At 43.1% G+C, this 72,089-nt stretch overlaps 1 pseudogene; it reads left to right on the top strand.

Annotated features, from left to right (window-relative positions):
* The first annotated feature begins 17,788 nt into the window (after positions 1-17,788).
* LOC131901180 (fibroblast growth factor receptor 3-like) lies at positions 17,789-34,439 on the top strand (annotated as a pseudogene).
* Positions 34,440-72,089: the final 37,650 nt, after the last annotated feature.

Raw genomic sequence — 72,089 nt, 5'->3', positions numbered from 1 at the left:
GTGTGTGTGTGTGTGTGTGTGTGTGAGAGAGAGAGAGAGAGAGAGAGAGAGAGAGAGAGAGAGAGAGAGAATTCCTGTGGCCAGGCTGTGGGAATCACAGTACAGGGCTCATGGGCTCGGGGTGTGGAGCTCAAATGCTAAGGGCTCACAGCGGTCACGGATATGGCATCTGCTCACCCAGCACAGTATCCTGCCATGTTCTCTCCACTCCCATGAGCCACTTCCACAAGCTCTTGGCCTCACCTGCCAGCTCCAGAATTTTTCAGGTTCCTGCAAGGACCAGGCCTGGGGATAGGACTTGTAGGCTCAAGGCCAGGGAGATGGTGCTGGAGGCCCACCCAGAGCCTAGCATAAGTGACACCTCATCCCCCCTAACCCCATTTCTGGAAGCTTCTCCCAGCAGGGCTGGTGATTGCCCTTTCTGCTCCCTGGGGGCGGGGTGGTCTCCTGCTTCCTAAGTTTACACTACACCTCCAGCACCCCCACCCCATGCTGTATCCCACTAGCAAGCAGCACAAGTGGGACCTCTGCAGGAGCACAGACTTCAGCAGGGAGCCCTCCATGGGCCAGCTGGATGCACCCTCAGTTCCCACTGCTCAGCATAGCTAGCCAGGCGCTGGGCAAGAGACAAACACAGCCAATGACCCACTGAGATAAGTGGCCGGCCTCTTACCCTGGATCCCAAATCAGAAGAAGGTCATGAGAGTGTAAATAAAATAAAATAATAATAAATAAAATTGGCCCGTCCCGCGGGCCACGTTATTTGATGAGACCCGAGGAGGCACCTCCTGAAAGATCAATGGGGGTGAGAGAGAAAGGAGACCAGGCGCGTAAAGGAAGACAAAGTCAGTCTGAGTTGCGTCAAGGTCTCGTTTATTGCAAGGGGAATCAGGTTTATATATGCTAGGAGCTAGGAGAAGTAGATAGGGGTATGGAAAGTTACTAGGAGGAAGTTAGGGTAAGGTAGGGTTCAGGAAAAGGTCTCTTTGTTCCAGGGCCTGATCAACGGACCATACAGCAAACCATTATGTTTCAGGGAGTAGATCAAAAGGTACATACTGTGGTTTTGTTGAAAAATGGTTGCTATTGAAACTGTTAACGGAAGATTGGGTACACTGCTTTTTCCCATGAGAATCAGTTAGGCTACTTGGCTCCTGACATAAAATGATAAAATAAATAAAATAAAAAAGAGACCTGAATGGCATGTAACTCCCTGGAGCCCAGGCTGAACCCTTTCCTCACAAGTCAGATCCCCAGCACTGCTGTCCCTTGTTTGTTTTACTCCAAGTTAATTATATTTATGTTTACATTTATTTGTTTAACTTTATTACTTATTTATTTATTGTTATCTATCTATCTATCTATCTATCTATCATCTATCTATTATGTCTGCTCACTCCAAGAAAACCAGTGCCTCTGGCCTCTCTGGGCACCTGCACTCACGTGAGCAAACCCACACACATACATGTACACAATTAAAAATAATAAAAATTAAAATGATCAGTTAAAGTGGCATTTAAAAAAGTAAATTAAAGCAAAGGAAAACAGAGCTGGGGATGTTCTGAGGCTCCTGGGGTGCTGGGTCAGGAACTGAGTTGGTCTAGGCTGTCCCGAGCACTGGCTTCTATCCTCAGCATGCATAAACTGTGGTGTCGCCACAACACACAGACAGAACAAAGCCATTCCTGGTGGTTGTTGGAGGGTGGATGTAGGAAGAGAAGAAGCCTGAGTGCTGATTATAGGTCTATCTGTCTTTCATTCCTTTTTCTTCCTTTTTCAGGGTTCTCTGTGTAGCTCTGTCTGTCCTAGAACTCACTCTGCAGCCCAGACTCCAACTCTCAGCCTTGGCCTCTAGAATGCTGAGAACATAGGTCTGAGTGATCACTGGTGGCCAAACTCGGGAATCAGTTGCTGCTCTGCCTTAGGGTCTCTGTGACCTTATGCTTTTCTGTTTTTTTTTTCCTGTCTTTAAATCCATATCTTTTCTCTCTTTTCCCCCCTCACTCCATATAGGAAGTTAAACCTTTCTGGTGTTTTTCTTTTAATGTAGAGTGTACTGTCTCAGTCAGAAAAGTCTCCTCACAATTCTGCACAAGCAAATTGGTTTTAAATCCTAGCCCTATGTAGTAGAGTTTTTCTGCCTGGCCCACAGTCAGGACAAGTCTCTGTCACCTGCCAGTCCCACAGCCACTCAGACCCAAACAAGTAAACACAGAGACTTAAATTGGTTACAAACTGTATGGCCGTGGCAGGCTTCTTGTTAACTGTTCTTAAAGCTTAAATTAATCCATTTCTATAAGTCTATACCTTGCCACGTGGCTCGTGGCTTCCTGGCATCTTCACATGCTATTCGTCATCATGGCAGGTGGCAATGTCTCTGACTCAGCCTTCCACTTCCCAGCTTTATTCTCTTCCTTGTCCTCCCTATACTTCCTGCCTGGCCACTGGCCAATCAGTGATTTATTTATTGACCGACCAATCAGCAACACTTTTGCCATACAGAACATCCCACGGCAGCCCTCTCGAGGCTAGGAAATACAGAGAAAAAAAAAGGACCTTGAAAAGTATGTCACATGGTTGCTTTCCTCTTGTTGAAGTCAACAGCTATGCTGTGGGCTAACCACAGTTACTAAAAAGTTTTTAACTGTGACCCCACACACACACCACACCACACACACACACACACACACACACACACACACACACACAAACACCCAGAGACACAAAAATACATTTTGAAATTAAACTAAATGTACAATAATATAAGAGAAATTAAAAACAGACATACAGTCAGGCAGCGGTGGATCACGCCTTTAAGTCCAGCACTCAGGAAGCAGAGCCAGGAGGATCTCTGCGAGTTTGAGGCCAGCCTGGTCTACAGAGCCAGATCCAGGATAGGCACCAAAACTACATAGAAAAACCTTATTTGAAAAACAAACAAACAAAAACAAAAACAAACAAAGAAACAAACAAAAAAAAAAAACAACCCAGACATACAGAAAAGACAACCAGGTGTTATGGTGCGTGCCTTTAATCCTGTCACTCAGGAGATAGAGGCAGGTGGAACACTGTGAATTGGAGGCAGATCTGATCTAGGTAGTGATTTTCCAGGTTATGAAATGAGGACCCCCCCCCCATACACACACTCTTTTCCAACTAAGTCATTGAATAGAATAAACAAGTAAATATAATTAACTTGAAGTAGAACAAATAAACAAATGAAGAGAGAAACAAAGGAAGGCTGGGGGCCTGGCTCATGGGGGGAGGAGAGAGCCAAAGCCCTGGTCTTCATCCTCTGGACTGCAGGCAGGACTGTAACCCCAGCACTCAACTCAGGCACTGGGAATAAACCCATGGGATGGGGAGAGGCTGCTCTCCAGAGTTGGCCAGCCCCTTCCAGGTTTCTGAGGGAACGCCACACTCTGTGTGTCTTTTAGGTGCTCTAGCTAGCATGCTCTTAGACTCCAGGTGTGTGTCCCTGCCTTGCTGAAATATCCTCTTTCCTCTGTCCTCTGGTGGGGACATACAAATGCAAAATGGTCGCTCAGTTCTGAGCCTCCGTTCTCAGGAATGTGCAACAGGCACTCTGTCTGCTCTAACCATCTCCCCTCTCTCCAGGTTGATGCTTCACTTCTTTTGTTCGATCTTGATTTTATGACTTGTTTTGTGTGTGACTACTTCCCTGCCTGTCAGTGAAGCAAACCATGTGCATGTCTGCCGGGTGCCCACAGAAGGCAGAAGAGGGGTTTGGGTCCCCTCTAACTAGAGTCACAGGTGTTTGTCAGCTGCCATGTGGGTGCTGGAATTTGTACACATAGCAGCTGGTGCTCTTCACAGCTGAGATGTCTCTTCAGCTACTGTTTTATTTTATTATGATTTATATTTTGTGTAGCCCTGGCTGTCCTGGAACAACTCTCAGAGATCAAAGTTGGCCTATTCTACACAGCCAGTTCAAGGGCAGCCTGGGTTATTAAAGAGATCCTATTTTAAAAATAAATATATAAATAATAAATAAATAAAGCAAATAAATATAAACATAAACACACTTCCCTTGGAACAAACAAATACAAAGACAAGGGAGGCAGTGCTGGGGATCTGGCTCACGAGGGGAGAGGACGCTGTGGCCTAAGTGCTTCAGATATTTAAAATTTATGAAGTTGTTTCACTGGCTTACACACAGGAATTGGTAGATTTTTCTGTAAGGGTTATATGGGTCCTTGTCACATCATCTTTGGAGACTCTGAGTTGTTGGTTTCAGAATCATTACAGGAGTTAAAACAAGTCCTTGGAGCATACAAAACAGTGGGCAAGACAGAGCATGGCTTGTGGAGAAGCATGTTGAGCTTTTTGTTAAAATCTCCTCTTTAGATAGATGCTACATTGATGCAAAATATTTAGTATTTATACATCATTTTAAAATTCATTAATTTTTTTCAGTGTTTGTGCACGTGTATAACCTTGGCTGCCTCTGGAATTCAGCTTTTGTGTGCTCTCAGGAAACATTTCCCAGAAGATTTCATCTCAGCGATTTTGGTCTCTTCTTAATCACTGCTAATTTCTCAGCTTTACCTGACCAGCATCAAATATTCCAGGAAAGCAGAGGTTTCCCTTTAGTAATTAAGATATCTTTTAAAATCACAGCTGATTCTTCACTCCATCTAACCAGAACCACAGAATCTTGATCCAAAATATCAAATGGCCTTGATAGAGTCTTTAAACTGCCCCTGAAACTTCACAAGCCATCCATCCATCTTCTACATTGCCCTCAACACTCCTATCTTCCAAGTTCCTACCGAACAGCTCACCAAGCATTGAACATTCAATGGCTTTTCTTGCACAAAGTTGCAAAGTCCTTCCATAAAAACTCATCAAAACAACACAGTCAGGTCTGTAACAGCAATACCCCTGCTCTTGGTACCAATTTTCTTACTTAGAGTTTCTATTGCTATGATGAAACACCATGACCTAAAACAAGTTGGGAAGGAATGGGTTTATTTGGCTTATACTTCCATATTATTACTCATCTAAAGGAGTCAGGACAGGAACTCAAACAGGGGAGGAACCTGGAGGCAGCAGCTGATGTAGAGGCCATGAAGGGGTGCTGCTTACTGGCTTGCTCTTCCTGGCTTGCTCAGCCTGCTTTCTTTATACAACCCAGGACCACCAGACCAGGGAAGGTACCATGTACAGTGTGATGGAGGCCCTCCCATCACTAACTAATTAAAAAATTACCTTACATGCTTGCCTACAACCAGATATTATGGAGGCAGGTTTTAAATTGAGGTTCCTTCCTCTCAGATGCCTAGCTAGTGTCAAGTTGACATAAAACTGTCCAGCACAGACAGGGTCTCATTATGTCAACTTGGTTGGCCTGGACTTGGCTGTGTAGATCATGCTATCCTTGAACTCAGAGAAATTTCCCTGACTCTGCCTCCCAAGGTGCTTGCCAATAGCCATCCAAAATGGTTGCTAAATAGCGTCTCATGGTTTTGATTTGTATTTCTCTAATGATCTCTTTAAGTGCTTACTGGCTACTTGTCTGCTTTGGAGATTATCTGAAGTTCTTTGCCTGTTTTGGATGGGATCATCTGTTGCTGAGTTGTGTATGTCCACCATTTAAAAGATGCACTGTAATAACCAGACCATGTTTCTGTCTTCACAGGATTCCTACAAGAACTAAATAATAATCGGTAGAGAAACCTGTCTCTTGGATATTCTTAATTCAGCAGGTCAAGAGCAGTACAGTGAAATGAGGGAACAATTGAGGATTAGGCTAGGTTTTCTCCTTGTATTTGGCATAAATAATATTAAATCATTTGTAGTTATTCACCATTACAGTTAGGTTTTAGTTGAATATGGAAGTTGGCATTGAGCATTAATGGTAAGCTGGGTGGTGGTGGTACATACCTTTAATTGTAGCATTCAAGAGGAAGAGGCACATGGAACTCTGTGATTTCAAGGCCAGCCTGGTCTAGAGAGTGAGTTCAAAGACAGCCAGGGCTACACAGAGAAACCCTGTCTCCAAAATCAGAAAAAAAAGAGAGAAGTAACGATAGCTTTCATTTATTGATTGTTTGCTAATTGTTAGGCCTGTCTGATCTATTTAAATATTTGTGTCAAGTCTGCAGAATTCCGGTCTTACAGATGCAGCTCTTGGGGTTACAGCAGTTGTGTAGCTTGTCCCAGTTTGTACAGAGAGCAGGGGTGCTGGCTGAGAACAGGCCTTTCTGATGTACTCTTACTTACACTATGCTAGAGAAATAAGAGTTTTAACATTTTAGATACATAAAGATGTCAACCAGAAACAAAATCATGAGAAGATGCTTTGAGATGGTGCCACTCAAATGGTCTTTTTTTTAAAAATCACATTTTATTATAGAATTGTATGGGTTGCAGAAGTAGTAGCCTTGTGTATTTTTTGTTTGTTGTTTTTTAAACACCTTAGATGTTGTAAAAAGGTTGAAGAATTAATTACTAGTTCTTATTGTAAGAATCTTACAAATGTACATAAATTACTTAATCATCACATGAAATGTATTTTATATTCTTCCCTTGAGGGTTTACAGTATTCATTACACTGCATATTAGGCAATTCTCCCCATTCATGGCTGTGTCCTGTAACTGTGTACTAGCTGAATTAGTTTAAAGTAGTTGCCTGGTGATAGAAGGGCAGGAAGGAGAGACTGGTCCACATGGTGAGGAGGCCTGCATAGACCGGTGCCACCCAGTTGTAGTGGATGGTTGTTTGAGCCATGCCCTGAAGCATTGCCCCTAGTGAGGTCGCATGTAACTGTTAAACCTGCCTATGACCCTAGGGCATGGCTGCTGGGGGCCCCTTAAGATCTGGGATGCTCTACAGGCTCTCTCTTCACTACCTCATGGTTTTGGATGTTGAGATCTTGGACTAGGCAGATCAGCGTGGGACATAGCTCAGAGGTTGAGTGCTTGTTGTACAATCTGAGGACCAGAATTTAGATGCCAGTACACACTTAATAAGCTGACTGTCCCCCAAATACCCAGAATTCCAGTTCTAAGGGATGTGATATCTCCACTGGCCTCTGTCCATGCACAAGCATGTTTACCCTCACACATGTACATATATATTCAAATTCAATCTTTTTAAATGACACAGCAGCTAGGCATAGTGGCTTACATTTTTAATCCCAGAAACTGAGAGGCAGAATCAGGTGAGTTTCTGTTAGTTTAAGGCCCACTTGGTCAACATAGATAGCTCCAGGTCAGCCAGGACTATACAAAGAGTTCCTGTCTTAATGAAAAATGAAAAAAGATGAGAAAGAGGTAGCAGATTTGTGTACAGTGACATATCATAAATAAAATGCAAGCACTGGGCTCTACGTGGTGGCACATACCATCCATTCCAGCACTCAGGAGACAGAAGCAGGTAAAATCGCTTTGTTTAAGGACAGACTACATAGAGAGTTCCAGGCCAGTTTTGACTATATAGTGAGACACAACAAAGCATTGATTGAGGCCCCACAAGTCAAGAGGATGTGTGGGCTCCCATCAGGAGCCAGGGGAGCCAGGATTTGAAGGACGAGGAAGAGGTAACTTATCAGGGACCTCAGGTCCCTCTTTGGCTGAAGGGATAATAGTGTGTCTGGCACTGAGTGTCCTCTTATGCCTAGAAGCCAGATTGATTGGAGGTGAGAGACATGAACTTGGCCCTGGTCAGGGAGCATGTGGTCCTTAGGGCTCCTACAATCTCTCTAGCTTCTGAGAGAACATTCTAGAAGGGAGCTGGGAGAAATCTCAGAGACCAGTAAGCCATGATTTTATTATTGCTGAGGACTTATGTGTCTATAGCCTGAGTCACTGTAGACCATATAACATTGCCCACTGCTGTTTGATGTTCTGTATGGCAAATGTGTTGCTCTGATTGGTCAATAAATAAATCACTAATTGGCCAGTGGCCAGGCAGGAAGTATAGGTGGGACAAGGAGGAGAATAAAGCTGGGAAGTGGAAGGTTGAGTCAGAGACACTGCCAGCCGCCACGATGACAAATAGCATGTGAAGAAGCCGGTAAGCCATGAGCCACCTGGCAAGGTATAGACTTATAGAAATGGATTAATTTAAGCTATAAGAACAGTTAGCAAGAAGCCTGCCATGGCCATACAGTTTGTAACCAATGTAAGTCTCTATGTTTACTTGGTTGGGTCTGAGCGGCTGTGGGACTGGCAGGTGAGAGAGATTTGCCCTGATTGTGGGCCAGGCAGGAAAACACTAGCTACAGAGAGCTAGGATTTAAAACCAATTTGTTTGTGCAGAATTGTGAGGAGACTTTCCTGACTGAGACAGTACACTCTACATTAAAAGAAAAACACCAGAAAGGTTTAACTTCCTATCTGGAGTGAGGGGGAAAAAGAGAGAAAAGAGATGGATTTAAAGACAGGAAAAAAAGTGAAATTATAATATTTGCCGGTAAATGATGGAGTTGGAAACAATCATTCTGAGTGAGGTAACCAAGACCCAGACAAATAACGCATTTTTTCTCTTATACATAAATGCTATATTCTAAACCTTTAGGAGAGCCACAGAGGTCAGGTATCTGCTAAAGGGCCAGTGGGGAGGAAGCTCGGCCAAGACGAGGAAGTTGAATGAAGTGTTACAAAGGGATAGGGGGAAATTAGATCAGGAGGAGTCCATGCGGAGGTAGGTGGGAGGGCAGAGGAAAGGAGGACATATGGGCAGTGTGGTGGTTTGAATAAGAATGGCCCCCATAGGCTCAAATATTGAATACTTAGTCACCAGGGAGTGTCACTATTTGAGATGATTAGAAGGTGTAGCCTTTTTGAAGTAGGTGTAGGCTTGTTGGAAGAACTGTGTCCCTGGGAGTGGGCTTTGAGGTTTCAGAAGCCCAAGCCAGGCCCAGTGGCTCTCTCTTCCTGCAGCCTGCTGATATGGATGTAAAACTCTCAGCTCATTCTCCAGTATCATGTCTGACTGCACTCTGCTATGCTTCCTGCCATGATGATAATGGAGACTAAACCTCTGAAAGTGTAATCCAGCCCCAATTAAATGCTTTCCTTTATAAGAGTTGTTATGGTCATAGTGTCTTTTCACAGCAATAGAACATTGTCTAAACCAGGGAGGTTGAAAAGCTATATGGATGGTCGGAACTGTAGAAGTTTTCTGAAACATACACACATATAAAGGTTGTTTAAATGGGATTACTACGTAATAGGGGAGACTACTAGACATCCTATGCTATAAAATAAAACTTCCAGGACTAGAAATATGTTACATCTTGTTGAGTTGTTGGCTAAGGAGTCACACAGTACAGCCCCCAAATATCACAGGCTATTACTTATGTTGTTGCTCAACCTGACAGTAAGGCCCAGTTGCTGAAGATACCACACAGTTAAGTCTCCATGTACTTAAGTCACCAAACATGTAGAAATTGAGCTCAACTAGAGACTCCAGTACTACTGACTAGTTAGGGTACTGTCAGAAGGTACCAAGACTACTAACTTCACATTCTCCAGGCCACACAGGACCTGGATTTCCCTGCCCAACATGCGTGGGAAGGGTAGGAAATCAGCAGCCTATGCTGCAGACTGTCTGCAGCCTTCTGTGTGCAAATGCTGAGCCCCACCCCCACCAGCAGCTGGCTACTCTAAAATCAGAGATTGGGTCTGGATACTTGCATAATGGTTAAAAACTAGCTCCATTTCAAACTGAGTTTCAAACTAAGTTCTTGTGTAAAACAGAAAAACCTAGGAGCCGGCAAGATCTTATTCTCAGCCTAAGGATTAACCACAGGATGCCTGGGTTACAACTGTAAGTCATTTCTGTCAGTAGCTGAGTCTTGACAGCAATCTAAAGGGAAGAAGGATCTCTGTAGAGAGCTGCAGGAAGCTGCACTCTTAAGATGAAGCTGGCTCCCGCCCCCCTCCCTCCTGGTGGTGAGTGCTCTTTGTTTTAAGCAATATTTTATTTGGCTTGGTTTCAGATTTTGGCTTGCTAAGGCATATGTGTACCTATCCAGGAATCCCATGTGGCGCATGGGGGCTGGTGGACTGAGACCTATATAAGGCTGGGGCGGGCTCTCCCCAGGGGTAGAAGAACAAAGAAAAACAGATTAAGAGGCCTGAATAAAAACACAGCTTGAAGAAGAGCTCTGCGTCATGTCTTTCTTGCTGGTCGAGTTAGGCGCGACAGATCTCAGAGGCACCTGGTTCATTTCTCAAAATTGTTCCCAGTTCCAATATTGTGTAATTGTTATTCTAAAATATTAACCATCTGCTGATTCTGCTTCTGTAATCTCGCTTCACCTCTGTTTGCTCAGAAAAAAACAAAAACAAAAACAAAAACAGGATATTGCCTCATGTAGCAAAAATACCCCCAGAGTTGAGACAATTGTGGTTTGTGTCTTTAAAAATTCTATCCCTGTCATCTGCTTTTGCAGCAGCTCTCAGATTGTCAAAGGCTCTTGTAGATGTAACCAACTGTCTTATGAAATAAGAAACACAGAACCAATGCAAAGAAGAAAGCCAAGAGGTCAGAGCTAAGAGCTAAAACCTTACCTTTCCTCCTGCAGTGGTCCTACCTCTCCGAACCAGAGCTACTTTCTGTGTGAAAGTCTTTATATAGAGTTTCTGTTCTGCCTTCTCATTGGTTGTAAACCCAACCACATGACTGCTTCATCACGGCCTATCTGTATAGACCTCCAGGTTTTCTATTATTGGTATTGAGATTAAAGACATGTGTATCCAATAATGGCTGCATCCCTGAACACACAGAGACTTACCTAGCTCTGCCTACCAAGTGCTGGGATTACAAGCGTATGCCACTACTGCCCTGCTTTCCTATGGCTTGCTAATAGCTCTGACCCCCGGGCAACTTTATTTATTAACATACAAATAACATTTTAATACAAATAAAATATCACCATAGGCTCTTGCTGTGGGATGTTCTGTATGGCAAATGTGTTGCTAATTAGTCAATAAATAAAACACTGATTGGCCATTGGCTAGGCAGGAAGTGTAGGCGGGACAAGGAGGAGAATAAAGCTTGGAAGTGGAAGGCTGAGTCAGAGAGACACTGCCAGCCACCATGATGACAAACAGCATGTGAAGATGCTGGTAAGCCATGAGCCAAGTTGCAAGGCACAGATTTATAGAAATGGATTAATTTAAGATATAAGAACAGTTAGCAAGAAGCCTGCCATGGCCAAACAGTTTGTAACCAATATAAGTCCCTGTGTTTACTTTGTCGGGTCTGAGCAGCTGTGGGACTGGTGGGTGAGAGAGATTTGTCCTGACTGTGGGCCAGGCAGGAAAACTCCAGCTACAGGCTCTTGTGGCAATGTTGCTATAAATAAATTTGTATTGTATCAATCTTTTAAATTAAAAGAAGCTTTGTCTGGTGGTGTCTCCTGGTGGTCTCAAACTCTGCAGCACTTGGCTGAGGGTCACACATGGACGATGGGCACAAGGGCCAACCGTTAGAGGGAGACAGAGCAACACTGCCACAGGTGAGGACAGTGGACTGAGAAGGGACGCAGAGGAATAGAGACCCCAGGGTGCACAATCCTGTGTGGCAAGGGCTGATGGGCCCTGGAGCCTGGATTCCTAGTTTTGCAGGAGTTTGCAGAGTAACAACTTGTTTATTGTTGTCAGGAAGTCTAGTCCTGTGGGTTGGGAGGACTAAAAGAAAACAATAAAACATTCAGTTAAAAGTCTTCCAAAGCTTGCTTAACTAACTACACAAAATCCTAGAAAAACTGCCGAGAGGGTATAGAGTAAATGGATCCCAAACACCATAATTAAATTTCCCTTAATTTTACCAGTTGGGGTCAAAAGGAAAAACAACCTTAGGGAAGATACATTTGCCAGCTAGGAGGGCTCTGCAGCCAGGGAGGGAAAGAGGAGGGAGGGACCATAGAAGGTGGGATGGTCTGGTGCCCTGGGGCAGATACTTGTGCTTCCCTGACCCCCTACTGCTTGCTCAGGTAAACACACAACTCTCCTCCCACAGACTCCAGAGTGGAACCCTCCCATTGGCCAAGGAGCCAGGCCTTGGGTATATAACATGCTCACACCTGGTGCTTGAGGATTGATTCCACTACCATCTCCAGTCATGGGAGCCCTGGCCTGCTTGCCAGTGCTGTGCATAGTGGTTGGGGCCAGAGCTGCCTCCCGGCCTCCTAGCACAGAGCTTGTGAGGGGAGAAGCAGGTATGGACTGACTCAAGATCCCTGACAGCAGGGTGGGATGTGTTGGGGGTATGGTGGTGGCCATCAGAGGCTTTGGGAATGGCAAACAGCCCTTGAGTGAGTAGGGGTTGTTAGGTTGAGTAGCACCATGGGGAACAGTGAGTTTGGTTTAACCCATAACCAACAGATTGCGATATGGTAGTGTATGAGGTGTCTGGGGCCTTGGTGCCACTACCCAAGTGGGAGGCAACCCAGGGAGTGGTTCACAGTGCAGGGAGCCGCTGAGTTCCTCAGCCTAAGCATTCAGGAGGGCCGTTTGCTGAGTTTCCATAATTCCCATCGTTGACCAGAAGTGTCTTCTGTTGGTTTCCAAGGCCTCCAGGACAGTTCTTGCTCAGCTTCAGCCAAAATGAAGGCTAGAGTTTGGGGGTGGGCTGGAGTACCCTGACCAAAGCTTAGCTTCTGTCACCCAGTGTCTCACATGACAAGGTGACAGCTTCAGGGCCTCCATTCCTCTCTTTGCCTATAGGTGTCTTGAGGGGTGGTCTCTCAGAGGCACATCTCTGTAGACTACACTCCGGGAGGTGACGGGCAGGTGTCCCAAGAGCCCAGCATCAGCTATGCAGCCTGGCTGGCCAGCAAGGTCTGATGGGACACTGAATTCCATCAAACTAGGCTCGAGTGTGAGGCTTGACCCCCCCCCCCCTTAGGTAAATATGTGTATACAGGCTCTCCCTAACCTCTGCTCCCCTATGCCTGGCTCTAGCATGGCAATGCGGGCCAATGGCCTGATATTGCCACACCAAGAATGGTGAGCTGTTGCCCACTGAGCAGGTGTCCCAGCAGCCATTCCTTTGAACCTTGGTGTTTGTACCCAGGTGGCCCAGCTCCCCGCTGCCTCCCCCAGCCCCCCACTGCCCGCATCGATGGCAGCTCAGCCTCCCCAGGAGGTCTGAGTAGGGCTGCAGTACCTGCTAGATGAGGCAGCTTGGTTCTCCCAGCTCCCCTAATACTCTTCCTTCCTCAGCAGCTGCGGCTCCTGCAACTTTTTTTTCCTTTTCTTCTTTTTTTAATTAATGGAAGTGTGCTGGAAGGTTGAGCGTGCGTGTCATTCGGCTGTCTTGACAGCAGCTGTCAGGAGGTCAGCCCACTCTGAGCATCAGCTTGCATGGAGGTGCTTCCTCAGGAGCCAAATGGCCACTGACCGGGGACCATATTAATGTTAGGTGAAGACATTGCTCCCTGTGTCTAGTGTCAGTGATCTCAGGTCAAAGGGGATGCAGATGCTGACTGTGCTCCAGGCAGTGAAGGTGGACTGGCCGGACATGCACCAGCTCTTTCCCACCCAGGGAGTTGACAGGCCAATAAATTTAATTCTTTTCCTTAACTAGATGGGTCTTGTAGTGAAAATACAGACATGGTTGGCACTCTCTCTGGAGCATAAATTACCAAGCAAGAGCTGGCTGGACCTAAAGGGCTGTGGGTCAGGGCTAGGCCCCAGCCACACTGGCCACCCCTGGTAGGTAGGGCAAGCTGGATTTGTGTGCCCAGTAGGGGGAAGTAATAGCTACAGTGGTTCTAGAGCTTCCCAATGCTACGACCCTTTAATACATTTCTTCATGTTGTGGTGACCCCCAACCATAAAACTATTTCATTGCTATTTCTTTCTCCCCCCCCCCCCCCCCGAGACAGGGTTTCTCTGTGTAGCTTTGCGCCTTTCCTGGAACTCACTTGGTAGCCCAAGCTGGCCTCGAACTCACAGAGATCCACCTGGCTCTGCCTCCCAAGTGCTGGGATTAAAGGCATGCACCACCACCGCCCAGCCATTGCTATTTCTTAACTGTGATTTTGCTAGTGTTATGAATTGTAATCTAAAATATCTGTGTTCTCCAATGCTCTGATGGCTCATGGGGGTGTGAGCCTTCCATTAGCCTGTGATCTGATACTACCTCCTCAGGGTGTACCATATTCTGTGTTGTCTCAAGCCCCATCCTACACTGTCCTTCTCTTGTTCCCTGCATGACTCATGACACAAATGCTTTAGGCCCTGTGACCCTGGAATGGGATCACAGGGTTGGATCTGCCGTTGCCTGAGTCCCCCAAAGTCTAGGTGTCTGGGCTGTGCTGTCTTCTGACGGACAGATCAAATGTCAGCTCAGCTGATTCAGAGCCATTTCCCGTCCCCACTCCCTATCTCCAGCAATCTGGCTCTCCATGGGGCTGGCCTGGGGGATGCTGCATCTTTCCCTAGTCACTCTCCTGCTCTGGGTACTTGTGGGAATAGTTTGACCTTTTTGTCCTGCCCTGCCTAAACTGGGATTAACTGGCTGTTGCCTTAGGGCCACAGTTGCACTGAGGCTACTGACTAGACTGTTGTTGGTCTTCTGTGATGCCTCAGGCAGCTTCCAGCCTTCATTGCCCCCATAGGAAGAGGCAGCTGGACTGGAGAGATGGCTAGAAGGGCCCTTGCTGTGAGGTCCACCCAGGGACAGGCTGAAAGCTGTGGCTCTGTGGGATTTCATGGAGTCCCACATTGGGGACAGTCCCTCTGGCTGTGAGAATCCTGGTGTACTTTGGATCTGTGGGATGACTCTGGGATAGGCCAGCTGGGACTGGTGTGGCCTGAGTGGGCATTGAATCTAGGCTGTGCATCCACAGAATGACCTTGTAACCAGTCCATCTGTATCTCTGGAAGGAGGTCTGATCAGCAGGACTACCTGTTAGGATTTGGTCCTTATTTACGTCTTTTAATTACGTCATCAGCCTTCGCCGGCTTCCCAGCCTAAAAAAAACGGTTGAGCCCTCTGTTGGCTCTCTCTCTCTCTCTGTTCCCTCTCCTTTCCGCTCCTTCCCCTCGTCGGTCCCCCTCTCTCCCTCTCCCCCATGTCTCTCTCTCTCTCTCTCTCTCTCTGTCTTTCTGTCTCCCCCCCCCCAATAAAGCTCTAAAAAGGTAACCATGGCTATGATTCTTTTAATCAGCACGCTCCTCCGCCGGCATGGCCGCCGCAGGCTGTGACCAGTCACGAGGGGCAGCACCACCGGCATAACCAACATTGGTGCCGTTCAGACTCGGATACACCACCGAACACCGAGGACCTGCTGACTGCTGCGAGGACCTGCTGACTGCTGCTGCTTGCCACCTCTTCCCCCATCCAGCGAGACCTCGAGCACACGCGGGTCCCTTGCCACCTCCACTGGACCCCCACACCGCTACCACCATGATTCTTCACCACAGTAGTCCGAGCTATATTCTTTGCGACAGACACCCCGGGGGTCGTCCTTCAGTTGCACCAACAATGGCACATTTTCGTTTCTGACGAGAAAGTAAATGGTGTCTTGGTCTACCGGGTGGATCAAGTTGGTGCAGCGGCAGCCCTTCGCATCCCTTGACGAAGAGGATGGTGAACTTGAGCTGATTCATGGATCTCTCTCCACTCTTTGGGGACGCCCAAGATTGTAGTCTGATCCTGGTTTGTTATTTCAATTTTTTATTTTTTCTCTCGGCTACAGCCATGAGACAAAAGAGTGGATACATTGGCGGATAGGGGCGGGCACTGGTAAACCTGGCCTCATAACAGCGTAAACCTGGCCACATAACAGAGTCGTGGGAACTTCTGCCAAAAATGGGCAAATAAGAGTTACTTTATCTCCAAGCTTTCTGCTAAAGTTTTATACCCTTCTCCTTCCCCACTTTTGCGTCTCCACGTGTAACCTTTTCTGTCTGACTTCTGCGGGCTCAAGTGGGTGGGCTTAGGCAGCTTCTACGACTTGCCCTAACTCACCTTAACTCCACGCACTCATTCTCAAACTGCCTTGAGAAGCACAGACCAGTCCGGAAGCGGCTAAGATCCATACAAATAAGTTTACAGTAGTCAGGATGGCTCAGCCAAAAATATTCAGCTTATAGCCTCAGGCAAGTCTTCCGGAAAGTATCGGATTATAGTCTGCCTACTGGCAGATCTTCCAAAAGCTGTCCTTAAGCCATCGATCAGCAAGAAAAAAAAATTCAGGACATAGAGTAAAATCCGTCTCTTGTTCCCCAGACCTCCCCGACTAAAACTTAAACATCTGGAGATCAAGGCCCCTGACCCCACAGGCAAAAGAGTTATCTGTGGCATTTAAGGTGTGCCAGGGAAAAAATAAAGTCCGAAAACAAAATTGCCAAGTGCTGGCACTTGCTGACTCCCAAAAGCTGTTGGGTCCCTGTTTTAAGTGAGGAAAAGGCCACGGGCTGGCGAATGCCCTGCCAGGCCATTGACAGCCTTGTTAAAAGTGCCACCTAGAAAGACAAAGAGTCAGCTGACTGCCCCCAGGCACCAAGATCCATGGGTACATCAAGCTAAGACCTCCAGCAGACCTAGGCTTGGCTACAGACATGGCAGGGAACCCAGAACGCGGCAGGGAAGCGATCCAATTCTTTCCTTCTGGACACCAGAGCCACTGACTCAGTCCTGGGAGTTTTGGGATGCCACCTCTCCTTTATTGTCGGGTACAGAAGACAGCCTTTACCACCTCACCAGATTTAATTACACTTTCAAAGTTACTTAATGAAAAAAGATTTCCACCTAAAATAAGAGCTCATTGCTTCACTCCAGATCCACTGCCTGTGTTTCTCATGTGCACACAGACAGGGCCCTGATCTTTGCCTTGTCCCTAATTCCAAAGGGGGAAAAAAAATTTCTCATGTACCACAAGTTTTTCTCTTCCCAGTTCCCTGTTCTAACTCACTGTTCAGCTAATGGTACAGGACCACCACAGAACCAGAGTCCAGAGATCATCAAATAAGATTGTAACAGCTAAAAGGTATTTACACCCCCAGACCCAAAAGCGTCTGGGTACTACAAAGACTTTAATGTAAACATCTATTACTATGAGATGCTTTTAACAATTGATCACCTGTCTCCTAGATGCTGAACCAGTAAAGGAAACAGGTGCTTTAAAATAATCTGTCTCTGATAAAGCTTAACATGTTTCAAAATCCATAGGGACAGGCCAGATCTACCTCAGATAAATGCCAACATAAAATAATAATGATTCTTTTTATCTCACTAAGTTTTTTCTGTGTCACCAGCATCTTGTCAAACAGAAAGTTCCCAGCCACAGCCAAGAGGGATACATGTCTCCAGAGCAAACGGATGACAGACAGTATCCCACAACGCCTGTCGACCTCGGAAGACTCCCCTTCTCCATTCCCCCCAGAGCCAACCAATGTCCAAAAGTCAGCTGGAAGCAGTTTTTGAGAGGAACAACGCCCTTAGTCCCATCTACCTGCTTTTTTTTATAATAAGGGAAAGTCTGGGATGTTAGGATTTGGTCCTTATTTATGTCCTTTAATTACGTCATCAGCCTTCACTGGCTTCCCAGCCTAAAAAAGCGGTTGAGCCCTCTGTGGGCTCTCTCTCTCTCTCTGTTCCCTCTCCTTTCCGCTCCTTCCTCCCGTCGGTCCCCCTCTCTCCCTCTCCCCCAATGTCTCTCTCTCTCTCTCTCTCTCTCTCTCTCTCTCTCTCTCTCTCTCGCTCTCTCTCTCTCTGTCTTTCTGTCTCCCCCCCAGTAAAGCTCTAAAAAGGTAACCATGGCTATGATTCTTTTAATCAGCACGCTCCTCCGCCGGCATGGCCGCCGCGGGCGGTGACCAGTCACGAGGGGCAGCGCCACCGGCATAACCAACACTACCTGCCCCTGTCCTGGGCCCTGAGCCAAGCTGCTCCTGTGATGGGCATTGTTGGGTCCTAGCAGGGAGGTCTGGGTGTGATTGCCAGCTGGTGGTGTGTCCCTAAGTGTGAGGCCTTTGGGTCTCCTCATAAGCTGGACACCATCTGAGTAGGGGAGAGGTGTATGGCCACCTGTGTCTAACCACCCGAGGGGCTACATTACTCCAGTTTCTTAACCCTCAGGAGAGGTGGCTATCTCCACTTGGCTGTGATTCTAGCTCCAATTGGCTCACATGGCCACTCTGATGTCCCCTGGTAAAGCATGGTCCTCATTTGTGAAATGGGGGTCCCAGGTCCTCAGACACCCCGTGAGCTCATATGGACCTACCCTAGACTGCCGACCTGAGTAATATCCAGACTGCTGTCCTTAACGTTTGTCTGTCCTATTTTCCTAACTGGCTGTTGTATCTAGTGGGCATATAAGCTGCAAGTCACAGACTGCCTTGGTCCAAGGCCCCCCCAACTAGTATACTTCTGCTGGTGGTGGAAGTGTGTGAATAGAACTCTCGTGGTGTATGCAAGCAAGTGCCTTGCATTCTTGAATGACCCTGTGTCTTCCCTCTTTTCTTTCTTTCTTTTTTTATTTTTGTGTGTTTGTTTCTTTGTTTTTATTTTTGTTTTTCAAGACAGGGTTTCTCTGTGTACCTCTGGCTGTTCTGAAACTCACTCTGTAGATCAGGCTGGCCTCAGATCCAGAGATTCACGTGCCTCTGCCTCCTAGTGCTTGGATTAAAGGTGTGCAACACCACCCAGCATTCTTCCCTCTTTTCATTTATTTTTATTTTGTTCATGACACAGTCTCACACTAGCCCAGGCTAGCCATGAGCTTGTGTCAATCCTTCTGACTCAGGCTTCTGAATGTATGAGTCACCACACCAGATGTCTGCTTCCTCTCCATCAAACTGTGTTAGAATAAGATGTGGGTTGGGTGCTAAGAATGCAGTGAAAGGGCTCCCTATCCTTTCTCTGAGCTTTGATCCAGAGGCCAGAGAACGACGGCCTGTCTCTCACTTGTTTTTTCCCTTCCTGTGAGCTAAGGATTGGTTGTACATTTCCAAATAGTGGAAGGATCAGAGGAAGGAAAATGTGGAACTTTTTTGCTGGTGCTGGGAATGAGCTTAAGGCTTCAGATATTCCAGGCAGGTGATGTACCCTAGAACTGCCCCCACCCTTTAGGACACTTTGAGATCTTTCAGCCACTGGGAGGGCTGCTGTGCTTCTTCTGTGTCATCTTTGGAAGACTGTCGGCAGCGATAAGTTTGCTGCCTTCATCTTAAATGCCCTTTTCTGTCCTGTCCCAGTTATGCTGAGTTTGCTTAAGTTGTTTGTGTGAAAATGTGCAGTTGGGTTCTTGAAAGTGCTGGGGATCAGTTCCCCTGTGTTTTTTCCTGTTTGGAATACAGTGTCTGCCTTTCCTCTGGATACAGAGTAACCATTCCTTGATCCCTGCTGTTAGAGGGGTGTATAAGCCCATGTTTGTGTGAACAAAGAGAGCGTTGCTGATGAACGGAGACAGGGTGTCCTGAATGCTGTTTAACCTCAGCATCCCTCGCCAGATTTCCTGTTCCAGCTGTGTGGGTCGAGGCAGAAGACAGCTTCCTCCTGCAGGACAGAGCCAGAAGGCTTAGCACAGACCATTGACAGAGCTGAGATGCGGATGTCACTGGACTCTTACTGAAATAGTTTGCCCACTCCTGGTTTGAACGTAGTCCGGCCAGACCCCAAGCCCCAGGAGCATGCCCCTCACTTGCCTGCCACAGCCTTTGCTTGTGTGTTTGCAAAGTAAAGTGTTGGCTTTCACATGCTACTTGGGAGACTCTTTCACAGCTTTCCAATTCATCCACAGAGGTCCCAGGGCCTGAGCTTCTCCAGCAGGAGCAGGTGGCCTTTGGCAGTGGGGACACCGTGGAGCTGATCTGCTCTCGGCCTGGAGGAGCCTCCACAGGCTGAACTGTTTGGTCTAAGGATGGCACAAGGCTGGCAGCCTCCCACCGCATCCTGGTGGGGCCCCAGAGGCTACGAGTGCTGAATGCCTCCCATGAGGATGCAGGGGTCTACATCTGTCATCAGCAGCTCCCTCGGGGTATGAGGTAACGTTTCACTGTGCGTGTGACAGGTAAGTGCTTGGTGGCTGAGGCTGCCAAATGTGTTGAGCAGCTGCATGGCCAGGGAGGTCAGGGCAGTCCTAGGCAGGGTGGATGGAGTATCTCTGGCTCAAGAGTGTTGTTGGCTGTAGACAGAGAGTAGGGGATACCCCCAAGGATGTGCTGTCTGAAGGAGTGGTGTTGCAAAGGAAGGATCCTGAAGGCAGGGAGCAGTGGGCCCTGAAGGTGGAGAGCAGTGAGCTCCAAAAACAGGGAGCAGCAGATCTCTGCATGTGGCAGTGTCACAGGACCACTGCTTGCTTATAACTGTTGCAGATGCTCCAGCCTTAGGAGACGATGAAGATGGGGAGGATGTGGCTGATGACACAGGTGAGATCAGAGTCTAGGCACACTGAGCTAGTCAGGGTCAGGCTGCTTCCTTCCTGTAGGCTGGTTGTTAGAGGACACTGGGAAGGTGGACAGTGCTCCAGGAGCAGTGAGAGGGCAGGGCAGCCCTGTAGGAATTTTGGTGTGGACTCTGGTGGGAAGGAGCATCACAAGTGCCAGCAAGCCAGGCAGGGAGCTGAGGTTGCCACTGATGAGTAAGTAGATGCAAGGATTAAGGGGACCAGTGTCTACTTTAGGCCAGCAGGAGGGGAGGAGTACCATGCTGAGGCTTATGTTGTAAAGGGGGCATCACAGATTGGGTGTGAGTAATGAGGGCACATGGATGGCAGTGCCCATATTATGGCCTAGAACTATGGCAGGAGAGAGAGAAAGTATGTGTGTACATGAAGGCCATCCTGGGTCCAGACATTGTATGTGGAGGTGGCTATGACTCTGAGACTAGGCTGGTGTTGACTGAGTACACAACCATCTGTGGCCTTCTGGGGTAGAGTAGAAAGGTGTTGAGAATCAGAGAGACAAAATTATTGGGAAAAGAGGGTAATGAATTTATGAGTGTGTGTGGGTGAGGAAAGCAGGTATAAAGGCTTGTATGAGATTTCAGAGTGGAACCCTCATGGAAATGGACTTGGATTCTAGGACTGAAGCCAACAAAGGGTAATAGTCCTGAGAAGTGGGTTGGCTTCTCGTTTCCCCTTTCCCTTTGGCTACCGGGTTGTTCAGAGCAAAATTTCTAACCCAGTTGCTCTATAGCTCCTGCCCCAACCACATTACCAGTGCCTTTGCCCTAAGTTTCTGTTGGTTGTGTTTAGTATTTATGCCCCACATAGGCTTAGGTAAGGTGCCAGGTGGGTCTCCTTCTTGACCTTGCCTGGCAGTGGGTAGCATTAAGTCACTGAAGTCTCCCAGTGTGGCTGTCTTCTGTCAAGCCCATTGGCCACACTTGGAGCCTGGGAGGGCAGCTCAGAGCTAGGAGAGGCCCCTCACCAGTGTCTGCACACTTTATTCCTACTTTGTAGGGCAGTTCCTCCTCCTAGAGATTCGTAGGGCCCTGCTGTTGAGTTGCCGTGGAAGGCCCTGCCCCAGCTTCCCTTCTCTGTTCCGGAAATCTGCTGCTTCCCTCAGCTTCCTCATGAGTCCCACAATATGGCATCCTCTTGTTGGTTGTTTTTACTCTACTCTTTGGGGTCTTGCCATCCAGCTCCTAAATAAACACAGAAACTTCCTCTTACTTATGATTACCTGGCTTTAGCTTGGCTTATTTCTATCCAGCTTTTCTTAAATTATCCCATTTACCTGCTGCCTCTGGGCTTTTCTCTTTCTCTATTCTGTATACCTTTCTTTACTTCTTACTCCGTGGCTGGCTGTGTAGCTGGGTGGCTGACCCCTTGCATCCTCCTCTCCTCCCTTTCTTGTTCCTTCTCGATCTTTCTCCTTCTATTTATTCTCTCTGCCTGCCAGCCCCATGTCTTTCTCTCTCCTGCCCAGCTATTGGCCATTCAGCTCTTTAGTAGACCAGTCGGGTGTTTTAGGCAAAGTAACACAACTTCACAGAGCTAAATGCAACATAAAAGAATGCAACACATCTCTGCATCATTAAACAAATATTTCACAGTATAAACAAATGTATCACATCTTCAACTAATATTGCACAACAGCATCTTCCACCCAGCAAAGAGGAAGGAGGGAACTCAGTGTGGGAGAAGCATGAACTGAAGGTCCCTACCAGGCCCTGGGCACTGCAGAGGCTAGCTCAGGTTGGCCACACTGGTGGAATGACCTGACTTGGATACCTCCCAGGATCTACATCCAACTGGGTTCTACCTCGTAGGTACCTGCACCTGTGGACCTGCTTCAGCGGGAGAGAAGAGGATATGCCCAAGTCTGAGAGTAGGGCGGCCATGGATAAAGTGTTCAGGTGAAGCAAAAGAGTCTCAGTACAGATGAGGATAAGGCTAGAGGGTGGGTAGGTAGGACAGCTTTGCAAGGGTGCACAATTATACTATTATGAGCACTTCATCATCAGGGGCCCCTTACTGGACTTGACCGAACCATATGGACATGAAACTGTTGGCTGTGCCAGCCACCAGCACTGTATGCTTCCACTGGGCAGCCGCCAGCAACCCCACCCCCTCCATCTCCTGGTTGAAGAATGGCAAGGAATTCCGAGGGGAGCATCACATAGGGGGCATCAGGGTGGGTCTGGGAAACAGGCACAGATGGGTAGGGTCTGGATACAGAGGGTGTAGCCTGTGTCCACTCACCTACTATCTTTACCTGCAGCTTAGGCACCAGCACTGGAGCCTGGTCATGGAGAGTGCGGTGCCTTCTGATGGTGGCAACTACACCTGCGTGCTACAGAACGAGTTTGGCAGCATTCAGCAGACTTACACACTGGACGTGCTGGGTGAGGGCCAGGCTGGGTGATTAAGGCATGTCAGCCTTGGGCCCTTTGACCCACCGCACCTGACCTAGCTGTGTCTTATAGAGTGCTTCCCACATCGGCCCATCCTGCATGCTGGGCTGCCAGCGAACCAGACAGCCACTGTAGGCAGTGATGTAGAGTTCCAGTGCAAGGTGTATAGTGATGCCCAACCACATATCCAGTGGCTGAAGCACGTTGAGGTGAATGGCAGCAAGATGGGCCCTGATGGCAAGCCTCATGTCACTGTACTCAAGGTGGGCTCTGCTGTTGACAGGTGGTTGGGTGGATGGGTTGTCTGGGAGTGCCTTGGCCCTGGTCCATAAGTCCCTCTTTGGCTGAGGGATACCTTGGGACTTAGGTGTAGCTTAAGTTTTCCTGCCTGGCCCACAGTCAGGACAAATCTCTCTCACCTGCCAGTCCCACAGCCTCAGACCCAACCAAGTAAACACAGAGACTTATATTGGTTACAAACTGTATGGCCATGGCAGGCTTCTTGCTAACTGTTCTTACAGCTTAAATTAATCCATTTCCATAAATCTATACATTGCCACGTGGCTCGTGGCTTACCGGCATATTCACATGCTGTTTGTCATAGTGGCGGCTGGCAGTGTCTCTCTGACTCAGCCTTCCACTTCCCAGCTTTACTCTCCTCCTTGTCCCGCCTACACTTCCTGCATAGCCAATGGCCAATCAGTGTTTTATTTATTGACTAATTAGCAACACATTTGCCATACAGAACATCCCACAGCACTTAGGTCCAGGTGTTGGAGCTTCTGAGAAGGTACAGATGGGTCCCAGGGCTTATCACCTACTCTGAGCTCCAGGCAGGCTCTGTGTTACTTGTGGCCTGCCATGATACTTGTTTCCCCATCTGCGCCGAGGACTGGGCATGCAGAAGGCTTCTCTTGAGTAACAGTTGTGGTGGCTCAGGGCAGGAGGATGTCTGCTGAACCCTGTGGACCCTAGAGGACAGGCTACCCACGCCCCAGCTGCACTGTAGCACTGGCTATATTCTGCCTTCGCTGGCTCTTTCCTGCCTCCCTCTGCCTGTAGATTTGTTCCATGGCTGCAGGTCGGGGCCACTTGAGATTTCAGACTTTGCAACACTGGAAGCCCAAAGAAAAACATCTGTTGAAAGACAAGGAAATCTAGTTGGGGAGAGGAACAGGTGTTGGCAGGAGCTGGAATCCTGGATATTGAGAGAGGCCACTAGAGCCATGTCCAGTGTGATCTCCTCCCTCTCTCTCTCTCTCTCTCTCTCTCTCTCTCTCTCTCTCTCTGTGTGTGTGTGTGTGTGTGTGTGTGTGTGTGTGTGTATGGTGATATTTCATTTGTATTAAAATGTTATTTGTATGTTAATAATTAAAGTTGCCCGGGAGTCAGAGCTATTAGCAAGCCATAGGAAAGCAGGGCAGTGGTGGCATACACTTGTAATCCCAGCACTTGGTAGGCAGAGCTAGGTAAGTCTCTGTGTGTTCAGGGATACATCCATTATTACATACACATGCCTTTAAACTCAATACCAATCATGGAAAACCTGGAGGCCTATACAGACAGGCTGTGACGAGGCGGTCATGTGGTGGGGTTTACAACCAATGAGAAGGCAGAACAGGAACTCTATATAAAGACTTTAACACAGGGACAGTTCTGGTTCGGAGAGGTAGGACCACTGCAGGAGGAAGGTAAAGTTTTAGCTCTTAGCTCTGACCTCTTGGCTTTCTTTTTTGCATTGGTTCTGTGTTTCTTATTTAATAAGAAGGTTGGTTACATCTACATTTGGCACCCAACGTGACAAGAATCCATTAAAAACCGCTTGGCTTGGCTTGGTGGCAGGTCCGGTTTCCGGCGTGGGCGGCCTGGCTGCGTAGCTGGGCCGCCCAGGCCTGACTGACCTGCAGCTGGAGCTACTTGGAACTGCTACAAACAACTCAGGCCTGCCCTGACTAACAGGGCCCCTGCCTGTAAAGCCAAGGCTTGACTGGGCTCAAGAGGCTAGGCTTTCTCTCTCTCTCTCTCTGGATTCACATCTCAAACACCAGGTGGCTGTTTTGAAATTCCCTGGGATTCTACTGTTCTACCCAGACTTGGTAAGTCAATTAACATATCTATTTAAAAGAGAATTTTTTTCTACATTAAAAGAAAATGGACTTTATGTGTACATTGGAAGAAAATTAGGCACTCTGACAATGGAACAACTATATGAGAAGATTAATATTGATCGAATTATTGAGTTTATTACTTTTCTTATCCTCATTTTACTATTTAAAAAGATAGTCAATTTAAGTGCCAGGACAACAGTCTTAGAAAAACTTGTTAAACCAGTAAAAATGAATTCTAGAGAAATTCAAATTCAGACAGAAGAAATAAATAGTGAAGTTGTTTCAAAATTGGATCATAAGGTTACAGAAAGAAAGCCAGTTTTCACACAATCACCCTTAATTTATCTGGTAGCCATACAGCAGCTACCTGATGAAGAGAATGAACAAAATACTTGGGTTCCAGTTAAAATGTTAGACTTACGAAGATTTAAGGAGGCAATAGCATCTGATGGCATGCACTCCCCATATGTAAAGCAAATAACACCTGGTCAACTTGTAACAGGATTCTACCAAAGGACTGGCGGGAATTGGCACAGGCTGTTCTTGAACCTGGACAAAATCTCCAGTGGAAAATGTGGTTCAATAATGAGGCTAAAAATATAGAAAAACAATGGAGGGATAAAGGAATACAAGTCTGCCAGGATCAGCTTATTGGAGAAGGTCAATATGCTTCAGTACAAACATAATGTTCATATGATGTCCAAACCCTAGTTCTATGTCGAATGACACCTTTGACTGCATGGGACAGAGTTGAAGAACCAGGAAAAAAAACTGAGTCATTTACAAAGGTTATACAGGGCCCAAAAGAATCTTTCACAGATTTCTTACAAAGATTGACTTCAGCAGTACAGAAAATGGTCCCGAATTCAGAGGCTAGTCAGATAATAATTGAATCTTTGGCCTTTGAGAATGCAAATGCAGCATGCAAAAGAATAATCAGGCCGTTAAAGGCAAGATCTGCACCTTTGGAAGATTGGATTAGAGACACAGTTAATGTTGAGGCTTATGATCATGATGATATGTGGGTAGGAAAAGCAATTTCAAAAGGTTTGAGAAATGTTAGATGTTTTGGATGTGGAAAGCAAGGACATTTGAAAAGGGATTGTAAACAGATCATTCCTAGAAATAATGTTTTTTCAAGGAACACTGGCAACAAAATGCCCCTTCCTTCTGGAGTATGCAGAAGGTGTGGTAAGGGAAAACACTGGACCAACGAATGTAGATCAACAAGGGAAAGACAGGGTAATCCTCTGCCTTGAGCTTCGGGAAACTCCCAGAGGGGCCTCAGGCAGGCCCCCACAGTACATCCAGTTCAAACCTTTCCTGCAGTTGGAGAGGAAACCCCTACTCAAAGCAACTAAATAACCAAATGTCTATTGGAATAAATCATGTTGGTCGAGATGATGAAACAGAGAAAATAGGAAATTCAGAAAAAAACATAAAGAAAATTTTTGGCAAACTTGTATTAATGAACAAAGACCAAAACTAACAATAAAGATAAATGGTGTTTTGTTGTCTGGTCTGGTAGACACAGGTGCAGACTTTACCATAATTGCACCAGAATTTTGGCATCCAACTTTGCCTCTTCAAGAGGTAAACGTACAACTGTTAGGAATTGGGACATTACCTCGAGTGAAACAAAGTGCGAGATGGCTTGAATGTATAGGTCCAGAAGGACAGAAAGGAAAATTAAAACCATATATGGCTAACATAGCTATGAACCTGTGGGGTTGAGACTTGTTACAACAATGGAATACTCAGATTAATATCCCTCCAATCTCAGAAACAAATCATAAACTAGTACATGTGTCTGAGAGAAATATTAAAAGATATTATTATAATAAATGCTCACCACCCATCCATGTCATACAAGAACAGGGCACAACAACTGATAATCTTCCAAAAACACCAACAGCTCTACCTTTAAAATGGTCAGCAGACAAGCCTGTATGGGTTCAGCAATGGCCTTTAACAACAGAGAAACTCCAGGCTTTAGAAGAGCTGGTAGAAGAACAGTTAAATGCTCATCATATTGAAGAATCAACCAGCCCTTGGAATTCTCCTGTATTTGTTATTAAAAAGAAATCTGGTAAATGGAGAATGGTAACAGACCTTAGAGCAATTAACAAAGTAATTCAGCCAATGGGCTCTCTACAATCTGGAATTCCTTTGCCTACTCTGTTACCAAAAGAATGGCCTCTCATAGTTATTGATTTAAAAGACTGTTTCTTTTCAATACCCTTACAAGAAAAAGATAGAGAAAGATTTGCTTTCACAGTGCCTACTTATAATAATTCTCAACTGGTTAAAAGATTTCAATGGAGGGTCCTCCCACAGGGAATGTTGAATAGCCCAACTTTGTGCCAATATTTTATACAACAGCCATTAGAAGTAGTACGTAAAAAATTTCCCAAATCTATAATTTATCATTATATGGATGATATTTTATTAGCTGACTCAAATGCAGATACTTTAGAAAGAATGTTAGAAGAAGTAAAGAAAATTTTGCCTTGCTGGGGATTACAAATTGCTCCTGAAAAGATACAAAGAGGAGATTCTATTAATTATTTAGGATATAAAATAGAACTTCAAAAAATTAGACCTCAAAAGATGCAAATTAGGAGAGATCGACTACATACTCTTAATGACTTTCAAAGATTATTTGGAGACATTTCTCATCTAAGAACTAATGTTGGGGTAAAAAATGATGAACTGAATAATTTGTTTAAAACCTTAGAAGGTGACAAGGCCTTGAATAGTCCAAGAGAATTATCACCTGAAGCTGAGAAAGTATTGGCCTTGGTAGAAAAGAAAGTACATGAAGTGCACGTAGATCATATTGACCCAAAGTTGGATTGCATTTTGGTTATTTTACCTTCTAGGCATTCTCCTACAGGAATATTAATGCAAAGGGAAGATATTATATTGGAATGGATATTTTTACCAAATAAACCAAATAAAAAATTAAAAACTTATGTGGAAAAAAATCTCTGACTTGATTTGGAAAGGAAAATTGAGACTTTGTCAATTAGCAGGAATAGACCCAGCAGAAATTGTCATACCTTTAACTAAGGAGGACATTGAAAAATTATGGATAGAAAATGAAGCTTGGCAAAAAGCTTATAGTAATTTTTTGGGAGAAATTAACAGCAAATATCCCAAAAGCAATAGAATTGATCTTATAAAGAGAGCTGATTGGGCCAGGCAGTGGTGGCGCACGCCTTTAATCCCAGCACTCAGGCAGAGCCAGGAGGATCTCTGTGAGTTCGAGGCCAGCCTGGTCTCCAAAGCGAGTTCCAGGAAAGGCACAAAGCTACACAGAGAAACCCTGTCTCGAAAAACCAAAAAAAAAAAAAAAAAAGAGAGAGAGAGAGCTGATTGGATCTTGCCTCGAATTGTGAGGAAAAAACTCATATCTGGAGTTTGTACATTTTATACAGATGCCAACAAACAAGGAAAGGCAGGTTACAAATCAGAAAACTTAAGTAAAGTGGTTCAAAGTCCTTATAATTCAGTTCAAAAATCAGAATTGTATGCTATTCTGTTGGTATTAATAGATTTTTCAGAACCTCTCAATGTAGTAACTGACTCTCAGTATGCTGAAAGAGTAGTATTACATATTGAGACTGCAAAATTTATCCACGATGCTTCAGAATTAACTTCACTATTTATTCAATTACAAGATACAATCAGAAAAAGGAGTCATCCTTTATATATAACTCACATCTGATCCCATACTGGTCTGCCAGGCCCTCTAGCACAAAGCAATGATGAGATTAATAAATTATTGATAGGAAATGTGCTGGAGGCCTCAGAATTTCATAAAAACCATCATGTAAATAGTAAAGGTTTAAAAAAGGATTTTTCCATAACCTGGCAACAAGCCAAAGAAATAGGAAAGAAATGTCCTACTTGTTCCTTCTACAATCAAACGCCATTACCAACAGGATGTAACCCAAAGGGTACTCAGAGGAATGAAATCTGGCAGATGGATGTGTTTCACTTTGCATAATTTGGAAAATTGAAATACGTACACCACACTCTGGATACTTATTCAGGATTTCAATGGGCAACTGCTTTGAGTTCTGAAAAAGCTGATTCTGTAGTCACTCATTTGCTAGAAGTTATGGCCATTATGGGTATATCTGCACAAATCAAAACTGATAATGCTCCATCATATGTCTCTGTTAAAATGAAACAGTTTTTTGCTTATTATAATATAAACCATATTACAGGTATACCACATAATCCTACAGGTCAAGCAGTTATAGAAAGATCAAACAGAACTCTAAAGGATATGCTAAATAAACAAAAAGGAGTAACAAAACCCCCCAGAGATAGACTACATAATGCTCTATTAACTTTGAATTTTCTCAGTGCCAATGAGAAAGGAACAACAGCTGCAGAGAGACATTGGATGATAGAAAAAACTACAGAATTAAATTAGCCTATATACTTTAAGGATGTGCTGACCTCAGAATGGAAACCAGGGTATGTGTTACATTGGGGATGAGATTTTTCTTTTGTTTCTACAGGAGAAGATAAGCTGAGGGTACCATCAAAATCGATAAAGGTTCGATTAGAACAAGAGAGACCTTTTAATTAGAGGAGGTGATAGTTCATCAACCAGCATGAACATCCAATTTAAACTAACTTATACCAGTAACACATGCCTTTTCATTTAATCAGATGATAACTTGCCAAAAAGGAACATCCCCAAAAAACCTTGGGGAAAGGTTTTTGTTTTTGTCTTTTAGGAGAATGAAGGTTAAGGAATTTGAAGAACACTGGACAAATGAGACAACTGAAGAATAGGGACAAATCGTTTATCCTAAGAAACAGAGTGAAATGGCATATGGGTATGTTATCTAAAAAATTTTATGTCTTCCTAAATGTTTGTTTCTGTTTTTCTTTAAAGATTTAACACTATTGGTCTTCTAATAGTCCCAGTTCAATTAAAATTTAAAGGTGACTTTGGAGTTGGAAAATGACAATTACTAGTTTTAAATACTTTACATTGGATTGGATTGTTTTATATTGTATACAAATTATACATATTGAAATTGATATTGTTAGAAAATGCTATATGTATATTTCTAATTGTACCATTCATTTAACAATGTAATGCAATTTTCTGATTCTTGAATGTTGTTATTACCAACTATTAGGATATAAAGAAATGAAAGTTAGTAGTTAGACATTATAATAGAACTTGTAGTTATATTAGGTATGTTTTCAAGATTGAGTAGATATATTTTAGATAGACAAGTTATCTTCAAACCCTTCAGAGATCTATAGAGTATGGCATTTAAAATGTTTTAATAACTTAGAAAATTTTTCTTTTTTGTTATGACTATGAGACATGTTGGCTCCTGACACTACCAATCTACTTCAGAGAAAATATGTCATTGAAGAAACTGCATATGGAGTTAACTTTCATTGTGGCAAAAGTTAGCCACTGTACAACAAAGTATCCTCAAATCAACTGCTGACAAACAGGACAGACAGGACACAAAACAAAGGACTACTGATTCTTGTCAAAACAAGTGTGGTTATGGCTTTATCAAAAGGCATCTTCTGAGGCCAGGACAATATGGCACCATCCCTGAAGTGGCCTTTGCAATTCGGGAAAGGTACAGTGCCCTTTTCTTTGAAGGCAGCTGAACAGGCAGTGGGCCGATGGCTTCTGATGTGCAATGGGAAGGTAGTTGAAACAGTTATTCTTGAAGAGTAATTAAGCTCACCCCTCTCAACAGTAGAATGGCACTTAATAGAGGGATGTGGAGAAGAATGGGATGCTGAAATGAAGCCACATACACACATAGCCAAGAAGAATGGACAGCTGAATTAAAAAAACATCAACAATTTCCAAAATTTAAAATCCTGAATCATGACATGACACTAGTGGAATTCAGGTGTTTCTGGTATATAGACTGCTCTCACCCAATGTGAAGTTGAACTGTTGACCTTGAGTACATCCTACTTCACAAATGAGTCTGTCAGATACACTAAGCCTATAGGCTGAAGATGATGCCCCAACACTGCGGAGAAGCCTCAGATGATTGTCCAGGCAGCTGGCTGTTTCTGTCAACTCACAATTTTTTGGAAGTTGCTTGCATATACTTCCTGTTTTTATTTTTTTGTTAGCTAATATTATTTCCTTCTTGGGTCTCTGAGGGAGTTGAAGATTAGTTAGTTATAGTTGAAGATTAATTAGGATAGAAAGTGAATTAGATACAATAGAATAGATAATGGAATTATTTTCTCTGAATTTGTCAAATACAAATGAACTAGACATTGTTTAGGTATTTATTACTTGTATATATTGTATATAGTTATTGTACTTTTGTATATAGTTTTTCTTATTCTAGTTATAAGCTTTTTCTTTTTCTTCTTTTTTATTAAAATAGAAAAGGGGAAATATGGTGATATTTTATTTGTATTAAAATGTTATTTGTATATTGATAAATAATGTTGCCCAGGGGTCAGAGCTATTAGCAAGCCATAGGAAAGCAGGGCAGTGGTGGCGTAAGCTTGTAATCCCAGCACTTGGTAGGCAGAGCTGGGTAAGTCTCTGTGTGTTCAGGGATACAGCCATTATTGGATACACATGCCTTTAATCTCAATACCAAGCATGGAAAACCTGGAAGCCTATACAGACAGGCTGTGATGAGGCAGACATTTGGTTGTGTTTACAACCAATGAGAAGGCAGAACAGGAACTCTATATAAAGACATTAACACAGGAGTAGTTCTGGTTCGGAGACGTAGGACCACTGTAGGAGGAAGGGTAAGGTTTTAGATCTTATCTCTGACCTCTTGGCATTGGTTCTGTGTTTCTTATTTAATAAGAAGGTTGGTTACATCTATGTGTGTGTGTGTGTGTGTGTGTGTGTGTGTGTGTGTGTGTGTGTAGGGTGGACACGAAGGAGGCCAGTCTGTGAAACCGCAGCTACCACTGTCATTATGTCCCTCCCTTCAGGCAGCCTTCCAGGTGTTGCTGCCCGGTCCCCAGCCCATTCTTTGGAATCTCCCTTGCCCCGCCTTGTCCTCATGTTCTTCTGGAGCTGACTTGGGATGTCCCCACTGTCCTGGATCAGTGAGACTCCTGAGGCAGATGCACAACTCCATTGAGCCGATGTGTTGGAGTGGGATAGGGACAAGTACCTCTGCCAATCCATCAATTCCATAGGCATGGCTGAGAAGGCATCTTGGCTGCATGTTCACAGGCCTCAAGCAGGTGGTGACTGTTCTGTGCCTGCCTGGCTCGCTAAGCTCCAGCTCCAGGGCCCCGGCTGTCGACCTTCCCAATGCCTTGCGCCACCCCTTTCCTGCTTGACCCCACCTGTGGCTCACATTCTACTTGTGATGCCTTGGTAATAGTGGTAGCTCCCACCAGCACTGACTGACTTCCTCCTTCAAAGCCCCTCAGGCCTGTGTGTCCTCTTGCATACTCCACTTGCATGCTTCGAAGGTCCTTAGAACCTGCCAGGGTTTGAGCCCCATGCTGTTTGAGAACAGCGACTTTCTACCCATCTCTGGCTGACACTGATGCCTCTGGCTTCCTGTCCATACATCTGTCTGCTCATCTTTCCTTCTGCACATCTCCTATTTCTGCTCTAATTCTGCATGTTGTCTCTTTGTGACACCATGCTCTCCCCACCTGCCTGTTGCTCACCTTGGACAGGGAATTGCCCACCAAGTGAAAGACTGACTTTAGGTTCAGTGGCTTGGTACAGGATGCAGAGGGCCCTGAGCCTCCATGGCTGTGGCAGGGCTGTGGTGGTGGCAAAGGGAACATTTCCCTTGAAGCCTGACTGCATCATCTCCTTGTGGACTGTGCTGTGGTACCCAAAGGGAGGTGCTGGTGCTTGCCTATTGCTCTCTGTTCTCTCTTTGTAGACATCAGGCACTAACACTGCCGACAAGGAGCTAGAAGTTCTGTCCTTGTGCAATGTCACCTTTGAGGACTCAGGGGAGTACACTTGCCTGGCAGGCAATTATTTCGGGTTTTCCCATCCCTCTGCATGGCTGGAGGTACTGCCAGGTACTGGCTTCTGCTGCTTCTGTGTCTGTCCTCTTGTGCTGGCTCAGAACATAACAAAGCTGCTGCCAGGGACAGCAGGGGATCCCTTACAACTTACTGCAGTCCATCCTGTGGTAAGCACCCTGGTCTTGTGCTTGGTATGGGAACATCAACCCGCCCCACCTTGGTCTTGCAAAGGCCTCCCCCTCAATCCTCCAGGTGGGTTTCCACAGTCCTGCCTTGAGGCTCTGGGATCTCCTGGGAGTCTTGTGGGTGTTGTGGGTGCTTCTGGCTCTGCCAGGCTTCTCTCCTGAGTCTGGCCCCTACTGACTCACAGATGTTTTGACTACCAAGGTGAGTGGGGAGACGTAGGTCACCCAGCTCTGAGTATCCAGGGTCCCTTCCCCACAGATGCCTGGGGTTCAGGCTGATAAGAAATCCCATAAGGCCTCATGAAGCCCCAACATTCATGTCTTTGCAGCTGAGAGAGAGGTGGCAGAGGGTAACCAGGCTGGCAGCTTATCTGCGGGCACCATCATCTTCTGGGTGGGCTTCTCCCTCTCAATTTTGATGGCAGCAACTGTGACACTCTGCTACCTGCATAGAGCCACAAGAAAGGGCCTGGGCCCTCCTGCTGTTCACAGGAGTTCTCAATTCACACCTGAGCGACAGGTAGCTGAAAATAGATACCAGATTTTGATCTCCCTGTTTTGCCTTGACCCTCCTAGAGTCCCAGCAGTGTCCAGGGCCTGACAGGAGACATTTCTCTGCAGTCAGATGGGCTGATCATTCCCTGTTCCTCTTCTCCACATGGATCCCAAGTTACTCTGAAATGCAAAACAATTTTGAGTCTTCAGTAACCACTGTATGAGCATCCCTCTTCTTGGCCCTACATTCTGCCTCACATAGACTTGACCTTGCCTCTCCTAGGATTTATACCATATCAACTCTTTTCCAGTGCTCAGCACCCACTGTGTGGCACCAACCTATCCCCAATGATCCAAGCAGGTGACCATGGAGTCCTACTCCTCCGTGAACTCTGACATACCCCTGGTCCAAATCGTCCACACATTCTCAAGAGAACATACTGTTATGGCTAATAGTTCTAAGCTTGAGCTGCCTGCTGACCCAAAGTGGGAAATATCTAGAACTCGGTTAGTGCTGGTGAGGGACACAATGTACTTGGTGGGGTTCTGTGGTTGGGGGCTAGATGGCTACCAGGCAGAAGCCTGTTGGAGGTGGGATGAAATACTCCTGAGGTAGGGTCCAGGGTGAGATCTCAGGGGTTACTCTGTCTATGGATGCAGTGGCACAGGGCCATGAGAGCTGGGGGTACTGGGCACATACTCACTGCCTCTGCTTCTTTGGCCAGGCTGACAATCGGCAATCCTCTGGGAGAAGGCTGCTTTGGCCAGGATTTTATGGCAGAGGCTATTGGCCTTACCATGGACAGCACTGCCAAGCCTGTCACCGTGGTCGTGAAAACGCTGAAAAGTAAGAAGGGAGAGAAGTAATACAGGGCATTGGGGACTATAGGGCCATCCTGTGCAACTATATTCTCACTACTTGTGAGGACTGGTTCTGAGGTTTGTCCCTGTCGGGGCTTGGGGATAATAGCTGATGAGGAATTCTTAGCTGCTGGCTGGTCCCTAGAGCAAAGTGCTGGCCCCATGGAGACTAACTGTGTTAGCTCTTCATTCCCAGGGTGAGGGCAGCTGGGCTTGGGCATGCCTGCCTGTGATCCATAGTGCCTGGCACAACCTCAAGGTGACCAGTTTAGAGGTGTCAAGGAGAGAATTCAAGAGAGCCTATAGGAGGGAACCAGGGGTGTGTGGAGAAAGCACTCTGGGACTGTTAAGCTCCCAAGCTGCCTTGCCAGAGTAGAGATCCTATGAGGACACAGGATGCTCAATTATATGTGGTAACCTCTGTGGGAAGGAAGGCAAAATCCCTGGTCTAAACAGTGTCCACTGATAGTGAATGCCTTTAATCCCATCACTTGGGAAGCAGAGCCAGATGGTCTAGGAGTTTGAGACCAGCCTGGTCTACATAACAAGTTCTAGGACAGCCAGGACTATGTAGAGAGGATGCTGTAGGTCTGGATGTCTGTTCTTACCCCCTACAGCAACCTAACAAGAGGCACCAGACAGCTTCATGCCAAGGACTCACAGACACGAAGACACCTGATGACAGTGACCAGGCAGGAGGAGGTAGCTAGAGGGCCTGAGCCTCCCACTCAGATCTCCCATGTCCTATTGAAGTTAGGTTCCTTCTGCTGTGTCTAGTCTCTGATCCAGAGGAGTCTCTTTACCCAACTGCATTGACTTTTGGATACGGGTGGTGGTGGTTTCCTTGTGTCTTCTGATAGCATCAGAAATAGGTTTGCTCCCAGTCTGACACTCCTGCTTACTAACACTGGCCTGTGGCTGGCTGTCATCCTGGGTTGGTGACGGGAGCTCATCAGGTTGGGTCCAGCTCACTCTCAGTGATGAATGTATCTTTAGACTTCTGAGGAAAAGGCATGCTGTGATCTGTGGGGATGTGGGATCTTTTTAATGTCCGGGACTGCCTGCCTTGATTGCTTTCTGTATGTCCCCAGTGTCTGGAGGTCTGAGCATTTGCTCTGTCACCACTGTGTCCCACATCTCCTTGCTCTGAGTCTGGGGAGAGGGCACACTGGGCCATCATCAGCTTGATGTGTGGAGTTGGAGGTTCTTAGTGGGGGAAACACTATGTTACACCATGTGCATCCACTCTCAGGCTTGCAGGACAGGGAAAAGAAGGGGATATGTGTACCCGATACCACCAGTTTCCTTCCCTGGGTGCCCTCCCATGCGTTCCCATTTTTGCAGGTCCAATGGCGTGGACATACCACTTTTCTTTTTTCCTATAGTTTATCACATCAGTACACTATATGTCACCCATATTGTATATTGTGACAGCTCTGTTTCTGGTAAATTCTGGCCCTAAGTGATATTATATGGCATGTATGTATGTATATATGTATGTAACATAGTACCCAATACTTTAAAAGGGGCACATATTTGAGAAGGCATCATTAAATGTGGTAATTTAGTTGAATGCATTGGGTATTATATGTTATGTGGGAAACTGCAGCAACAATGATGACCATTGTAATTTACAAAATTACTCTCATTTTGGAGATGGGTGCCTCAGGATGTTGTCTATGAAAAAAAAGTTCTCATTTTAGTCAGACATAACTATGTTTGCTCACCCAGTTCTACATGAAATTATTGGGAAATTTATCTTAGTTGAACTTTTATGCCAATATCATATTGACGTTTCCTCTTGAGGCCTGTCAGGAATATGGAGTGTGTCTGTTGACATATTAGGATGATTCTTCAGCAAGTTTGCGAATATTTTTAAAAAGAAAGATGAAGCAGCAATTCCTGGTGTGTGTGTGAGAGAGAGACAGAGAGAGGGAGGAGGGAGAGAGGGAGAGACAGAGACAGAGACAGAGCTGCCGTGGGTTTAATGTAAACATCTGAGGTTGTCAGGGAAGAGAATGGTGACAAAAGGTCTAGTGACCTCTCATATTAGTTACTTTTCTGTTGCTGTGATAAAACACCATGACCAAGGCAACACATAGAAGGAATTGTTTATTTTGGCTTGTAGTTACAGAGGCTTAGAGTCTGTTATGTCAGAGTGAGGGCAGCAAGCAGGCATGGCTCTGGTGATATTTTATTTGTATTAAAATGTTATTTGTATGTTAATAAATAAAGTTGCCCGGGGGTCAGAGCTATTAGCAAGCCATAGGAAAGCAGGGCAGTGGTGGCGTAAGCTTGTAATCCCAGCACTTGGTAGGCAGAGCTGGGTAAGTCTCTGTGTGTTCAGGGATACAGCCATTATTGGATACACATGCCTTTAATCTCAATACCAATCATACCTGGAGGTCTATACAGACAGGCCATGATGTGGCGTGTTGTGTTTACAACCAATGAGAAGGCAGAACAGGAACTCTATATAAAGACTTTAACACAGGGGTAGCTCAGTTTGGAGAAGTAGGACCACTGCAGGAGGAAGGATAAGGTTTTAGCTCTTAGATCTGACCTCTTGGCATTCTTCTATGAAAAAAAAACAAAAGAAAAATGTAAATACTTTACATTGGATTGGATTGTTTTATATTTTATACAAATTATATATATTGAAATTGATATTGTTAGAAAATGCTATATGTATATTTCTAATTGTACCATTCATTTAACATGTAATGCAATATTCTGATCCTTGAATGTTGTTATTACCAACTATTAGGATATAAAGAAATGAAAGTTATTAGTTAGACTTTATAATAGAACTTGTAGTCATATTAGGTATGTTTTCAATATTGAGTAGATATATTTTAGATAGACAGGTTATCTTCAAACACTTCAGAGATCTACAGAATATGGCATTTAAAATGTTTTAATAACTTAGAAAGTTTTTCTTTTTTGTTATGACTATGAGACATGTCGGCTCCTGGCAGTACCAATCTACTTCAGAGAAAATATGGGCATTGAAAAAACTGCAATTGGAGTTAACTTTCATTGTGGCAAAAGTTAGCCACTGGACAACAAAGTATCCTCAAATCAACTGCTGACAAACAGGACAGACAGGACACAAAACAAAGGACTACTGATTCTTGTCAAAACAAGTGTGGTTATGGCTTTATCAAAAGGCATCTTCTGAGGCCAGGACAATATGGCACCATCCCTGAAGTGGCCTTCGCAATCCGGGAAGATACTGTGCTCTTTTCTTTGAAGGCAGCTGAACAGGCAGTGGGCCGATGGCTTCTGATGTGCAATGGGAAGGTAGTTGAAACAGTTATTCTTGAAGAGTAATTAAGCTCACCCCTCTCAACAGTAGAATGGCACTTAATAGAGGGATGTGGAGAAGAACGGGATGCTGAGATAAAGCCACATACACACATAGCCAAGAAGAATGGACAGCTGAATTCAAAAAACATCAACAATTTCCAGAATTTAAAATCCTGAATCATGACATGACACTAGTGGAATTCAGGTGTTTCTGGTATATAGACTGCTCTCACCCAATGTGAAGTTGAACTGTTGACCTTGTGTACATCCTACTTCACAAATGAGTCTGTCAGATACACTAAGCCTATAGGCTGAAGATGATGCCCCAACACTGCGGAGAAGCCTCAGATGATTGTCCAGGCAGCTGGCTGTTTCTGTCAACTCACAATTTTTTGGAAGTTGCTTGCATATACTTCCTGTTTTTATTTTTTTGTTAGCTAATATTATTTCCTTCTTGGGTCTCTGAGGGAGTTGAAGATTAGTTAGTTATAGTTGAAGATTAATTAGGATAGAAAGTGAATTAGATACAATAGAATAGATAATGGAATTATTTTCTCTGAATTTGTCAAATACAAATGAACTAGACATTGTTTAGGTATTTATTACTTGTATATATTGTATATAGTTATTGTACTTTTGTATATAGTTTTTCTTATGTTAGTTATAAGCTTTTTCTTTTTTTCCTTTTATTAATATAGAAAAGGGGAAATATGGTGATATTTTATTTGTATTAAAATCTTATTTGTATGTTAATAAATAATGTTGCCCGGGAGTCAGAGCTATTAGCAAGCCATAGGAAAGCAGGGCAGTGGTGGCGTAAGCTTGTAATCCCAGCACTTGGTAGGCAGAGCTGGGTAAGTCTCTGTGTGTTCAGGGATACAGCCATTATTGGATACACATGCCTTTAATCTCAATACCAAGCATGGAAAACCTGGAGGCTTATACAGACAGGCCATGACGAGGCAGTCATGTGGTTGTGTTTACAACCATTGAGAAGGCAGAACAGGAACTTTATATAAAGACTTTAACACAGGGGAAGCTCTGGTTCGGAGAGGTAGGACCACTGCAGGAGGAAGGGTAAGGTTTTAGCTCTTAGCTCTGACCTCTTGGCTTTCTTCTTTGCATTGGTTCTGTGTTTCTTATTTAATAAGATGGTTGGTTACATCTACACATGGCAGCTGGAACAGGAGGCTGAAAGCTCACATCTTGAACCATAAGCATTAAAGAACAAACTGTCACCGTAATGTTCTTCTCATTTTTTCAGGGCCTAGTAACCATTAACAAAATCCTTTGAAATCACAATCTTTGGATTTAATTTTGAAACAAGTACTTCAATCCTTAATTTATTTCTTTTTGATACTTGGTCACAGTGACAGAAAGATAACAAATTCAGTAGGTCACCATGTCTGTCTGTCTGTCTATCATCTATCTATCCATCAATCTATGTCACTTATATATGTACTGAGGATTCTAATCAAGACTACATATATACAAGGGCATATATCCTCCCACTGAGGCACACTTGCATTTTCCTCCATTATTATTGCTTATGAAAAGCGTACATATTTCATATACTGTCATGCTGAGTGTTCTGTAGGCAGAGTTTTAATACAAAATATTAACATACAGAGAAAAATGTATGCTGTAAGAAGTAATTGTGTACTAACAGATGTTTATCAACATTGCTGGTTTTGTTTAATACATTCACTAACTACTAGCAACTAACTCCAGTTACAAGAACAATAAATAAGCAGAGTAAAAGCCTACTATACACAGGCTGAAAATACTGTTGTTTCTTTGGTAGTGTACAGTTGGATGCTTAAATTTCCAATACTTTGTCAGTCAAATCTGAAAATTAATATGCAAGTCACATAAACTGAAATTTTCCCTCCACAAATTTATGTTATGTAAACTTTTGTAATTTTACTGAAAGTTTCATATATTAAAGAAATACATGGTTTCATGGAAGGCCATGCCTTTAAATCCAAGCTCTCAAAAGCAGGAAGCTGTATGATTATGAATATGAGAACAGCAGAAGATACAAAGAATTAAAAATCAGCCTGGCCTTCATATCTAGACTTTGTCTCACTAAGAAGGTGTCATTTCACTGGCAATGCTCAATATGGGATGAGGAATTTGTTGCACCTTCTTCATGATGGCTTTTATTTTCTATTTTTTTTTTATTATGTATTCTGCCTGCATGTATGCCTGCACTGCAGGCCAGAAGAGGGCACCAGATTTCATTCAGATGGTTGTGAGCCACCATGTGGTTGCCAGGAATTGAACTTAGGACCTCTGGGAAAGCTGCCAGTGCTCTTAACCTCTGAGCCCTCTCTCCAGACCTGGCTTTTTGTAGCGAGCACATACCCCAGTTACGGGGGAGGAATAATCACTCTTGATTCAGACTTGGTATAACACTCATTTATTCACACAGTAAGATTACAAGCAATATTCATCCTGTCTTCCAAATGGAAGCAGGAGTACCTCTCCAGGTATACAGGTCCAGACTCGCCACGTCTGTTCCTCTAGATCTTGGGTCAGCCTTCCTCAGGTCAGCCATGTCTGCACTGGGCATAGGACCTCATGTCTCTGGCAGAGGAGAGTCGTCTCGCGCGAGGGCCTGACGAGCTCTGTTGGTCGGGTCTGAGGCTTCATCTTTTATATTCTTTCCTGGCTAGGTTTCTAGTCTTATCCCTACTTCCATACATAGCTTATAGCTTATCACTCCTCCATTTGTGGTTTACTTACATCATTCTATTGCTTATCACTCCTGACCAGGGTTGTTCACCCTAGGCCTTACATGTGTTCCTTACACTTTTATTTTCTAAAAATTAATTAATGAGATTGAATGCTGGAATTCCAGGTGATGTATAAGAATTCAAATAAACAATGAACAAATCAATCAATACATAAAACAAGACCTGAATCATGGCATGCAGCTGCTGTTGCCTCTCACCCAACACCAAGTTTGGATGCCACCTGCCCCCCACCTCACATATCACACGTGCCTGCCCTATTGTTGTGGAGTATTAGTTTAAGATGCGTTACATTCATTTATGCTGTGGAATATTTGTTTAATGATGCAAAGATGTGCTGCATTTGTTTAACTCTGGAAAGCTGTGTTACTGTGCCTGTCTAAAACACCTAACTGGTCCAATAAAGAGCTGAATGACCAGTAGTTATGCAGTAGAGGGATAGGTGGGACTGCTAGGCAGAGAGAATAAATAGGAGAAATCTAGGCTCGAGAGAAGAGGAGAATCGAGAAAAGGAGAAGGAGAAGAGAGCGCCAGGGGCCAGCCACCTAGCCACACAGTCAGCCACAGAGTAAGAAGGAAAGAAAGATATATAGAATAAAGAAAGGCAAAAAGCCCAGAAGCAAAACAGTTAAAGAGAAATGGGATAATTTGTTAGAAAAGCTGTCTAGAAGCAAGCCAAGCTAAGGCTGGGCATCAAAAGTAAGAATCAGCCCCTGTGTATTTATTTGAGAGCTGAGTGGCAGGCCCACAATGAGTAAACAAACAAACAAACAAACAAACAAACAAATAAAACAAAAACTACACCCTGTCATACACACACACACACACACACACACACACACACACACACACAGCTCACATCCATGCACACATAAAAATATAAGCAAATCAGAAAGCAACAATGTATAGGCAGTGACCTGTTATTTCCATATACAGATGAGCATTCTGGCTTTCTCTCGGGATTTCTACAATTTGCCAAGGTGTAAGATCATTCAGTGACTGGGAAAGACAGAGTCACAACAGGTGGGAGTGTAAACAGGCTGTTCACAAGCTTTTGTTATCCATTTTAGTATATCAGAGTTATGTCTGAGGAGCTTCTTAGTTAGATGAAACAAAAACAGTGGTGAAAATTTTACATGTGCTAGTTTCCCTATTTTACCTGAAAAATACTTGATTATCTTTAAGGTACTCTGATCAAAGAAAGCATATTTCTTGGAGGTACTTAAGAACAGAAACTGCCAGCAATAACAACAAAAAAGAATATCATCATCATTAATTTTTTTGTATCTAGGCTTGTGTGGACTCTGGGTCACCCTGAATAAAGTTTCTTCTGGGTGTGTCTGGGAGGGGAGCATAGAAACACTGGACTTGGTACAGTAGAGCACGCATCCAGTGTTGGGGCCACTTACCAACCCACGGTGTGTAGTGGAGGGAGTAGGGCTGGTCTTCCTCTTTCCAGCTCCTGAGTGCTGTGAATATAGGCATGGGCCAGCATACCCAGTTTATGCAACACTGAGAGGATGGGGCCTAGGGCTTCAGGCCCTGTAGGCGAGGGTGTTGCTTAGGACTGTAGGCCAGATCACCAGCACTACTGTTCCTTGTTTGTTTTGTTCCAAATTAATTAAATTTATGTCCATATTTATTTAACTTTTTCATTTATCCATTCTATCTATCTATCTATCTATCTATCTATCTATCTATCTATCTATCTACTATCATTTGAGGCAGGGTCTCTCTACATAGCCCCTGGATTTTTATACCTAGACAGGGCCTCCCTCTAAACTCACAGAAATCTCTGCCTAAACCAAGTGGCCTCAAACTCCCAGAGATTTGCAGCTGGGACTAACTTGGAATTTACAGTCATCTTCTTCAGCTCCCTGAGTGCCTGAGATTATAGATGTGTGCTACCGTGCTGGACCTGACTGGCAATTTTAATAAGGTTGAAAGCAGGGGCTGAACAGATGCCTCCAAGGTTAAGATGGACTACTCTGTATGGAGTATAGAGGACCCAAGATCCGTTCCCCAAACAGTTCAAAACTGCCTGTGACTTCTGCCCACTCCAGAAAATCCAATGCCTCTGGCCTCACCTTCACTCGTGTGAACATACCCACATACATACATTGTACAGAATTAAAAATAATAATAAAAATAAAAATAATGATTAACCTGGCATTTTAAAAAAGTAAATAAAATCAAGAGGAAACAGGGCTGGAAATGGGATGAGGTTTCAGGTGTTGGGTCTGGAAGTTGGGATTTCACTGTTTGTTTATTCTCTTGTACATGGGTCCCAAATCAAATAGCCTAAACAATAAACAGGAGATTCAAGGGTTTACCAGCAAGCTGTGCTGTTTTCCTTGTCTCACCAGTGCTCACGTGGTTTAAGGGAAACAGTGCTGATGAAAAACCCAGAGCAACAGCACTGAAGGATCTTCTTTTCCTCACTGGCTTAAACATCTAAATGTAAGAAACTGTTTTCCGTTGTAAATTTATCTTCTTTTAGCATTCCCTTTTCAAGAAAACTAGTCCAACAAGAGCAATAGGAATCAGAACATTAGCACAGTGACTGTCTCAAAGTAACAGGAGCTGGAAATTTTCTGTTATGAATGAAAATGCTTGAAACCACGGTTATTTAAATGATTTTCCTGAAGCCCAGAACTAGTTAGCAGGAATGACTGTGAATGAAAAGGAGATGTAGTTCTTCAGGTGCAAGCTCCTTCAGGGAATGACACTGGAGAGTCTATACTTCTGGATCCTGCTTACAATAGCATTGGCTCTTTAAGAACTTCATGTACAGACTAAAATTCTTTATGACAAATTGAGCTCACTTTTCCTATTGTTTGTAATGTGATAAGAAACAGTTCACCACGGAATTCAAATAAAAAACTAAAGCTTACGCTCTACTACTAATATAAACTTTTGGAAATTGGAACTGTTTTAGAAAACATGGTACTTCAGTTGGAGCCCTTATCCCAGACAGATTTGTAGCAACAAATTAAGATAAATATCAGAGGAGGTTTAAAATTAAGTGTTTTCTGATGTGTTCTGACATATTGTCAAACCAATTCATTTCAGTTTGCACAGGAAAATACATACCATCATATTAATCAAAAGTTATCAGATGTAATTCAGAGCAACACATTTAAAAATATTGTATTAAAAAGTACAGGAGTACTTTTTAAGTCATTAAAATACTTGGAAAAATTTAAAGTGTGAGAAACCCAGGTTGCTGTCAACAGTTTGTCCCTGTCTCCTCTTGAAGCATACAGAGATGCAAAAAACAAAAACAATTAAATAAACTGCTCATCTTTGTTTCCTTATGTGACAGATGTAATTTAGAGGAAATGGTTACAATGGGTTGGTACAATTAGTTCTCTGTCATGTTCCCAAAACCTCTTTCTGATTAAATAAATGTTTGTTGTGAGGTAAAATCTGTAGAGTTTTCTCAATGAAAATGGAAATATGTGGACAGAGCCAGAAAATAGATTTAATCATAAAACAAAGTTTGAGGAAGATAAAAAAAAATCAAGATCATATTTAAAAATGCAGTATTTGTTAAAAATGTCTTAGTCCTAAAATCTATACACTGACACACAATTATAATATAATTCTCTATTTGGAATAAAGGTGATAGAAGGTACCTGTCACTTAGGTTGAACATCTTATACAGACAAAAGGAAAATCTAGGTTTGAACTTGCATTTCAGAGCCTTAAAATGGCCTGCAAAGGGAAGGATACTGTCTTAGTCAGGGAGTCCAATATCTCTCAACTGCTTGAGTTGAAAAGACTTCCAAAAGATCAAGGAAATTTCCTGCCACAGCTTGGCTCATGAGATGGTAAACTATTGATGGGATCAATCTGAGTGCTAGAGAAGTGGGAAAGTGAATCATGTACTTACTTAGATCTCCTTGAAATAAAGGCTACACAATCTAAGGAAATCTGAGAGAAATCATTTCCTGATGGACTGGCTCAAAGGAAGCATTGGGATGCTTGGCTATCACAAGCAGAGGACTCACAAATATCATGTACTGGTAGATGATGAAGGAAGGAGAGATGCAAAGCTTTAGGGCCAATTCATTGGGCATGATGGAGCTGTGCTTACAGAAGAGGTGAAAAATAAAAAGGTTGCTTCACCAGAGATGTCAGAACTGGCATGTGACTTTAGTACCTTTGCAGAGCTCCGTGGTAGAATGTGATTTTGTGGAAACAACTAACATTTGAAAGAAGGGGTGGAGTGTTGTGTAACAATTTTTCCTTCTTTCACATAAATTTTTTCTGTTATTTTTGAGATAATTACATTATTTTTTTCCCTTTCATATTTTCAGATCCTCCTTACATTCTTCCTTAATTCTTTTCTAATTTATGACATCTCTTTTCATTAATTATTGTTACATGCATGTGTATATGCATGCAGTTGTATTTTGCTAACTGTAAACTGATCATTCTATATAGCTAGCATGTATGATATTGGATATCCAACTTGTATGCTCTTCCCTGGGTAAGACTGTTTCATTAAGGCTCAGAAAGTTCTATGGAAAGACAGAGGAGGTTGGCAAGACTTGGGCATTAGACCATGGCTGGGAAAGCTGAAACTTAAAAGATTAACAAGGCCCTTCCCCTCCCAATGTTATATAGGTAGTGAGTAGGACAGGTGAAAAGATGAGTCTTGTAGAGATACTCAGGTTTCTAGTTTTCATGAGTCACTCATTTTAATATGAGCCTTTGTGATGCTACTGCATATGAGTTATTCATATTCCTGAAAGTAATCCCCTACTTATATTCCTGTTAATTAACTTCAATAAACTCATTAATTTGTGAGACTAGGAATTACACAGTCTTCCCTGGGAGGCAGACAGGTAAAGAAAGGGGGAACTGATAAATAATACCAATGGTCAATTTCTAGCTTCCTTTTTAATTTTCTTTCCAAAGACTAAGGCATAGTGAGCTTTTTCTTCCAGCTGTCTGGTTCAAGATAGATAGATATATTCAAGGTTAGTACTGAAGATGTTTACCTGAAGCTGTAGGTGATCATAACTCTTGTGAGTGAACTATGGCTATGTCATGTCCAAAAGACAGCATTTCACAGCAGGTCCCCTCATCCTCAGTCATGATATGCAGGACCTATTTCTGTATGCTCCCTAAATCTATGGTGAGTGGCTGGACTTCATGCCCCATTTAGGACTTCAGCGTTCATGGTTACTTCAGCATTGGAAGTTTCCAGGCTGTGCATTTACTGCTGCCTACTACAGAAAGAAGAACCTCTGACCAAGACTGACAGCTGAAGAGATCTATTTGGATAAACAGAAACATTTAGAAAGCAGTTACTAGTAGCATAATCTTAAAGGGCCATGACCCTTGCAGCCACAGTCTTCTGACCAGCTACTGTGTACTGTGTGCTGTACTAATTCCTTCCTATAGTGCAGATCAGAAGGAAATGAAGTAAACACTAACTCCATGTCACTGTTGCACCAGTGATTTTCTCATATTCTCTGTGCTACCATTTAAATGATATTTTCTTTTCCTTTAATGAAAAGTCTTAATTTCATGAGTTCCTTTTTGTTAATTTTTAGTCTCATTTCCTATTAGCTGAGAGTCCTATTCAGAAAACCCTTACCTGTGCTTAGAAGTGGGAGTATTTTCTCTCCCATGTCCTTTGGCATTGTCAGAGTATCAGGGTTCATTTTGACATCCATAACCTGTTTATGCGGAGCCTGTGTATGGTAGAAGAGGAGCGGCACAGTTTCATTTTCTGCATTCTAAAAATCATTTTTCACTACCACCATATCTGAGACAGTATCTTCAAATGCCAACATACATATAACGAAATACAAATATGTATGCAAAGTTACACTAGGTATTCCCAAGTGCATTCTGCTTATCAAGTGAACCACTTGGAGTAACCAGCTATGTAGTAAGTAATATGAGGCCAAGCTCTGACCACTCAGAGTAAGGCATGGCAACCATTTATTTGCATTAGAATAAATTCTCAGCAGGACTTATAGCCTGGCTCAAATACTATAGATTGGGTGGTCATTTTCTTGGTTCCCCGGCTCCATTTATCACACTAGTAAAATTTAAAAAAAAAATGTAAACACAGAAGGGGACAAATGATCCTTACTTTTGGTGATGAATAATATTTAGATTGCCCCAGAATTCCAGCTTTAAGTGTTTTTTTAACAATTGCATTTTCACCAAATCTATTTTTTTTAAAAAATGCTGGAATGAAAGTGGAAAAAAAGAACACATATGCAATGCTCATTGTAATGTAAGACATCCCATTTACTGCGGATGCTATAATGATGGTTCTGAATGAAAATTTAACATAGACATACCAATTGTATCATTCCTGGGTGTGCATATTTATCAAAGTGACACTACTATACTGAATCATATAGATGTGTGTGAGTTTGTGTGTGTGTATCAACTGTACCACAACAGACAATTTATGGAATGAGACTAGATGACTACCAACATATGAATGGATAACGAAAACATGATATGCATAAATAATGCAAAATATTCATCCACAAAACTACACTAAATAAATTATATAATTCTCAAGAAAATTCTTGCAACTGTCTGTGTATCATCAAGTTAAAGAAACAGATTCTTTAAATAAATAGACTCTCTAAATAAACTCTCCAAAATACAAATAACACATATCGCATAAATGGGATCTAGAAAAAATATGAAAGGAGGAGGAGAAATGTTAAGGAAGTGTCAGGGGACATATTTTAGATGGAGTATAACAGGGAAATAAAGGGGTTGCATTGCACATAAATAATAATAATTGCATATAAATAATTATATATTTATTTTATATAATTAATATGTACACAATAATAAGATCAATTTTAGAAACAACAAAACAGAAAAATACTTATTTGCTTAAGGGCTTATTTTTCTAGGAACACCTAAACATAGTGACCAATGTGGTTTACTATCTTCTATTCTTTTCTTAAAATTTCTGAATGATGGGGCTAGAGTTGGCCTAACAGCAAAACATACTGTACTCTTGCAAAGAACCTGAGTTCAGTTCCCATCAACCATCACAGTGACTCATAACCTAATACCAATAACTCCAGTTCCAAGGAATCTGGAGCCCTCTTCTGGTCTCTGTGGGAACTGCACTCATGTACACATCCCACCCCCACTCTCCCCCTCCCATTTATGTGGTATTCTAAAGGAATTACCTCGCAATTCCCCTATTTAGTTTTAGGGACCAAGAGGTAGAGAGACTGCCGTGTATGCTGTATATGATGTGATGTCAGTTCATTCTCATATACTCAGTTTTAAAAATAAAGGGTTGTGCCGGGCGGTGGTGGCTCATGCCTATAATCCCAGCACTCGGGAGGCAGAGCCAGGCAGATCTCTGTGAGTTCGAGGCCAGCCTGGGCTACCAAGTGAGTTCCAGAAAAAGGCGCAAAGCTACACAGAGAAACCCTGTCTCGAAAAACCAAAAAAAAAAAAAAAAAAAAAAAAAAGAATAAAGGGTTGTGAACAAATGATGAGTAAGTATTATGTTTTCATAGAACTCAGAATCACAAATAGACAGCACCAGGAAAATATAAAATCATTGGATCATATAAGAAAGGAGTACAGAGTCAATGCAAATAAATATGCATAAAATTTAAATATTATAAGAGATTTCTTAGCATTTCATTAGTTGTAGTTATTGAAAGCCCAAAGCACAAGCCTGCTTGGTAAGAAGCAGAATCAGGTGGAAGACATGGCTGTTCAGATGCAACCTCATATACAGGATGCCAGAAAAACCCACCCTGCCTTCACTGTCCTCCCTTCTTCTCAGTGAGGAAGTTCAAGATTGGTGTCCTGGAAAAAAGGATACAGTGTGGTGGAGAAAGCAGAGACACTGTCCAGGATAATCCTAAAGTGAAGTGGTTTTGTTTGAAAGCAAGACAAGTAATAGGCCATGGAGTGACACCATTTCAGTAAGAAAGAACAGTTGTGTGTTGTGTGCTAGTTACATGTGAACAGCACATGAGGATGACCTCCATGGAAAAAGGGTGTATTGCTTTTCACTGCCTTCCATTCTCTACATTTGGAAGTTTGAGCCACACAAATAGTTCAAAATAGAACTGTTTAATTTACATTCAAAACAACTTTGGTTTATGTATCATTAACAACTCATTGGTATAACAAAAGTGTCAACTGATGCACATTTCTACTAAGAAAAACTGTTTTAGGGTAGGAGGAACTTGAGGTAATTTTCTATACATTTGTTCCATGTTTCTATGAGACCAAAATTTCCCTGCAAAAGCTATTGACTAAGAAACGGAAAAAAATGGGGCTGGAGAGATGGCTCAGAGGTTAAGAGCACTGACTACTCATCCAGAGGTCCTGAGTTCAATTCCCAGCAACCACATCTGTAATGAGATCTGGTGCCCTCTTCTGGCCTGCAGTCATACATGCTGTACACATAATAAATAAATAAATCTAAAAAAAAAAATCATTAAAAAAACCTCTTAAAATAAAAAAAAAAGGGGCTGGAGAGATGGCTCAGAGATTAAGAGCACTGCCTGTTCTTCCAGAGGTCCTGAGTTCAATTCCCAGCAACCACATGGTGGCTCACAACCATCTATAATGTGATCTGGTGCCCTCTTCTGGCGTGCAGGCATGCATGCAGATAGAACACTGTATACATAAATAAATAAATCTTTAAAAAAAAAATAAAAAAAAAAGAAAAAAAAAGAAAAGGAAAAAATAATGAATCTATGGCACAGTATGCACTTCTGTAGGTAAGAGGTTCTGGGAAGTTGGCGACAATGATGCAACAACATGGATATTGATTCTCACTGAATCCTTAGGAAAACAGATAACCAGCTTGTTCATGACATGCTGTGGATGTTGGTCCTTGCAGTTCATTTGGTGAACACTAACTCCAAAGGTGTTAAGAAAGGCAGGGTCTTTGATCCCTATGTTCCAGGGTCTTTGAGTAAGAGACCTTGGAACATTCAAACTGACATAGGATGTCTCCATCAAATCTCTCCTCTCAGAGCTCAGATAATCCTGTAGAAGAGGAAGCAGAAAGAATGTAAGAACCGGAAGGGATGGAGGACACCAAGAAAACAAGGTTCTCTAAACCAACATGAGCAAAGCTCATGTGAACTCCCAGAGATGGAAGCAGCATGCACAGGGCCTGCACAAGTCTGCACCAGGGTCTCCTGTGCTCCTAGTTTAGTGTTTTTATGAATTCCTCAGGGTGCTTATGTATGGTCTCTGGTTCTTGTGCCTTCTCTTGGGTTCTTTTTCTTCTGTTTTGTCCAACTTTGATGTGACAGTTTTTGTTTTATCTCATTATATTTTATTTTGTTTTATTTTTAAAAATGTAAAAATGAATGAATGAATGAGTGAAAACCTGGCCACTAGAGTAAAAGGTTAATAACTGAACTGTCATTTATACCTGCTAAGAGAAGGAAACCAGTTTTCTCCAATGGAGTGACAATGGGTACATCAACCACTCCAGGCCAGGACTCATGTTCAGGAGACCAACATATAATGTACTCCACAATTTTTTGTATGCTTTTATTTGGTTATAGTTTGGTGGGTTTTGTTTTTTGTTTTTGTTTTCTTTTGGGGTGGTGTTTTATTTAGTTTTCTTGGTTTTGGGGGCTTTGTTTTATGGGGTTTTGTTTGTTTTTCATGAAAGAACTCAAAGTTGGATGTGTGTGTGTGGGGGGGTAAAGGATATGGAAGGACTTGGGGGATGGGAAGAATATGGTAAAATATATTTAAATTTAAAGTCGTTTTAAATAATAAAAGGTACTTTTTGAAAAGGTGGGACCCAACTGGACAATGTGCAGAGAGTGATTGTCTTTGGAACACTCAGTTCTAGATGAGATGTCTTCATCAAACCCCTCCCACAGGGCTCAGGGAACTAAGTGGAAGAGGAGGAGGAAAGACTGTAGTAGTCAGAGAGGATGGATGAGAGCAGGGAAATGGTGCCTTCCTGTTAGAACAGGACTGACTCATGTAAACCCAGAGAGACTGTGGCCGCGTGCACAGGACTGACCTGCACAGGATTGACTCATATATAAACTCACAGACACTGTGGCAGCGTGCACAGGACTGACCTGCACATGACTGACTCATATATAAACTCAGAGACACTGTGGCCACGTGCACAGGACTGACCTGCACAGGACTGACTCATATATAAACTCACAGACACTGTGGCAGCATGCACAGGACTGACTTGCACAGGACTGACTCATATATAAACTCACAAGGACTGTGGCAGCATGCACAGGACTGACCTGCACAGGACTGACTTATATATAAACTCACAGGGACTGTGGCCGCGTGCACAGGACCTGCACAGGTTCAAGTGACCGGGTGCCAGAACTGAAAGGTGGAATTGGACACAAGCTCCTTTTCCTAACTGAGAGGATATAAATAATAACAGCTTATAAAGGAAAAAATTATTATGTTTTCCAATGAAGTTTCATTGGGAATATAAACCACACTTAAGGGTAGACACACTTAAGGGTAGACCCCTATGCCCAGCAGAAGATTGCGTACACAAAAAAAACTGAAGGGTATATTTTGTAGATTTTTTTCTCATATTCCTTTCTTTGGGCATTTTTATCTTACTGGATTATTGCTTGTATATTATGGTTTCTGATTTTATGTTTTATGGGTCTCTCTCTTTCTCTCTCTCTCTCTCTCTCTCCTGTGTGTGTTTGTGTGTGTGTTCCAAAATTCAGTGCATATCAAAGGTTGTGTCAGAAGTACAAGACAAAAGGATTGAGGTGGTTTCTCAACGATATTTTTTCTTTTTTAATGAAAAAATAATGATCAATCCAGGCATGGTGATACATGATAGTAACTAACTCAATTAGGAGGCTGAGGCAGAAGGATGAATTTGAGGCTAGTATGGATTATTTGTCACAAAAACAAAGACAAATTCTGACTGTGGGGACCTATATTTTATCTGGTATTTGTTAGCATTACTTCCTTTAAGTAAATAAAAATGTTTTCAAAGGTTCTCTTCTTGGGGCTGGAGAGATGGTTTGGTGGTTATTGAAACATCTCTTAAAGGACTGGAGTTTGATTTCCAGACTCAAAGTTGTCTAACTCTTGGTCTTCCATGTCTTATTCTGGCCTCTTGCAGAAACTGCAGTTATAAACACAGTTACCAGGGAAACACATACTCACAGTACAAAATAAACAATAAAATAAAACCTTTAAAAACATTCTCAGTTTCTCTCTTTCCCTCTCACTCCCTCCCCATCTCCTTCTCCCTCTCTCTCCCTCCCTTTGTCTCTCCCTCTCTCTCCCTTTCTTTCCCTCCCTTCACCTCCCCCCCCCAGCTACAGTTTTCCTGCCTGGCCCACAGTCAGGAAAAATCTCTCTTACCTGCCAGTCCCACAGCCGCTCAGACCCAACCAAGTAAACAGAGACTTATATTGGTTACAAACTGTATGGCCGTGGCAGGCTTCTTGCTAACTGTTCCTACAGCTCAAATTAATCCATCTCTATAAATCTATACCTTGCCACATGGCTCGTGGCTTACCGGCATCTTCACATGCTGTTTGTCATCATGGCGGCTGGCAGTGTCTTTCTGACTCAGCCTTCCACTTCCCAGCTTTATTCTCCTCCTTGTCCCGCCTATACTTCCTGCCTAGCCAATGGCCAATCAGTGATTTATTTATTGACTAATCAGCAACACACTTGACATACAGCACCCCCCCTCCAAGAGAAGGCCTTCTCAATTATGCTGGCCTCAAATTCGCCAACTCAGACTAGTCTTGAGCATCCAATTTTCCTGCCTCACTCTCCTTACTGACTGGGATTATGGCATGCCACAGCACAGGTCTCAGATTTACTTCCAAATGTAAACAAAGGTACAGCTAACCCTGAAAGAAAAGTGGCAGTTTATTCCTACATGGGGACAGAGTCTCCAGAAACCCAGGTTAGTGGTGATACAAGAGCTAGAAGGACAATCGTCCTGTTCTGCCCCTCAGGCTTCCTCAGCTGGCCCACATGCCCTGGTCCCTCATGGGTGATCCCTTCTACCACCCAGTAGCCAGCAGTATCTAGCAACCAAAGTCTCCCACCCTTCCCCTGGCTCCTGCAGATGCCCCCACACTGAGGTCAGGAGGGACTGTAGCCAGATTTTCGCACACCCTATCTATTCTCACCTTGAGTCCATTCTGTGTGGCCCACTGCACATGATACCACCTGTCATCATCTTTGGTCACCACACTCATGATGATGTAAGCTGGGGACACTACAGCATCACATAATGCACATGGTGGCCCTGGGGGAAAAGAAAGACCCAACACCAGACATCAGCACAGTTTGACAGCCAAATTAGGATTAAGAGCTATTGTAGAGGGTGGGGATCTAGACAGGGACTCCTTGTCTTTTTGATCCTTTGGGGGCCGTGGAAGCCTGCGCTTTGCATGTGTTAAGATCCAGAGCATGAACCTAGCATGCTAGCCACATTTCCTGGTTCTAGAAAGCCTAGGTCCATCTCCAAAGTCAGCACCTGCCTGAGTCCATTTTGAGAAAATAGGAACAAGGTCCCTCTCCTGGTGGTTGACTGGAAAACTCAGCTGAGATAAACAAAAGCAGGGGTCACAGCAGGTGCCCCAAAGAGCATAGCGATGTGGTCTCTTCTGTCACCATGTGTCCATCACTGACATGGCTTTCCATGTTTAGCTGGTGTCAGCCTCCTCTTCGGAGGAAACATAATGGACTCCTCACACCCCAAGACTTCCTCCCCGTGTCACCAATTCTGCCCCAGCTATAACCCCTGCCATCTGTCACTGTGAGGACCTGCCTAATGGAAATGTCATTCTTTCCATGTAACAGGACAGTAGTTGTCCCTCTGAGGCACAAGGAGATCTCGACTCTGCTCTCAGGAGGCAGCCAAGCACTTGGCACAACAGGCTCTTGCTGGATTAGAGTTTGAACCCAACCTGCACAGGCCACTTCAGAGATGAGGGAAGGGGAGCCACAGTTCATGGTTTTTTGTCAGGAAGGGAGTCAAGCCAGGAGTCCTGAGTCCCCACCTGACCCACACAGTCACCAGCTGGACTGGAGAGAGGGTTTTGCCCAACAAGGAGATCAAAGTCAGAACTTTGCTCTTCTTGAGGAAGCATGCTGGATACCTGTCTGGGGATGTAGCTACATAATGGAACACTTATCATGCACAAAGATCTAAGTTCCATCCCCAGAATTGCAGGGCAGGAGACAGAGAAAAGTCAAAGTAGGGGCTGCATAAAACCAGAGGAGGAGCCTGGCAGTGGTTGTGTGTGCCTTTAATTCCAGTCCTTGTGAGGCAGAGCCAGGCGGATCTGGTCAGCAGAGTGAGATCCCGGAAAGGCACCAAACCTACACAGAAAATCCCTATCTCAAAAAACAAAACAAACAAACAACAAAAAAAAAAGGAGGAAAGAGGTGGGGAGTGTGTCCAGAGTCTCCCTATCATCTCTGTGAGTTCGAGGACAGCTTGGTCTACAGAGCGAGATCTAGGGAAGACACCAAAACTACACAGAGAAACCCTGTCTCAAAAAAACAAAACAAACAAAGAAACAACAACATCAACAAAAAACAAAGAAGGAAAGAGGAGAGGAGTCTCCAGAGGCTGGACCCCATCGTCTTCGGGGCCGCTAGAGCTCTTTCCTCCTCCTCTACTCTCCTCTGTATGACCTGTTGTGTGGCTTCCAAGGCCCAGCTTTTCCAGTTTCACTCCCAATTGAAAGTTGCCACTGAACTCCTCCTGTTCTCTGAGTGCCCAGCAGTCCTCTCCAACACATCAGGGCTCGGGAATGTGTGTAGGCCCCTCTTTCCCTGGTTTTGGCTCTGAGCTCTGCCTCCCTGGCCTTCCCGGTTTCCTGAGACCAACTACCCCAGTTGCCACTGCAGCCAAGTCTTCTCCGCAGCTGCTGGGGAGCTCCGGAAGCTCACCAGCTTCCCCCCAACCTACACCCCTTCCGCCCCTGAAAGGTGTCCCAGCATTTCCCAGGCCGCCTCTGGCACTAGCATCACTGGTCCCCAGCACCAACATCGTGCACATCCCCGACTGGCTCACCTATACGTCTGACTCCCGTCTCTGCAGTCTTGGCCATGCTCCACTTCTGGACACCCGCTCCGTGCTGCTCCTCCAGGACGAACCTGGACCGGCATATTACTTCAGGGTTTTGGACCTGCTGATGGGCAGGACGCTATGGGACGGAGAGGCAGGGCACTTTAAGGGCACGCCCCATCTGAGGGCCCCATGCTGATGCCCCCTGAAAGGGAGTGCATTCCCTTCTGTGAAATCCATAGAGGTGGGAGAGGAGGGGTGCTGTGGTAACCATACCCCTCTTCCCAGCTAGGGAATCAAACATTTAGCTTGCTCTTAGAGGAATTAGAAGCCTGCCCAGATTTGAGGGATTTATGAAGCCACGCCCACTCATACCACCCCTTGCTCAGAGCTCTGAGCTTTTCTTTGTGAGCTGCAAACAAAGAACACCCTCCTCTGGTTTCTACTCTAAGGGGTCCTTCCTCCTTCTTGGCAAGCACTCTGGAGCCCTGATAAACTTGCCTTTGAGTGGAGGTGTGACAGGCCCCTTGAAGGTGTAGGTCTGGAGGTCAGACCTGCATTCCTCTTAGGAAGCTGCAGTCCCCACTGTGGTTGGGCACCAGCAGGACAGGGCCACATATCAGAGTTCCCCTGGGAAACTGGTGAGCCTTCCAGTGTGGGTGCTGGGAAAGAAACTCAGATCCCCTGGAAGTGCTGCTAGTGCTCTTCAGACACAATTTTTTCTTTTTTTGTTTTGCTTTAGAGGCAGGGTTTGTGTTCAGCCCTGGGTATGCTGGAACTTGCTCTGTAGAGCAGGCTGGCCTCAAGTTCAGAGATCCATCTTCCTCTACCTCCCACGTGCTGAGTTTTAAAGTGTGCACTAGCAACTGCCCTCCTTGTTTTTTTAAATACACCATGTGTGTGTGTGTGTGTGTGTGTGTGTGTGTGTGTGTGTGTGTGATGTCAGGCTCTCTCTTCACTACCTCGTGGTTTTGGATGTGGAGATCTTGGACTAGGCAGATCAGCGTGGGACATAGCTCAATTTTCCCGGGACCCTAAAATAAATCTCCCATGGTTGTGAGTTAACCCCCAAAGAAATTCCTTTGCTCATTAAATAGACTCTGTGGATTAACCCAGTCTTTGTGATCTTCCTGTCCCTAGTCTGGGTGGCTGGGCTGCCAAGGTCAGAGTGGCCTGGCCAGGTAGTCCTTCAGGCCTTCCTTTCATCTGACCCAACCTTTGTCTGTGTCATCTCTGGTGGTCCCAGCCTAGCTCTGGCTACCCAAGACTCTTTGCTGTACATATGTGAGACTTTTAAAATTTCTTGTGAAGATGGTATAGTATTTTTCGTAACTGTGTCTGTGTTTATGTGTGAGGAACTGCAGGCTTGCTATGCATGTGCATGGAAAGCTGATTCCTATAGACTGGTAGCCTGCTCCTTTCTCTGTGCCCCTGCCTGAGGAAGCTCGCTGGGGATCCAGCTTCTGAGAGGCACATGTCCTTCCCCATCCTCTTCACCCTACACTTGTTCCAGCTCTTTGAAATAGTTTTTGTGAAGCTGAAAGTGCAATTCAGTAATAAAATATGTCAACTTTGTGAACAACAACCTAGGCTCTGTACCACATGTGCAAGGGAGAAGCTTTTGGGTCCTGGCTCTGCTGGGCCAAGGCTGGGGTGACTCACCATGTCCATTCTTCAGCCTCAAATGTCTTTCTGTTCTTCATCTGTATGTTAATGGAAGTAGGGGCGTTAACTGAGCAACATCTGGTCCTGTATGTAAACAGGACAAAGTCCTCACCATCAGGACTGACATTCTAGTGATCCCAACAGTCACACAGTTACTAGACAAATGTTTACCGAGCCCTGCCACATGCAGCAGTCCTGCCTTTTCGAGGCTTGCAGACTAGTGAAGAAGACAGACACAGAAGTGCGGTGCTCGTGGCTTAAGGATTCCACGAGAAAGCCACTGTCTTTTGGAAAGACATGAAAGATTTGGAGTGGGCAAAAGTAGCCAGATTTGAGATGACCTTATTAGGACAGGTCTCAGAGTTTCACATGAATTAGATATAGCTCTAGAGAGCAGATGACACATGGGGTGGAGAGGTGGCTCAGAGGTTGAGTGCTTGTTGTGCAATCTGAGGACCAGAATTTAGATGCCAGTACACACTTAATAAGCTGACTGTCCCCCAAATACCCAGAATTCCAGTTCTAAGGGATGTGATATCTCCACTGGCATCTGTCCATGCGCAAGCATGTTTACCCTCACACATGTACATATATATTCAAATTCAATCTTTTTAAATGACACAGAAGCTAGGCATAGTGGCTTACAATTTTAATCCCAGAACCTGAGAGGCAGAATCAGGTGAATCTCTGAGTTTAAGGCCTACCTGGTCTACATAGATAGCTCCAGGTCAGCCAGGACTATACAAAGAAATCCTGTCTTAAAAAAAGGAAAAAAGATGTGACAGAAGTAGCAGATTTGTGAATAGTGACATGTCATAAATAAAATGCAAGTACTGGGCTCTGCGTGGTGGCACACGTCATCCATTCCAGCACTCAGGAGGCAGAAGCAGGTAAAACCTCTCCGTTTAAGGACAGACTACATAGAGAGTTCCAGGCCAGTTTTGACTATATAGTGAGACACAACAAAGCATTGGTTGAGGCCCCACAAGTCAAGAGGATGTGTGGGCTCCCATCAGGAGCCAGGGGAGCCAGGGTTTGAAGGGTGAGGAAGAAGTAACTTATCAGGGACCGCAGGTCCCTCTTTGGCTGAAGGGATGATAGTGTGTCTGGCACTGAGTGTCCTCTCATGCCTAGAAGCCAGATTGATTGGAGGTGAGAGACATGAACTTGGCCCTGGTCAGGGAGCATGTGGTCCTTAGGGCTCCTACAATCTCTCTAGCTTCTGAGAGAACATTCTAGAAAGGAGCTGGGAGAAATCTCAGAGACCAGTAAGCCATGATTTCATTACTGCTGAGGACTTATGTGTGTATAGCCTGGGTCACTATAGACCATATAACATTGGCCACTACTCCCCAAATCCATATGCCACAGCCTTCCTCTTAGAAAAATGGGGGTATGATAGTACCACTCACACCATTGGGTCAAGATTGAATGGGGGTGACCCCATAATTGGCAGCCATCCTCCAGGGCAGGGAGGTATTGCTGTTAAGTTCTACTGTTACAGTTGGAGGTGGGAGGGAGCTCAAACTGGATATTTTCTGAGCAGGCTTGACTGTCCCTTATGATGATATTTTATTTGTATTAAAATGTTATTTGTATGTTAATAAATAAAGTTGCCCAGGGGTCAGAGCTATCAGCAAGCCATAAGAAAGCAGGGCAGTGGTGACGTACGCTTGTAATCCCAGCACTTGGTAGGCAGAGCTGGGTAAGTCTCTGTGTGTTCAGGGATACAGCCAGTATTGGATACACATGCCTTTAATCTCAATACCAATCATGGAAAACCTGGAGGCCTATACAGACAGGCCGTGACGAGGCGGTCATGTGGTTGGGTTTACAACCAATGAGAAGGCAGAACAGAAATTCTATATAAGGACTTTAACACAGAAAGTAGCTCTGGTTCAGAGAGGTAGGACCACTGTAGGAGGAAGGGTAAGGTTTTAGCTCTTAGCTCTGACCTCTTGGCTTTCTTCTTTGCATTGGTTCTGTATTTCTTATTTAAAAAGAGGGTTGGTTACATCTACATTAGGCACCCAACGTGACAAGAATCCATTAAAAACCACTTGGCTATTTCCCTTTACAGGGAACGTTTAAATTTTGGGTAGAACATAAATAGTGTTTGCTATGTCCTATTAACTATTGTATTATTAAATAGTCAAAACATGCATCAAGAAAAAAAAAGACATAGCAAGAAGTCTGGGGTGTTGCTAATGAACTATGTTGTCATAAAGAGCAAATATTAAGCAGGGTTAAATTCTATGCTTTACATTTGATTTTTACAAAAGAAAAGAACCTTATTTTATTGTTTCTAATATCTGCTGTTATATTGTAATGTTTATAATCTAATGCTTCAAAAGCAAATAGGTTATGTTTGAGTTCAGCCTGTCACTTATATTTGGAAATACATAAACTATCCTAATGTCAAATAAATATCTTCCAAGATTGAAAAAAAAAAAAACCAAACCAAAACCACTTGGCTTGGCTTGTCGGCAGGTCCGGGTTCCAGCCTGGGCAGCCTGGCTCCCTAGCTCGGGCCCAGGTCTGACTGACTCCCAGCTGGAGCTACTTGCAACTGCTATAAACAACTCAGGCCTGCCCTGCTGAACAGGGCCCCTGCCTGTAAAGCCAAGGCTTGACTTGGCTCAAGTGGCTACGCTTTCTCTCTCTCTCTCTCTCTCTCTCTCTCTCTCTCTCTCTCTCTCTCTCTCTGTCTCTCTCTCTCTCTCTCTCTCTCTGGATTTACACCTTGAACACCAGGTGGGTGTTTTGAAATTACCTCAGATTTCTACTGTTCTATGCAGACTTGGTAAGTCAATTAACATATCTATTCAAAAGAGAATTTTTTTCTACATTAAAAAAATGGGCTTTATGTGTACATTGGAAGAAAAGTGGGCTTTGTTTGAAATTTTAGGCACTCTGACAATGGAACAACTATATGAAAAGATTAATATTGATTGAATTATTCAGTTTATTACTTTTCTTATCTTCATTTTACTATTTAAAAAGATAGTCAATTTAGTGCCAGGATAACAGTCTTAGAAAAACTTGTTAAACCTGTAAAAATGAATTCTAGAGAAATTCAAATTCAGACAGAAGAAATTAACAGTGAAGTTGTTTCAAAATTGGATCATAAGGTTACAGAAAGAAAGCCAGTTTTCACACAATCACCCTTAATTTATCCGGTAGCCATACAGCAGCTACCTGGTGAAGAGAATGAACAAAATACTTGGGTTCCAGTTAAAATGTTAGACTTACAAAGATTTAAGGAGGCAATAGCATCTTATGGCATGCACTCCCCATATGTAAAGCAAATGTTAAACACCTGGTCAACTTGTAATAGGATCCTACCAAAGGACTGGCGGGATTTGTCACAGGCTGTTCTTGAACCTGGACAAAATCTCCAGTGGAAAATGTGGTTCAATAATGAGGCTAAAAATATAGAAAAACAATGGAGGGATAACGGAATACAAGTCTGCCAGGATCAGTTTATTGGAGAAGGCCAATATGCTTCAGTACAAACACAATGTTTATATGATGTCCAACCCCTAGTTCTATGTTGAACTGTAGATGTAACCAACCTTCTTATTAAATAAGAAACACAGAACCAATGCAAAGAAGAAAGCCAAGAGGTCAGAGCTAAGAGCTAAAACCTTACCCTTCCTCCTACAGTGGTCCTACCTCTCCGAACCAGAGCTACCCCTGTGTTAAAGTCCTTATATAGAGTTCCTGTTCTGCCTTCTCATTGGTTATAAATCCAACCACATGGCTGCCTCATCACAGCCTGTCTGTATAGGCCTCCAGGTTTTCCATGATTGGTATTGAGATTAAAGACATGTGTATCCAATAATGGCTGTATCCCTGAACATACAGAGACTTACCCAGCTCTGCCTACCAAGTGCTGGGATTACAAGCATACACCACCACTGCCCTGCTTTCCTATGGCTTGCTAATAGCTCTGACCCCTGGGCAACTTTATTTATTAACATACAAATAACATTTTAATACAAATAAAATATCACCATATTTCCCCTTTTCTATTTTAATACAAAGGAAAAAAAGAAAAAGCTTATAACTAACATAAGAAAAACTATATACAAAAGTACAATAACTATATACAATATATACAAGTAATAAATACCTAAACAATGTCTAGTTCATTTGTATTTGACAAATTCAGAGAAAATAATTCCATTATCTGTTCTATTGTATCTAATTCACTTTCTATCCTAATTAATCTTCAACTATAACTAACTAATCTTCAACTCTCTCAGAGACCCAAGAAGGAAATAATATTAGCTAACAAAAAAGTAAAAACAGGAAGTATATGCAAGCAACTTCCAAAAAATTGTGAGTTGACAGAAACAGCCAGCTGCCTGGACAATCATCTGAGGTTTCTCCTCAGTGTTGGGGCATCATCTTCAGCCTATAGGCTTAGTGTATCTGACAGACTCATTTGTGAAGTAGGATGTACACAAGGTCAACAGTTCAACCTCACATTGGGTGAGAGCAGTCCATGTACCAGAAACACCTGAATTCCACTAGTGTCATGTCATGATTCTGGATTTTAAATTCTGGAAATTGTTGATGTTTTTTGAATTCAGCTGTCCATTCTTCTTGGCTATGTGTGTATGTGGCTTCATTTCAGCATCCCATTCTTCTCCACATCCCTCTATTAAATGCCATTCTACTGTTGAGAGGTGTGAGCTTAACTACTCTACAAGAAGAACTGTTTCAACTACCTTCCCATTGCACATCAGAAGCCATCGGCCCACTGCCTGTTCAGCTGCCTTCAAAGAAAAGGGCACTGTACCTTTCCCGAATTGCAAAGGCCACTTCAGAGATGGTGCCATATTGTCCTGGCCTCAGAAGATGCCTTTTGATAAAGCCATAACCACACTTGTTTTGACAAGAATCAGTAGTCCTTTGTTTCATGTCCTGTCTGTCCTGTTTGTCAGCAGTTGATTCAAGGATACTTTGCTGTCCAGTGGCTAACTTTTGCCACAATGAAAGTTAACTCCAATTGCAGTTTTTTCAATGCCCATATTTTCTCTGAAGTAGATTGGTACTGCCAGGAGCCGGCATGTCTCATAGTCATAAGAAAAAAGAAAAATTTTCTAAGTTATTAAAACATTTTAAATGCCATATTCTGTAGATCTCTGAAGTGTTTGAAGATAACCTGTCTATCTAAAATATATCTACTCAATCTTGAAAACATACCTAATATAACTACAAATTCTATTACGATGTCTAACTACTAACTTTCATTTCTTTATATCCTAATAGTTGGTAATAACAACATTCAAGGATCAGAAAATTGCATTACACTGTTAAATGAATGGTACAATTAGAAATATACATATAGCATTTTCTAACAATATCAATTTCAATATATATAATTTGTATACAATATAAAACGATCCAATCCAATGTAAAGTATTTGCATTTCTCTTTTCTTTTCTTTCTTTTTTTATAAGAACCTTAAATCTAATCTCTCATGCTTAGCCCCTTGACAACAACTTGTAACCAACCCCCCTAATCAATGAAAATTATTTCAGACCCAAAACCCCTTAAAAGACCAAAAAAAAAAAAAAACCCACCTGCCCCACACCACCTCTTTGGGAAAGTGGGCGTCGTATTCTTGAAATTGCTTCCTGTTGGGTATGGGCGAAGGTATCTTTATTGTGAAAAGAAAAATTTTAGGTTAATTGTCAAATTCTAGGAAAGGTAACTATATCCTTCATTATCCAGTCTGTGTATAATGCCAAAGTTCAGTTTAGCTAGAGTTTTCCTGCCTGGCCCACAGTCAGGACAAATCTCTATCACCTGCCAGTCCCACAGCCTCAGACCTGACCAAGTAAACACAGAGACTTATATTGGTTACAAACTGTATGGCCATGGCAGGCTTCTTGCTAACTGTTCTTACAGCTTAAATTAATCCATTTCTATAAATCTATACCTTGCCACATGGCTCGTGGCTTACCGGCATCTTCACATGCTGTTTCACATCATGGCGGCTGGCAGTGTCCCTCTGACTCAGCCTTCCACTTCCCAGCTTTATTCTCCTCCTTGTCCCGCCTATACTTCCTGCCTAGCCAATGGCCAATCAGTGTTTTATTTATTGACTAATTAGCAACACATTTGCCATACAGAACATCCCACAGAAGTTCAGGGTTTATCTCAAATCCTTATTCAAGTAGTCTTTGAGACTGGATCATCTCAGCTAGCTCTCTCAAAATTGCTCTGAGCACTTTGTAGTTCAAAGCTGATCTGTAGATAATGTTTGTCAGCTTAGTGATATTATTATTGTCCACGTGGAATTGTTGTTGTTGTGGGGCCCCATCTTCTTCCTGGAGACTTCAGTTGATGTTAGGCCTGACCGTGATTTCCTGCAAAAAAACTGATAAGAGACTCTAACACAAAGACTACATATGCGGGTTTTTAGAATTTGTTAGTACTCTATATGACCATTTATATCCTAACAAAGTTTTTAAAATGTATATATCTATATATATTAATCTTGTAAATTTTGATATAAAATTCATACTTTAAGAAAAGTTTAAAGAATCAGAATAGAATCAAAGAGTTGAGATTAGTAATAGAATAGTCCCTTAATTAATTTGGCTTTTCTCCTGTCCCATAGCAGAAGATGGCTCTTTTCTTCTGGCATGATACAGAGAGTTTGCATTTTCCTTTTAACAACATGCTTGAGTTTAAAGAAGGAGAGAGCCATTCTCCAACTCCAAAGTCACCTTTAAATTTTAATTGAACTGAGACTATTAGAAGACCAATAGTGTTAACTCTTTAAAGAAAAGCAGAAACAAACATTTAGGAAGACATAAAATTTTTTAGATAACATACCCATATGCCATTTCACTCTGTTTCTTAGGATAGACGATTTGTCCCTTTTCTTCAGTTGTCTCATTTGTCCAGTGTTCCTCAAATTCCTTAACCTTCATTCTCCTAAAAGACAAAAACAAAAACCTTTCCCCAAGGTTTTTTGGGGATGTTCCTTTTTGACAAGTTATTATTTGAATAAATGAAAAGGCATGTGTTATTGGTGTAGGTTAGTTTAAAGGGGATGTTCATGATAGTTGATGAACTATCACCTCCTCTAATTAAGAGGTTTCTCTTGTTCAAATTGAACCTTTATCAAAATTGATGGTACCCTCAGCTTATCTTCTCCTGTAGAAATAAAAGCAAAACCTCGTCCCCAATGTAACACATATCCTAGTTTCCATTCTGAGGTCAGCACATCCTTAAAGTATATAGGCTAATTTAATTCTGTAGTTTTTTCTATCATCCAATGTCTCTCTGCAGCTGTTGTTCCTTTCTCATTGGCACTGAGAAAATTCAAAGTTAATAGAGCTCCAGATATGGGTTTTTTCCTCACAATTCAAGGCAAGATCCAATCAGCTCTCTTTATAAGATCAATTCTATTGCTTTTGGGATATTTCTCCCAAAAAAATTACTACAAGCTTTTTGCCAAGCTTTATTTTCTATCCATAATTTTTCAATGTCCTTCTTAGTTAAAGGTACAACAATTTCTGCTGGGTCTATTCCTGCTAATTGACGAAGTCTCAATTTTCCTTTCCAAATCAAGTCAGAGATTTTTTCACATGTTTTTAATTTTTTATTTGGTTTATTTGGTAAAAATATCCATTCCAATATAATATCTTCCCTTTGCATTAATATTCCTGTTGGGGAATGCCTAGAAGGTAAAATAACCAAAATGCAATGCAGCTTTGGATCAATACGATCTACGTGCCCTTCATGTACTTTCTTTTCTACCAAGGCCAATTCTTTCTCAGCTTCAGGTGATAATTCTCTTGGACTATTTAAATCCTTGTCACCTTCTAAGGTTTTAAACAAGTTATTCAGTTCATCATTTTTTACCCCAACAATAGTTCTTAGATGAGAAATGTCTCCAAATAATCTTTGAAAGTCATTAAGAGTATGTAGTCGATCTCTCCTAATTTATACCTTTTGAGGTCTAATTTTTTGAAGTTCTATTTTATATCCTAAATAATTAATAGAATCTCCTCTTTGTATCTTTTCAGGAGCAATTTGTAATCCCCAGCAAGGCAAAATTTTCTTTACTTCTTCTAACATTCTTTCTAAAGTATCTGCATTTGAGTCAGCTAATAAAATATCATCCATACAATGATAAATTATAGATTTAGGAAATTTTTTACGTACTACTTCTAATGGCTGTTGTACAAAATATTGGCACAAAGTTGGGCTATTCAACATTCCCTGTGGGAGAACCCTCCATTGAAATCTTTTAACCAGTTGAGAATTATTATAAGTAGGCACTGTGAAAGCAAGTCTTTCTCTGTCTTTTTCTTGTAAGGGTATTGAAAAGAAACAGTCTTTTAAATCAATAACTATGAGAGGCCATCCTTTTGGTAACAGAGTAGGCAAAGGAATTCCAGATTGTAGAGAGCCCATTGGCTGAATTACTTTGTTAATTGCTCTAAGATCTGTTACCATTCTCCATTTACCAGATTTCTTTTTAATAACAAATACAGGAGAATTCCAAGGGCTGGTTGATTCTTCAATATGATGAGCATTTAACTGTTCTTCTACCAGCTCTTCTAAAGCCTGGAGTTTCTCTATTGTTAAAGGCCATTGCTGAACCCATACATGCTTGTCTGTTAACCATTTTAAAGGTAGAGCTGTTGGTGTTTTTGGAAGATTATCAGTTGTTGTGCCCTGTTCTTGTATGACATGGATGGCTGGTGAGCACTTATTAGAATAATATCTTTTAATATTTCTCTCAGAAACATGTACTAATTTATGATTTGTTTCTGAGATTGGTGGGATGTTAATTTGAGTATTCCATTGTTGTAACAAGTCTCGACACCACAGGTTCATAGGTATGTTAGCCATATATGGTTTTAATTTTACTCTCTGTCCTTCTGGACCTATACATTCAAGCCATCTTGCACTTTGTTTCACTCGAGATAATATCCCAATTCCTAACATTTGTACGTTTACCTCCTGAAGAGGCCAAGTTGGATGCCAAAATTCTGGTGCAATTATGGTAATGTCCACACCTGTGTCTGCAGCTAGAGTTTTCCTGCCTGGCCCACAGTCAGGGCAAATCTCTTTCACCTGCCAGTCCCACAGCCTCTCAGACCCGACCAAGTAAACACAGAGACTTATGTTGCTTTCAAACTGTATGGCCATGGCAGGCTTCTTGTTATCTACTTCTTCTATCACGAATTAACCCATTTCTATTAATCTATACCTTGCCACATGGCTCGTGGCTTACCGGTATCTTCCCATGCTGTTTGTCATGGTGGCGGCTGGCAGTGTCTCTCTGACTCAGCCTTCCACTTCTCAGCTTTATTCTCCTCCTTGCCCCGCCTACACTTCTTGCCTAGCCAACGGCCAATCAGTGTTTTATTGATTAATCAGCAACACATTTGCCATACATCCCACAGCACTTCCCCCCCCCTTTTTTTTTTTCAAAAAGGAAGGTTTTAACCTTAACAAAGTAAAATTACATATAATTTGGGAATTTGGGCGTAGCTTCTCTTACTACTTCCTGCTGGAGGGGGGCGCTGTATCTTATGGGAAAACAAAGAAAATTTTACGATTATGGAATAGTCCATGAGGGTGTATCGTCTGAGCCAGTTGCCTTCAAATTGTTCTGGATGTTGGATCATCTGGGCCATGGTGTCATCCGAGATCTTTCAGGGGGTCTTGGCTGGTCAAACCTTATGTATCTTAATCTTGAACAAATCCATAGCCTCTGGCTTTCTGTGGGAACAAAAGCAGAGTCTCCTTTCCAAAGTAACATATCCTTACATCCAAATTTTAAACTCAAGGTATCTTTAAAATATACATATTGGTTTAACTCAGCAGCTTTTATGATCAAATGTTTTTCTGCAGTTAAAAATCCCAAAGACAACACAATCCAGATTCTCTGTGTAATATCCATTTTTACATGGCTTATTTTTTATACTACCTTTACTGTCTCTTTAAAGACTTTATTTTTAAAAACTATTTATTTCTTTATATAACTGTATATATTCCTTTTTCTTTCTTTTTCAAGCCTACGTATATTTTACACACATTGTAAACTATTACATCTGAATCTGTCTTATTGTGAATTTATTATTTTAAACAGCAGCAGCTGTGGCTGCTGGCTCCACCCACCTCAGCTTCCCAACATGGCGGTGTTACATTTTCCACCAGCTCTGGGAGCTATCGTGGGTCTATGCTTTTATCCAAGCAGCGTGTAGCCCAGAAACCCCTTTTATTGTTTTATACCAGCAAAGGCTAATTCCACCATGTAGCTTAATGTGCCACTTGCAGAGGCCTCATTCCCGCCATACTGCAGGTTGAGCACACACACTAGAAACCCACAAGCAGCTCAAACCAGCAGCTGCCGCTCATTTGAGAGAGACAATTAGGAAGCTGTTTTTAGCTCCGTTTTAGAATCTTTTCTCAGGTTTTAGGTGGAAACTCTTGCCACCATGTTGGACGCCATTTGTAGCTAGAGTTTTCCTGCCTGGCCCACAGTCAGGGCAAATCTCTTTCACCTGCCAGTCCCACAGCCTCTCAGACCCGACCAAGTAAACACAGAGACTTATGTTGCTTTCAAACTGTATGGCCATGGCAGGCTTCTTGTTATCTACTTCTTCTATCATGAATTAACCCATTTCTATTAATCTATACCTTGCCACATGGCTCGTGGCTTACCGGTATCTTCCCATGCTGTTTGTCATCGTGGCAGCTGGCAGTGTCTCTCTGACTCAGCCTTCTACTTTCTAGCTTTATTCTCCTCCTTGCCCCGCCTACACTTCCTGCCTAGCCAACGGCCAATCAGTGTTTTATTGATTAATCAGCAACACATTTGCCATACATCCCACAGCATGTGTCTACCAGACCAGACAACAAAACACCATTTATCTTTATTGTTAGTTTTGGTCTTTGTTCATTAATAGAAGTTTGCCAAACATTTTTCTTTATGTTTTTTCCTGAATTTCCTTTTTTCTCTGTTTCATCATCTCGACCAATATGATTTATTCCAATAGACAATTAATTATTTAGTTGCTTTGAGTAGGGGTTTCCTCTACAACTGCAGGAAAGGTTTGAACTGGATTTACTGGGGGGGCCTGCCTGAGGCCCCCTGGGAGTTTCCCGAAGCTCGAGACAGAGGATTACCCTGTCTGTCCTTTGTTGATCTATATTCATTGGTCCAGTGTTTTCCCTTACCACACCTTTTGCATTCTCCAGAAGGAAGGGGCATTCTGTTGCCAGTTTTCCTTGAAGAAACGCTATTTTTAGGAATGACCTATTTACAATCCCTTTTCAAATGTCCTTGCTTTCCACATCCAAAACTTCTAACATTTCTCAAACCTTTTGTAATTGCTTTTCCTACCCACATATCATCATGGTCATAAGCCTCAACATTAACTGTGTCTCTAATCCAATCTTCCAAAGGTGCAGATCTTGCCTTTAATGGCCTGATTATTCTTTTGCATGCTGCATTTGCATTCTCAAAGGCCAAAGATTCAATTATTATCTGACTAGCCTCTGAATTCGGGACCATTTTCTGTACTGCTGAAGTCAATCTTTGTAAGAAATCTGTGAAAGATTCTTTTGGGCCCTGTATAACCTTTGTAAATGACTCAGTTTTTTTTCCTGGTTCTTCAACTCTGTCCCATGCAGTCAAAGCTGCCATTCGACATAGAACTAGGGTTTGGACATCGTATAAACATTGTGTTTGTGCTGAAGCATATTGGCCTTCTCCAATAAGCTGATCCTGGCAAACTTGTGTTCCGTTATCCCTCCATTGTTTTTCTATATTTTTAGCCTCATTATTGAACCACATTTTCCACTGGAGATTTTGTCCAGGTTCAAGAACAGCCTGTGACAAATCCCGCCAGTCCTTTGGTAGAATTCTATTACAAGTTGACCAGGTGTTTAACATTTGCTTTACATATGGGGAGTGCATGCCATCAGATGCTATTGCCTCCTTAAATCTTCATAAGTCTAACATTTTAACTGGAACCCAAGTATTTTGTTCATTCTCTTCATCAGGTAGCTGCTGTATGGCTACCGGATAAATTAAGGGTGATTGTGTGAAAACTGGCTTTCTTTCTGTAACCTTATGATCCAATTTTGAAACAACTTCACTATTTATTTCTTCTATCTGAATTTGAATTTCTCTAGAATTCATTTTTACAGGTTTAACAAGTTTTTCTAAGACTGTTATCCTGGCACTTAAATTGACTATCTTTTTAAATAGTAAAACGAGGATAAGAAAAGTAATAAACTGAATAATTCAATCAATATTAATCTTTTCATATAGTTGTTTCATTGTCAGAGTGCCTAAAATTTCAAACAAAGCCCACTTTTTTTCCAATGTACACATAAAGCCCATTTTTTTTAATGTAGAAAAAAATTCTCTTTTAAATAGATATGTTAATGGACTTACCAAGTCTGGGTAGAACAGTAGAAATCCGAGGGAATTTCAAAACAGCCTCCTGGTGTTTGAGGTGTGAATCCAGAGAGATAGACAGAGAGAGAGAGAGAGAGAGAGAGAGAGAGAGAGAGAGAGAGAAAGCATAGCCGCCTGAGCCGAGTCAAGCCTTGGCTTTACAGGCAGGGGCCCTGTTCGTCAGGGCAGGCCTGAGTTGTTTGTAGCAGTTGCAAATAGCTCCAGCTGTGGGTCAGTCAGGCCTGGGCCCGAGCTAGGGAGCTGGGCCACCCAGGCTAGAAACCGGACCTGCCACCAAGCCAAGCGGTTTTTAATGGATTCTTGTCACGTTGGGCGCCAAATGTAGATGTAACCAACCTTCTTATTAAATAAGAAACACAGAACCAATGCAAAGAAGAAAGCCAAGAGGTCAGAGCTAAGAGCTAAAACCTTACCCTTCCTCCTGCAGTGGTCCTACCTCTCCGAACCAGAGCTACCCCTGTGTTAAAGTCTTTATATAGAGTTCCTGTTCTGCCTTCTCATTGGTTGTAAACCCAACCACATGACCGCCTCGTCACGGCCTGTCTGTATAGGCCTCCAGGTTTTCCATGATTGGTATTGAGATTAAAGGCATGTGTATCCAATACTGGCTGTATCCCCGAACACACAGAGACTAACCCAGCTCTGCCTACCAACTGCTGGGATTACAAGTGTATGCCACCACTGCCCTGCTTTCCTATGGCTTGCTAATAGCTCTGACCCCTGGGCAACTTTATTTATTAACATACAAATAACATTTTAATACAAATAAATTATCACCATATTCCACATTTAAAAAAATGGGTTTTCTGTGTACATTGAAAGAAAATTGGGCTTTGTTTGCAATTTTAGGCAGTCTGACAATGGAAGAACTATATGAGAAGATTAATGTTGATTGAATTATGCCATTTATTACTATGCTTATCCTCATTTTACTATTTAAAAAGATAGTCAAATTAAGTGCCAGGATGATAGCTTTAGAAAAACTTGTTAAACCTGTAAAAATTCAGACAGAAGAAATTAACAGTGAAGTTGCTTCAAGATTGGATCATAAGGTTACAGAAAGAAAGCCTGTTTTAACACAGTCACCCTTAATTTGTCCAGTAACTGTACAGCAGTTGCCTAATCAAATGACTACACAAAATACTTGGGCTCCAATTGAAATGTTAGATTTACAAATGTTTAAGGAGGCAATAGTATCTTATGGCATGCATTCCCCATATGTAAAGCAAATATTAAACCCTTGGTCAACATATAATAGGATTGTACCACAGAACTGGCAGGAGCTGGCACAAGCTGTTCTTGAACCCAGTCAAAGGCTTCAGTGGCTAACTTGGTTCAAGGATGAAGCTAAAAACATAGAAAAACAATGGAGGGATAGCAGAATACAAGTCTGCCAGGATCAACTTATTGGAGAAGGTCAATATGCTTCAGCACAAACACAATGTTTATATGATGTCCAAACCCTAATTTTATGTTGAACATCAGTCTTGAATGCATGGGACAGAGTTGAAGAACCAGGAAAAAGAACTGAGTCATTTACAAAGGTTATACAAGGCCCAAAAGAATCTTTCACAGATTTTTTACAAAGACTGGCTTCAGCAGTACAGAGAATGGTTCCAGATTCAGAAGCTAGTCAGATAATAATTGAATCTTTGGCCTTTGAGAATGCAAATGCAGCATGCAAAAGAATAATCAGGCCGTTAAAGGCAAGATCTGCACCTTTGGAAGATTGGATTAGAAACACGGTTAATGTTGAAGCTCATGGCCATGGTGACATGTGGGTAGGAGAAGCAATTTCAAAAGGTTTGAGGAATGTTAGATGTTTTGGATGTGGAAAGCAAGGACATTTGAAAAGAGACTGCAAACAGATCATTCCTAGAAACAATGTTTCTTCAAGGAACAGTGGCAACAGAATGCCCCTTCCTTCTGGAGTATGCAGAAGGTGTGGTGACCCGTCCCGCAAGCCAGGTTATTGGATGAGACCCTAGGAGGTACCCCCTGAAAGATCAATGGGGGTGAGAGAGAAAGGAGACCAGGCGCATAAAGAAAGACAAGGTCAGGCTGAGTCGTGACAAGGTCTCGTTTATTGCAAGGGGAGGCAGACTTATATATGCTGGTAGTTAGAAGTAGATAGGGGCATGGAAAATCACTAGGAGGAAGTTAGGATAGAGTGGGGGTTAGGGTAAGGTCTCTTTGTTCCAAGGCTTGAACAACAGACCATGATGTTCCAGGAAGTTAATCTAAAAGTACATACTGCGGTTTTGTTAAGAAACAGTTGCTATTTAAACTGTTAACAGAAGATTAGGTAAACAGCTTTTTCCCATGAGAATCAGCTAGGCTACTTGGCTGCTGACAATTCCCCCTTCTTTCTGTAAAATGACCAAAGCAGGTTTTGGTCATTAATCGAGAGGGCCCCTGTCTTAGGGTGCATGGGGTGCGTCCTGTGTCTGGCAACGTGCCATACTGAGCCGGTCTCTGGCAACCTCTGTACGTTGTGCTCCCAGCACAGGCCCCATACTATTCCCGTCATTGAGTACCCTCTAGCTTTTAGTTGTAAGGGTTTAAGTTCGTAGGACACGGAACCTGAGCCTTTCACCTGTTTCGATAGTTTGATCTCGAGTTTCTATCCGATGGTAGTGTACTGAAATGGTTTTTGATAGGGCCGAATTGATCTGGTTTTTGATGAATTGTGTTAGTCGTTGAAAAGCCCCAGGACCAAAGGTGAGGAGGAGAAGGAAAATGATCAAGGGGGCCAAGAGGGTGGGGATCAGAGTAGAAAGCCAAGGGGACCCCTTTAGCCAGTCCTCAAACCAATTGTTTTGATTTTCAAAATCACGTTTTCTTTGTGCCAATCTTTCTCTTAGTTTCTCCATTGATTCTCTGACTACCCCAGTGTGATCAGCATAAAAGCAGCATTCTTCATTCAAGGCTGCACATAATCCCCCCTCCTTTAAAAATAGTAAATCCAGACCTCTTCTGTTTTGTAACATAACCTCAGAGAGCGAGGTTAAAGACTTCTCCAGAGCAGAAATGGATCTTTCTATAGCCTCTAGGTCAGTAGTCATAGCCATTTGTAACTGCATAAGGTGGTTGCTCTGCACGAGGGCAGTAGTTCCTGTACCAATTCCTGTACTGATGCCCCCAATACCTAACAAGAGGGCAATAGTCATAGACACAGGTTCTCGAGTGTATCTGCCTTTCTGCTCGAAGAATTCCATCACTGAGCTCTTTTGATGATAAGTGACATGAGGCCATAACTGGACCATCACACAAAATTCATGGGAATCATTAAATATCAGAGCAGATACACAAGGCGTCAATCCTGTGTTACAGGCCCAGTAGGACCAGTTGGGGGCCTCAAGATAATAGCTCCCTTTATAGGGTGTCAACGTTTGTTTACAGAG

Source organism: Peromyscus eremicus, unplaced genomic scaffold (genome assembly GCF_949786415.1).
Source record: "Peromyscus eremicus unplaced genomic scaffold, PerEre_H2_v1 PerEre#2#unplaced_46, whole genome shotgun sequence".
NCBI classification, from domain to species: domain Eukaryota; kingdom Metazoa; phylum Chordata; class Mammalia; order Rodentia; family Cricetidae; genus Peromyscus; species Peromyscus eremicus.
The sequence above is the reverse complement of the archived record's forward strand: the minus strand, read 5'-3'. Positions and strand labels throughout refer to the sequence as shown.